The sequence below is a fragment of the Cucurbita moschata genome, unplaced genomic scaffold, assembly GCF_002738365.1.
Source record: "Cucurbita moschata cultivar Rifu unplaced genomic scaffold, Cmos_1.0 Cmo_Scf00083, whole genome shotgun sequence".
Lineage (NCBI taxonomy): Eukaryota > Viridiplantae > Streptophyta > Magnoliopsida > Cucurbitales > Cucurbitaceae > Cucurbita > Cucurbita moschata.
The window spans coordinates 353,129-416,709 of NW_019268599.1; the positions used below are offsets into that span (position 1 = coordinate 353,129).

Below are 63,581 nucleotides of genomic sequence, written 5' to 3' on the forward strand. Positions count from 1 at the left end.
GATTCCGACAACGCGTCGACAATCCCACAACGTCCTCAACACCGATTTCCGACGGTCAACCTTCTTTGACACAATGATCCCAACATCAATGCCTTACTTCTACTCGATTCTTCCTCCGAAGAGCAACCCCAATGTTCCGGAGGAAAGTTTGGAGAGAAAATTGTTTTCAAGGGAGGTAAAAGGTTGGACATGAGAATATAAAAATAATATGAAGACATTTGCATTCGAGGATTTTAGGATAAGGAAACTCAGAGAAATAGGAATGTTCCTATAGGTAATAAAAGTCTAGCACGAATCCTTTCTATTTTCGAGGAGATTACATTTAATTATTTATTTTATTTTTAGGTAATAACTTCCTTGTTGAAAATTGCACATTTTCCAGTGAGAATAAATGCATAACATAATACTCATATATGGAAATGAAAATAAAAATCAACCAAATAAGGCAAAAATGAAAAAAATCTGAAACGTTACACGTTAACTACTAGGGCACAACACTATAGCCTAGTAGTTGCACTCCCCTCACTATAGAGGGCACTCCACTATAGCCTAGTAGTTGCACTCCCCTCACTATAGATATATTTCTGTCCATTTGAAATAACCATGATTAGTAAGTAGATCCTTCACAGGTTGTTCGTAACTAGAGTTGGGTCAATTAACTGTTTTACCCTTGAAGTTACTTCTTGTTCCTTATGTCCCACTGATCCTCTAATGAACAATTGGTTTGTGGTCCAACCAGTAAACTGAATCTCTCTCAAGCCAATGAGAGGGTGAGACCCCTTGTTCAAGACCTGGAGCCAGTACTAAAGGGAACTACCTCTCTTCTATTCCTAAAAGTGGGTAGGAGCAAATTCTATCTTGCACCCCCACGTCTCCAGCCATTCACCCAGTCTTACCCCTGAAATGGGATGCCTATTGAGTCGGCGAACTCGAGCCACTCTTACCCATGCAAATCTAAGGATAATTCTGAATAAACAGGAGTTCATGGTTAGCTCAGGATTAAGATCGAGTTACCTAGGTCATCGAATGAAAAGAAAATTAGTCTCAACCGTAAATGACATTATAAAGTGAGAGTGATTTTCGTCATGGTCCGATCTTATGCAATACTCATTGCATAGGACGCCCTCACTCACATGTCTCTGCATGTACAATTTAGTGATCACATTGTTTATGTCATATACAAAAGTGGGCTGCATCCATAGTATCCCTAGGATAAGGTACTCAGCTTTATCCCTGTACTATAGATCATTTTGACTATATACTTGAACTTGATCCACTCTTATGTCTCTACATATAGTTTAAGTAATCATACTATAGCCAGAGTATTCTTAGTTTATTGGATTTAGATTAACGATCGTAAAATTCACTTTATTCAATAACAATCTTTACTGAATAAACATCAATAATAACTTTATTGAAAATAAAATATGTTTTTATTTACAAACTATGAGTTTTAGGACATCAAACCCAACACAAAATTCCTTCAGCATCCTTTTTCTCTTAAGCATTGAGCGAACCATGTCGAGAATGGTTCGGTTCTTTCTCTCGACCACACCATTTTGTTGAGGGGTGTACGGTGCGGTTAGAAATCGCCTTATGTCTTGCTCCTCGCAGTACTCCATGAAAGTCGTCGAAGTATACTCGCCACCTCTATCGGATCGTACAGTTTTGATGTGTCTACCAGTTTCCTTCTCCACCATTACTTTGAACTTTTTAAACACCTCGAATGCCTTGGATTTTCCTTTTAGAAAATAAGCCCAAGTTTTCCGTGAGTAATCATCGATAAAGAAAATAAAATACCTCTTTCCACTGAAGGACTCGGGGTTAATTGGTCCACATATATCTGTATGGATCAACTCGAGAGGTTGTTTAGCCCAAAATTCAGCCTTCTTTTGAATTGAGGTTTTCACATGCTTGCTGAGTTTCACAACCGCACTTTTAATGGCAGCGGACTTGCGATTGTGCGGCACTCACTTTCCAACAACAAGTGAGCTAAGCCAATTCGTTCTTGCATCGCCTATAGCCAAGCGACGTATACTCGAGCCTCTAGCCTCAATTTAAGAGAAGGTTTTAGAAAACGAGGGCAGAGAGAGATTTTCGAAAGAGAGATTTTAGAAAGAGACGTTATATAAGCAAGCAAGAGAGAAATAACAACGGCTTACCATATATAACCTTGGGTAGGGAGAAGTTGACAACTAGTCGTATCCCTTATAGTACATTCTGAGGCATTTCATGTCTGATAGGCCTAGACATGATATTTCTGAAACGTCATACTTCCTACAAATATAAGAGTAAAACACTAGAATATGAAAAGACATAAAGGGTTGGGCTTGTCATGGGCATGCGGCCATGGGCAACACGCCTTGGACGAGCATGACCGTAACATCTTCCCCCGCCTAATTGGTTGACGTCCCTGTCAACTGACTACTTTCGAACCTGGCGATGTGGGTGGCGGCGGAATCCAGATCTTCGGCGCGTTCCCAGCTGGTTTCCTCTGTAAGGAGATTCTTCCATTTGACAAGGAATTCACGAATCGTCCGTACGGGTTTTCCTATCTTCCTAACCCTGTCGGCTAGGACCTCATCTATTTCTTTGATGTCTCTTTGTTTCAGATCGATGCTTGATCTTGTGATTACATTTTGCTGGTCGTTGTTGGGGTCAGGGTGATAAGGCTTCAAGTTGCTCACATGAATTACTGGGTGGATTTTCATAGATGTGGGTAGCGCAACTCTGTAGGAGGTAGCCCCGATCTTTTTAAGAACTTCAACCGGGCCTTCATATTTTTGAACTAGTCGCTGGTTCTTTCGGCTACGAAATCTGATCTGTTCTGGTCTCAACTTGATGAGGACTTGATCTCCTGCTCGGAATTGGAGGGGGCGACGCTTCTTGTCCACCCACTTCTTCATATGCTTGGAAGCTTTCTCTAAATATGCCCGGGCTATATCTGTTGTCTGCTTCCATTCTCTTGTGAAGTTTTGAGCTTGAGGATTTTTTCCTGCATAAGGATGATCAATAATATGTGGTAAGGCCGGTTGTCGTCCACTTACAATTTCGAAGGGACTCTTCCCCATAGACGAGCTCGTTTGACAATTGAAACAGAATTGGGCAACATCTAGCAGTTGTATCCAGTTCTTTTGGCGAGCGTCGACGAAGTGACGTAAGTATTCTTCGAGCAAGCAGTTGAACCGTTCCGTCTGTCCATCGGTTTGAGGATGGTAGCTCGAAGAGATGTTTAAAGTCGTTCCCAAGAAGGCGAATAATTTGGTCCAGAATGTGTCAATGAATCTACCATCCCTATCACTGATGATGCTCAACAGAATGCCCCATAACTTGACAACGTGTTTGAAAAATAGTTGGGCTGTTAGTTCAGCCAAACATAATTTGGGAGTGGGAACAAACATCGCATATTTTGAGAACCGATCTACGATAACCAAGATGGCGTCATATTCTCCGACTTTTGGGAGGTGTGTTATGAAGTCCAGAAACACACTTTTCCAAGGTCTTGTTGGCACAGGTAGAGGTTCCAAGAGTCCCGAGACTTTGGCTTTCTCGACTTTGTCCTGTTGGTAAATGAGGCACGTCTTGGTGTACTGCATGATATCATCCCACATATTCGGCCAGAAGTACCCCTTTTTGATTAGGGCATACGTTCTTTGCCACCCAGGGTGTCCTACCCATAAGGTATTATGACGTTCCTGAATGAGCTTCTTCCTCAGTTCTTCCATTCTTGGGAAGTATAATCTATTTCCTTTAGTCATTAGAAGGTCTCCCTCGACCCAAAACTGTCGTGTCTTCCCAGCTTTAGCTAGTTCGACGACGACTTTGGCCGATGGGTCTTTGTGTAAATGTTCTTTTGATGATGCCGCGCATTGATCCATCGATCTTACTTGAATGAATATGGGCTAACATGCACAGGACCGCATGTTCGCCCTTCCGACTCAGTGCATCGGTTGCTTGATTACTCTTCCCTGCCTTGTGTTCGAATTTGAAGTCGAATTCCACCAACGACTCTTGCCACCGGGCTTATTTTGCTGTTAATTTTTTTTTTTTTATCGAAGAAGTGGTAGATGGCATTGTTATCCGTCTTCACTATGAACTGTGATCCCAAGAGATACTATCTCCAGACTCATAGGCAATGGACTACAGCCAGCATTTCTTTTTCTGAGACAGTGTATCTCCGTTCGGCATCATTGAGCTTTCGACTTTCATAAGTGATTGGGTGGCCTTCTTGAATAAGGACACCGCCTAGGACAAAGTCGGAAGCATCTGTTTCTATTTCAAATGGCTTTGTAACATCTACTAACCCGAGGACAGGACCCCTCGTCATGGTTTCCTTCAGATCTTCAAAGACCATTTGACATTTATTTGACCACGACCAAGGGTGGTCTTTCTTCAGGAGCTCCGTTAAGGGGGCGGCTCATCGTGAAAACCCTTCGACAAACCGCCTATAGTAGTTTGCTAATCCTAAGAAGGACTGCACATCGGATACGGAAGTAGGGACTTTCCACTCTTGGATAGCTTTTATCTTATCGCTATCCATCGCGATCTGTCCACAACTGATGACATGTCCGAGGAAGTTGATGCATGTTTGTGCGAATACACATTTTTCTCTCTTGACGTAAAACTGAATCTGCCATAGCTTGTCAAATACCAGCTTCAAGTGCACCTTGTGTTTCTCTAGGGTTGTGTTGTATACAACTATGTCGTCGAGGTATACTATGACGAACTGATCCAAGTATTCGTAGAAAACTTGGTTCATTAACGTACAAAACGTAGTTGGGGCGTTTGTCAAGCCAAAGGGCATTACCAGGAACTCGAAGGCCCCATATCTTGTCACACACGTCGTCTTTGACTCGTCCCCCTCGGTGATACGTACTTGGTAGTACCCTAATCGTAAGTCCAACTTCGTGAAGTATTTGGCCCCGTGAAGTTGGTCAAACAAGTCGGATATTATCGGCAATGGGTATTTGTTGCGTACCGTCACCTTGTTTAAGGCTCTATAATCTATTCACAGACACAACGTCCCGTAAGGTGCTTTTGTCGGGCGGATGAATTCTGCCGTCAACAACTCATCTAGTTGTTTCCTCAATTCGGCTAGCTCAAAGGGAGCCATTCGGTATGCGTTCTTCGCGGGGGTTTAACCCCGGGAAGGAGTTCAATTTCGTGATCAATGTCTCGACGGGAGTGGTAATGTTTGTGGTAGGCTCTCTAACATTATGTCAGCATAACTGTTTAGTACCTCCTCGATTTTGTCTGGGATAGTTTTCTCAGTGGTCACTTCTTCCATCAGTGGTATAGCCATAAATGTAGGTTCCTCTCGTGCGAGTCCTCTTTTCAATTGTATGGCCGAGATCATTCTAAGATTACCTGGCTGCTTGATGCTTGTAGGTATTACTGTGGGATTGTGGTAGGTGATCACCAAGCATTTCGCTAGTGGCATTGGGATAACTTTGTGTTCTAGGAGGAACTCCATCTCAAGTACCACGTCAAAGTCGTCCATGTGAACTACGACAAGGTCCAGCTCTCTTGTCCAAGCCCCTAATTTGAAGGGGACTCTTTTGGAAACTCCCACAATAGGCAAGGCCTCGGAGTTGATAGCTTTCATTTTTCCAGGGTCTTTTCCTATGGTGAGTCCCAATCTAGGGGCTTCTTGATCGACGATGAAGTTGTGAGTCGCTCCTGAGTCTATCAAAGTGCTCTTGCTCGATCGAGAATTTATTGTCGCATCCACAAAGATGAGCTCTTTCTCTATTATCTCCTTTGGGTTAACCTTCTGTTGGAGGGCTGACAAGAATTTGAGCACGCCCATTCGGGGGTTGTCTTGATCTTCCTTCTTGTCTAGCATAGTCTCGACTCTTGTGTCGTTGCTCTCTTGAATGGAGACAGTAGGACACTTTGTGGAGGCCTTTACACAATATGATTGTAAAGGTGTCGTCCGGTGGTTCCTTTGAGGGTAAGGTCCTCGAGATGTCCTCGCTTGGTTGTTCTGAGGAGGTCTATCTGTCCACCCGCTTGGTCTGTCGTTACCTCCATTTGGCCTGTTGGGGCTTCCATTTCGATGACCTGGCGGCTTATATGTTTTGCCCCCAGTGTTTGGGGCCTGTGTTGTTTTTCTTTGGTAACTCGCCTCGTTCCCATAGCCTAGGAGTCTCTCGGCACTGGCAATTGCGGTATTTAGGTCTTGGACCTTTTTGTCGTGTACTTTTGTTTTGGCCCACGGTTGTAACCCATTTATAAAGAACACCTTGTCCTTCTCTGGTGTACCCCTGATATGCCCCTGATATCTAGCATCAGGGTCGAAAATTGTCTGACATAGTCCCTTATGCTTTCAGTTTGCTTTAGGGCTATTAGTTTTTTCATTGCTAGATGGTCTACATTTTTTTTGGAGGAATTGGTCCCTCAATTCTCTCTTGAGGTCTTCCCACGAGTCAATGGTGCACAATCCATTCTCGATGTCTTGTACCTTCGTATGCCACCAAAGTTTGGCATTGTCTATGAAATACATCGAGGCTACTGTCACCTTTATGTCGTCGGTACAAGCCGGTGTGGCTTTGAAGTACTGTTCGACATCAAAGATGAAGTTCTCTAACTGTTTGGCATCCTAGTTCCCTTTGAAAGGTCTAAGGTCTGGAAACTTCAGCTTGTTGGATCCTATATTAGTTTGCCCAGCCAAGACGTTCTCCACGGCTTTCATGGTCTCCTCGATTTGGGTGCTCATGGCGGACATCTTTTCTTGGATGTCATCAATCGTTGTTCTGAATTCGTCAGCTAATCCATTGAACAAACTCATTATTGTATTTTGTAGCACGTCGAACTCTTCGCCACGTCCCTCCTTGTGCGCGACAAAGCTATCGGGGCTACCATACGGTCTTGGGCTGCTCGTAGGAGCAACTTTTTCTTCGAGTGAGGTCACTCGAAACATCAGTTTTGCCATTGGCAACCCATCCAGGTGGTTACCCATTGCGTCAATCTCTACGACTTTTCCACTCAATTCTTTCACCCGTGCTTCCAGGAAGCGGATGGTGTCAGGGACTTCTTTGAGGAACAACATTTCCTCCTCTATTAAAGTAAGCCGGTCGGCTTGTGATTTGGGTGTCGACTTTGTCGTCGACATGTTTTCAGTCTTTGCTATTTCATGGAGCTTACAAAGCTCTAATACCACTTGTCACAATCGCACTTTTAATGGCAGTAGACTTGCAATTGTGCGGCACTCACTTTCCAACAACAAGTGAGCTAAGCCAATTCGTTCTTGCGTCACCTACGGCCAAGTGACGTATGCTCAAGCCTCTGGCCTCGATTTTAAGAGAAGGTTTTAGAAAATGAGGGCAGAGAGAGATTTTCGAAAGAGAGATTTTTGAAATAGACGTTATATAAGCAAGCAAGAGAAAAATAACAACGGCTTACAGTATATAACCTTGGGTAGGGAGAAGTTGACAACTAGTCGTATCCCCCTATAGTACATTCTGAGGCATTTCATGTCTGACAGACCTAGACATGATATTTCTGAAACGTCATACTTCCTAGAAATATAAAAGTAAAACACTAGAATATGAAAAGACATAAAGGGTTGGGCTTGTCATGGGCATGCGGCCATGGGCAACACGCCTTGGACGAGCATGACCGTGACACTGAGCACACATTCTTCACAAAATTTTCCTTCTAAGTCCATGTTTGGTAGCCCATGTACCATATTCTTCTTCACTAACTCCTTTAGGCCGCCATGATGTAGGTGATCAAAATGGAGATGCCAGAGTGATGCCTTGTCTTTTACGTCGACTCTCAAATACTTTTCTCGTATGCTTCTTAAATTCAATTTGTACATTCGATTTCTTCCTATCTCGACTCGAGCAACCAAACGCTCTTTCTTATCCTTCAGGTGTAGCAGACGGCCCTTTAGGAATATCGAGTAACATTTCTTTGTGAGTTGTCCCATACTCAATATGTTGGTCTTGAGATCTGGTACGTAATAGACATCTTGGATTGACCCCATCACACCATCCTTTTGCAAGAAGTGTATCGTACCTCGACCTTTTACCTCCACCTTCGACGCATCTCCAAATGACACGTGACCATCTTCAATCTTTTGCATTTCTTTGAATAGGTGCTCGTGACCGCACATATGGTTGCTTGCCCCTGAGTCGAGGTACCTCAGAGTGTCGTTATTGATGTTCTCTTCATCTTGAGCCATCAAGAGAAGACCATCATCTGTTACGTCTTCCACGGCTAGGTTGGTTGTTCCTTCCACCCTTTTTCCTGCTCGATATGCTTTTGCAACGTGCCCCATTCTGCTACAATTGTAACATTTTTCGGAGTTACAATCATTCACGTAATGACCATATTTTTGACATTTATAGCACTGAATGTTTGATCGGCCACCTCTTCTACGCCAATTTGCTTGGCTCGACAGTCTCTTCTCTGGGTAGTTTTCTTCGTAAGTGTTGCCTTGACCACCTCGACCATTCCCGCGACTTCAACGACCTCTACCTTAAAAATTTTGAGAGTAGAGTGCCTTTTCATCCTTTATCGATGCCTTCGTCTGAAGCGCTTGATCAAGTGGCTCCTCCTTCTTTTTCTTACGTTGCTCGTGTGCCTCGAGAGAACCGGCAAGCTCATCGACTGTGAATTTTGCAAGGTTCTTCGACTCTTCTATTCCACATACGACATTCTCGAAGTTGTCGGTTAACGACTTCAAGATTTTCTCCACAACCCGCATCTCGGGTAACATTTCTCCTTTTCGATTTAGCTGATTCGTCACGGTCTGTACACGTGTAATGTAGTCAGCTACATTTTCTGACTCCTTCATCTTCATACTCTCCAACTCGCCACACAGAGTCTGGAGACGTACCTGCTTGACTCAGTCGGTTCCTTTGAACACCTCTTTTAGAGTATCCCTTCTTTTGAAGTAGTTGTCCTTGTAATCTTCTCAAAGCCCGACTCGTCAACAGGTCGGAACAGCATATATAATGCTGCCTTATCCTTTGAACGTGCTTCCTTTAGCGCCTTATTTTACGTCGCCATATACCTCGTGGTATCCTTCAGTTCTTCAAAACCGTCTTCGACCACCTCCCATGCGTCTTGCGAACCGAGAAGAGCTTTCATTTGGATGCTCCAATTCTCGTAGTTCGTTTTCGTCAATCGTGGTAGCGGCATTTGTCCCATCATGTTCGCCATCAGCTCTGATACCAATTTGTAGAAAATAAATTTGCTCTAATACCAATTTGTTGAAATTAAAAGCCGCTCCGATACCAACTTGTAGAAAATAGACGCTCGCTTTGAAACTAACTCATATAACTCTCACGAAACTTTGAAGGGGTGTCCAGAGGGGAGAGACAAGGAGACAAAAAATTCTCAAAAGCCTTTTTCTAGTATCCTATTTATAAGTTTTCCTAACGCCGTAAATTGACCATAACTATCCCATGTTTTCTTCACTCGTTTTCTCACCCATAACCTCTCCTCTCCTAACATACATTTGGCTTTTGACTGAATTTAAAACCAAAAAATAATAATCCCTCTTTCTCTCTCTCATTTAAGTTTATTTCCAACCAACTGTTTGACATATTCTCCAATGCTACTAGTATGTTTAAGGTCGCGTCATTCTCTTCTGGCCATGATCTCAACATTCCTTGGGAAGAATTGAGACCGAAGCTCCTGTTTTAGTCTCTCCTAAGTGTCTATTGTGCATCGGCCCTCTTGGATGTTTACATACTTCCAACCGCCACCACAATTTTGCATCCTCAGCCAGATGCATGGTGGCCACAGTGATATTTTCTTCCTCTGTCTCAGTGTCAATCGCTTTAAAGTACTGCTCAAGTTCGAAGATGTAGTTCTCTAAGGCCTTGGCGTCCCGAGTCCTGGAGAAGGGCTTGGGTTCAGGAAGTTTGACCTTGTTGGGTCGCGTTGTCTTTCGAGTAGGGGTTTGGTTCTCCACCGACCTTACGACAACGTTTACTCTGACGCTTATGTCCGCCATTTCTATCCTGACTACGTCAAAGGCTTCTTTCACATCTCAACGCTGAGTGGGTTAAGCCAACTGTCACAATCGCGGTTTCTAGGCAGCGGATTTGGCGATTGTGCGGCACCCACTCTCAACGCTGAGTGGGTTAAGCCTACTTCGAGTTACGTTGCCTGAGGTCAGCCGACCCTATGTTAATTGAAGGAAAATCAATGAGGCAACATTTTGGGAGACTTGATGGTGTGCTTTCGGAGGACACATGCCACACAATAAAAAAAAAATAATAATACTAATGTCTTAGGTTCGCCTGGACTCAAAGCCAAGAACACTCGTGTCATGAGTGGGATGCGTGTCAAGTAGTGAAATTTTTTTGGGAGTTTATGTTAACTTATTCTTAAATTAAGGGCCACAGCGACTGGCCAAGGTATTTGCACGTGAGCCCGTTGCGAGAGAAATTGCGCATAGAAGCCTTTCCAGCCACACATGGGGCACTTGAAGGTTTGTGGAAGGTGATCTTTTGACTATTTCTCCCCATGCTAAAACCAAAATGACGTGAATTATGACTATCTAGTGGAAGTTTTAGAGATTTGGAGCACTGAAAATGACATGCGAGAAGAGTGATATCATAATCCTTTACGAACTTCAACTATCTACTCAACACATCGGCCACTATGTTAGCTTTACATGGATGATAAAGGATCTTGGTATCATAATCCTTTACGAACTTCAACTATCTCGTTTGTCCCATCTTCAACTCTTTCTGCGTAAATAAGATACTTGAGGCTCTTATGCTTAGTATATACCTTTACTTTTTCACCGTACAAGTAATGTCACCATATTTTTAATGCGAACACCACAGTTGCTAACTTCAAATTGAGGGTTAGATAGTTACGCTCATATTTCTTAAGCTATTAGGAGGCAAGTACAATCACTTTGCCAACAACACCAACACGCAACCCTAGCCCTTTCCTTGAGGCATTATTCTACACCATGAGATTACTATACCATCCAATAGTGCGAGTACTTGCGCATACATCAAAAATTCCTCAAGCTCTTGAAAAAAATCTACTCATGTGTCATTGTCCAAAGAAAGACTTACCCTTCTTAGTTAACTTTGTCAAGGTTGCAAATATTTTGAAGAAGTCTAAAACAAACCTTGTGTGGTACTTTACTAACTCTATAAAACTTCTAAGTTATGTTACGAGGATGGTCTATGTTATCTCACAATTGCCTCTATCCTATAGAGAAAATCCCTTCTCTCCCTTCTCATGATTGTCTCCAACAAATTTGTAGGAAATCATGGCTGAGGTTAGTTCAGGTTATCTAGTGATTTCCCCCCAAATGTTCCATGATAACTAACTTCTCAACATCCCATGATTTTAACCAAGTGAGTTTATTGACTTACATTTCTCACGTCAAAACACACAATGATGGCAAGGACTACTTTTCATGATGTCAACAAAAAATATTGGCAAAACAAATATTGACTTATTAGCATGGTTGGTTATTTATTAAATATGAGCTTTTGGGATGACAACAGGTCATAATCTTATGGGCAGGCAAGGCGAGAGTGGCACCCATGGATGCAAATGAGGAAGAAAATGTATGGTCTAAAAAAGTGTGCATAAGAACAAAGCCAAGTTAGTGATTGAGTTTGGACTTTTTGTTCCTTTTTCTTTTAATAGCATTTTACTTACGAAAAGCTATTAAAAGGAATATTTGTGAGTGTATAAATATGTAAACCCTTTGTATGAATTAATTGAGCAAAACAGATAGAAAAATCAAAATAAAAAATGGCATCTTCTAGTTTTCGAGCAGTCTCTTCCATTGTTCTTTTAGTTCTGTTCTTTAATGGGATGGTGCATGTAGCTTCCCAAACTGACATCGTTTCCACCATCTGCAAGAAAACTAGAAATCCTTCTTTTTGCTTAATGTGTTAAAATCTGCTAGCACCACAGACCTGAAAGAGTTGGCCAACTTCACCCTCAACTTCGCCCAAGACAAGGCTTCTCAAAGCCGTGCCCTCGCCCAGTCCCTGGCGTCCAAGGCAGCCGATCCCAAGCTTAAGGAGCACTATGATGCCTGTGCTAAACACTTCGACGATGCTGCCGAAGACATGGTGGATGGAAAGAACTCCTTGGAGTTTGGTGACTACGGTTTGGTCAACATTACAGCGACTGCAGCCATGTCGGACGTCGACAATTGTCTGGACAGCTTCGCCCAGCCGCCGAAAGACCCATCGGCGCTGTTTGACAACGGGAAGGCTGTGAAAGATATTTGTAGTATCATCTTGGTTATAGCCGATCTTCTTCTTGGGCGTGCCTAACTCTTTTTTCTTCAACTTTTCTTCATTTTATACCACAAACCTCTGTACTTGGAATGCCATGAATCAATAATATGTCTGTTTTGAATCCTATAAATTTGGATATCGACTCCTTCACATTTTAAACCTAAATCTAATATGAATAGATAACCTGATTAATCTAGGGTTACTCGATACTTCTTATTGCTCTCCAATTTTAAAGGTCACAGGTTCTAGCTTGTGAGTCAAAGGCCGCACATAATTTCCCTTTTAATTAGTTATAGGCCTCCTCTACTAAATTCATGAGTTGTTCCAAAGAATCAAAACGGCCGATTATTAATAGAATTCCTTGTCGGCTTTCTATAAAATGCTCATTTGGACGAAAGCTTCCAAAAACATCTTAAGTTAAACCCATGGTGACGAATAACCAACCTGCAATGAATAAAAAGGTATAGTAACCCACACCTGCAATGAATAAAGAAGGTATAGTAATGGTATGAATGACCCAGTATCGAATACTGATGATAATATCAGCAAAAGAACGTTCTTATGTGACATGTATGATTGAAATCGAAAAAGAGAAGTACACTTTGTTGGTACAATTAATAAATTTCAATTCTTTTAAACCTTTCTTAATCCTCGCATCTTTAGAATCGTTCTCATTTGGACATGGTCTAAATTCATTCCTATTTTATTTTAGAGGGGAGAACAAAATAAAAGAAACCAGAGATACATTTTGTGGTCTAAGTTCATTTTGTAAATTATAATTAAAAAAGAAAAAAGAAAAAGAAAACCGGATGAGTTAACCCGGCGAGTTGGCAGCTGAAATCCAAAATGGCCTCCTTTGTTAGGATAGCTCACGTTATCCAAATCATGCAATCGGAGAGACCACCTTAAAGACCACATCTGCCACGTCACCATCCTCCACCAATCAAAACACTGCATTGGATTTCTCAGCTTCACCCACTCCCATAGCCAACCACAAACCTCAATCCCACGTGGCATGTCCACATCCACCAAACCAACCATATAGCGCCTACGTTCTCCCCACCTAATCTTCACCATTTACAACATTTTTGCATCCATTCATTCTTCCTTGCTCTCACCTTCTCACTCTCTCCGCCCATGGCCTCCTTGGCAGCCTCCACCGCCGCCGCCTCCCTCGGTGTCTCTGAAATGCTGAGAAATCCCCTCAGCTTCTCCGGCGCCTCCGCCAGGTCAGCTTCCTCTGCTTCTAGCCCGGTCACCTCCAAGATCGTGGCGCTTTTCGGGAAGAAGCCAGCCCCCGCACCCAAGCCCAAGCCCTCCGCTGTCTCTCCAGCCAATGACGAGCTCGCCAAGTGGTATGGTAAGTCCAACCGTTAAGAACCAGAAATAGAAGTGGATCAAAAGTACTCTGTTTCAATCTCTATCACTTTTCTTCCGTTATATATATATATGAAAATTGTTGGCTCAATTCTGTTCTATTTATTTTGTTTCATTAATTTTATTTACAAAGTTCCGTCGTATTTCTGGTCATAAAATTTAGAAATAGTGATAATTCACACGCTTATACATATTTTCTTGAGCTGATCTTGAATGTATTCATCGCTATTAATTAGGTCCCGACAGGAGGATTTTCCTCCCCGACGGGTTATTGGACCGATCCGAGATCCCCGAATACCTGAACGGAGAAGTCCCCGGAGAGTATGACTTAATTTCTTATCCTCTTTCTTATAAGTTTCTTAAGCTTCGATTGATAATCATTTAATTGGGCCGATTACGATTACAGCTACGGTTACGACCCCTTCGGACTCAGCAAGAAACCAGAGGACTTCAGCAAGTAAATAAAAATTCTGAATTAATTTAGAATTGAGTTGAAGTAGTAAAGAAGAGCTTAGTGGGTTTGTTTGTTGGCAGATACCAAGCATTTGAGTTGATCCACGCACGATGGGCCATGCTTGGAGCTGCTGGGTTCATCATCCCTGAGGCCTTCAACAAATTCGGTGCCAACTGCGGCCCTGAGGCTGTGTGGTTCAAGGTCCAATTCTCTGCACTAATAATCTCTGTTTGGAAGTGCTTTTAAGCTAAAACTGCTCAATTCTGATCCAATATGGGGTGTTGCAGACTGGAGCTCTGCTTCTTGATGGAAACACATTGAATTACTTTGGAAACAACATTCCGATCAACCTCATTGTCGCGGTCGCTGCAGAGGTTGTTCTTGTCGGTGGTGCCGAGTACTACAGAATCATCAATGGCTTGGTACGTTTTGAATGATGAAAAATTATGAAAAGGGTATGAAGTATTTGAGCTGAATGATGGTTTTGTGTAGAACTTTGAGGACAAGCTCCACCCGGGCGGTCCGTTCGACCCGTTGGGGCTGGCAGACGACCCGGACCAGGCGGCGATCTTGAAGGTGAAGGAGATCAAGAATGGAAGACTGGCAATGTTTGCAATGCTGGGGTTTTACTTCCAGGCCTACGTGACCGGAGAAGGGCCGGTGGAGAATTTGGCGAAGCATTTGAGCGATCCTTTTGCAAACAATTTGCTCACAGTCATTTCTGGGAATGCAGAGAGAGTTCCAACTCTTTGAACACTGCAAGTTTGAGTATTGAATGGAAGTGTTGAATGTGTTTGTAAATTTGTATTGAGACTATTTGTAGCCTCTGACCACTCACTCTCAGTGCATTTAAAAAGAGCTATGAACAAGAGTTTGATATCAAATTTTCTGTCAACTTGTGTGTGTAAACTGTGGGTTGGTGCATAATTTCTCTATTTTGTATGCAATTCAACCTTAATATATATATTTAAGTAGCCTATGTATTTTTCATGATTCTTAAATTAGTCGTATAAAGTTGATGTTTAATGAAATCAATTGAATAATAACCATATTTTTCATACCATTAAAGATATAATGTAAATACTTTTATAGAATTACGAAGACAACTAATATGGGGTTCAATATTTTTGGGTAATTTAACCCTATAAACTTATTTTATGAACTAATCTTAGAAAATAATATACGGTTTAAAGTAGAATATTTAAAAGAACAAAGATGAAAAATGTAATAAAACAGAAGTATAATATAAGGATGAAATGATATTCTAACCATTTAAGTTTTGTTGGGTCACTTTATTTAATTATTAATGAGGAGAGATATTAAAGAGATAGACTAGCTAACAACCCAGGCCCAAGTCCACCTTTAGTAAATATTGTTCTCTCTAAGTTTTTCCTATCGAGATTCCTCTTTATCGAGATTCCTCTTTTAAAAAACATGTTTGTTAGAGAGAGGTTTCCACGCCCTTATAAACAAATATTTCGTTCCCTCTCCAACCGATGCAAGATCTCACAATCCACCCCCTTTGGGGCCAGCATTCGTTCCTCCTCAATCGATGTAGGATCTCAAAATTCACCCTCCTTTCAGACTTAGCGTCCTCGCTGGCACACCACCCGGTGTCCACCTCATTCAGGGCTGAGTGTCATCGTTGGCACACCACTAGGCCTTGAAGGGAGTGGATTGTGAGATCCCGCATCGATTGGAGAAGGGAATGAAGCATTCTTTATAAAGGGGTTCAAACCTCCCCTATGACAGACACATTTAAAAAAACCTTAAGGGAAAATCTGAAAGGAAAAGTTTAAAGAGTGATAATATCTGTTAGAGGACAATATGGAGGCAAGGTTTGAAACTAGGAGGTCTAGATTTTACAAAAAAAAAAATGGCTATGAAAATTTCCAAAAATAGGCAACAGGTCAAGCAAGTTGAGAGCACAAGAAGTTCTAGTCGAAAAGAGTTGAGGGGAGAATCAAGTATTACATCAAAGTCATCCATGCTTTTGCTGAGAGTTCCGAAAATAAAAAACAGCGCAACTAGAAATTAAAAATGCATCAACACCAAATATCTGTAGAGAAGCAAGTAAAAACATGTGTATCTCGTTCAGTGAATTGAATGTTCAGTAGGTAAAAACATGTGTATCTCGTTCAGTGAATTGAATGTTCAGTAGGTAAAAACATGTGTATCTCGTTCAGTGAATTGAATGTTCAGTAAGTAAAAACATGTATATCTCGTTCAGTGAATTGAATGTTCAGGATAATAATCTATAAACTTGGTAAAAAAAATGAATGTTCCATGTCTGGAAAGCACCAAAAACTTGAGATTTGCAAGAAACAGGAGTTTTCTCCACACTTTAAGATAGTGTGTAGTAATAGGAATGTGTTTCGGCAGAGATTGATTGATGCTTTAATTACATACACCATCTTTGTCCTCTCATAAAAATTTCATATTTCCTCGTTATCATCAAATCGCATCTAATATCAATATAAATACAAGAAACTTACATCTTTTTAACTCAACTCAACGATGAATCTCCGGAAATGAAGTTGCTTCATGGAGTACCCACCACCCGATACAGTCCTTGAGCTTCCCCTTTTCTACTTCAGTGGCTTCATACCCTGTAAATTTCAAAATTCATTATAAATTCATGATACCCTATTCAAAAATATGAAAAATATGTCAACAGAGAGATTTTGATGTATAAAACCCATTTGGGTTGCCCATTCATTGCCAACAAAAAGAGAAAACTGCTGCTGCATATTAATCAATTCCGGCCATTCACAAGCATTTTCATCTTTCAGATTTCTACCAAAGTGAAGGTTCCAAAGGCTTCTGTCCGGTTCTCAGGTCTCCTTTACAGTAATCAATTTTCGCCTAGCGAGTCTATAGAGGAGGAAACTTGCTAGCCAATCTTATATTCGATAACCAAAGGTCGTTCCCAAACAAAGTATGGGCCTTGTCGCCTACAAGGTGGCGAATACAACTAGCAACAAAATATTTCTGCCTTTTCAAGGCTTGCCATGGTCTTGTTGCAGAAATGGTCGATGGATGGGGAGCGGCAGAGAGTGTCCCATATTTACACCATATAAGCTTCCTCCATAGGGCATCTCTCATGATAATATCTCTAAGTCCACTTTGCTGTCCAAGCTTTGTTCTTTTCCTTCAAAGGGAAACGACCCTAGACGACATTTTTCAATGGGATGGAGAAGCTTATCCCATATAACAAGGTGAAAACTCAACCCAGTTTGCTCCCTTGTCAGAGAAGTTTCTTGTCGAGCCTCTCTACTATTTTGTACACTTTGCTTGGAATAATGAACAGAGAGAGAGAGAGAGAGAATAAGTGGGAAGGTTACTAATAGCACAATGAGTAGTGTTTGGGAATCAACCTTTCGACTATTATCATGAATTGTCACCGAATTATCAATTGGTATCATGAAAGTTCATCCATAACCCACCCTAAATTCTGACTTCCTATCCTTCTTGAAAGACCAATATTCAAACTTGATATGAAAAGGATTTCAATTCATCAATTTTCCTTATGTCCCAAGAACCACCTAAACGCATGCCATCTTCCATTTGCAAAGAGCCTCATCAGCCATTTACGGATTTATCACAAAAGTAGCCTATTTTTTCTTTTCTTTTTTTTCAATTGCCTTTTTGATATCATTTCAATCATCATGGGGATTTAAACGTGATATTACCATAAAAGAACTCCAATCAACACTAGCCACTTCCTTTTCTTTTGCAACCAAAAATTCATTCCCACAAAGAGGTGAAGATCTTGTAGAAGCTAGTTACAGTTTAGAGCCAGCTTTATTGTTTGCTTTCCGTATGAGAACTTCATCGCAACACATGCATATCTATTGGTAGGAGACTTGATTTTTTTAGCTGCTGTCTGATTCGAAATATTGATGCTAACTTCATAATACACATGAAAGTCCTTAATCATCTCCTAGAAAATAAGTCATCCTTTCTTCCTCCAGAAGGAGGCCAGATAATGCACTCAAAGTTTCAACTGACAGATTGTACCACTGCTGTCTCGGAATTGTTTTAAGAAATGCATCGACATCAGAAGTTGCAAAAGATCATCAAGTGAACTTTCAAACCAACAAAGATGGGATAAGGGTATGTATAGACAAATTGCTCTTCATTCTTTGATAAAAAACTTATCTTTGAACCATAGGCTGTGAAGTACTTATTATTGACACAACAACTTCTCTCTTTCATGGCAGAAGTACTACTCAACACCATACTTACAAACTGATCTTAAAAATAGCTAAATGAGATGAAGAAACTTATCTTGAATAATGAAGGATTGGGGTTGGAAAGGAGGAGAGAGTGGAGAGCATGGGGGGTCTAAAGTCCTTTTGGCTTAGATTCTTTTAGTAACTAATTGATGTAATTCTCTGATATCATGTAAATGCTAAAAGTTCGATCGAATTAGAATATTCTATTCCATTCACTAAAGAGATTTATATACGAGGTTACCCAAAGTCGGAGAAAGTAAAAAGACAAAAAAGGACGAGACAACTAATATATTTACGGAAAATATAACTATACTAATAGAACAATAACACCTGTAGACATTTAATTTGAGCCAAGCAGCCAAAAGTTTTGCAAAAGACAACTACCACCTTTCTCTAGTCTGGCATGTAGGGTTAGAACCAGAGATGCAGGACGACTTACAGAAGCAAAATAAGTTACCACTTCTATATTGAGTTTTGAAGTGGATGCCACATAATTAATTAGCTATGTATTATGATGCTTACAAATTAAAATTACCAAGCTGGCTCTCTCAACAAGCTGACATTTACCGTTAACATTTCAAAACATGAAAACAGATTGTCCCTTCGGGAACATCCGATAAATCGGAAGGAACATGAACACACTAAATATTCCAAGAATTTGACTTCTCAAGCACAATTTAGTAAAGAAATAATGTTTTCGATAAGAAACCAACTTTCATAAAAGGAAATTAAATAATTATGCAGAGATGCGACATAGTTTCTCAAAAATAGGATGGTGTTACCTTGGATATCCTGATATCATTTACAGCCATTCTAAGAGAATCGTCGGATAGGATTAACCTTGATACAGCACCAGTGGTTAACCTAAAATATTCAAAATTAATAGAACTATTAGCGTGCAGCTAATCTATATCATTAACATATTAGAAACGGGAAACATAAGATTTATCTTTTAACTATTTATCTAAATTGTAATTCAACTGTTCCACCTGCATCAATTAATCGGACTACTTATGCTTAATGTCTCGTACATATCTATCACTTTGCTATTAATATTAACACTGTCACACTTTTATCTCTTTTTGAAATAGTGGAAACCAGGTTTATATCTTAACTACGGATCATCTTTTAATATCATCTATGTTGACAGCCAAAAATAGTGCCAAATTTTTGTAACTATTATGTGATTTATTCGCTCATGGAATGTCAATGAGAAAATATTCAATACATAAACAAGCTGACATTCCCATAAAATAAGGATTAATTGTTCTACAGTTGCTATTCCAATAAGTTAAGTCCTTTGGGTATGAAATGAATATAATTTTCATCGTTGGTCAAGTTGACATCTACCTTGTCAAACTCACAAATAACTCTCAATTAGTTTTAATATAATCCGAAGTATGTTAATAGAAAATGATGAACAACCATCAGAACCAGTAATCAAACTCAAAAGCTCTCTCAAAAACCAAATTTGGTCCACTTCCTTACTAGGCGAGGAGAACAAAAACAAATTTTGTAAGGGTGTGGAAATCTCTCCCTAGCATATGCGTTTTAAAAACCTTGAGGGAAAACCTAAAAGGAAAAGCTCAAAGAGGACAATATCTGCTAGCAGTGGGATTGAGCTATTACATCAAATCATAAGGCAAGACTTTGCCTCCAACAAGACACTTCGTAAGAAAAATATCCTCCAACACCTTCCGGAGGTCTAAACTCCTTTCCCTCATGCCCTTGATAAAATTATCATTCTTGTTCATTCCTATAAAAATCATAAACCTCGCAATGAACTCCCTTCCACTCATCTTCCTATCAACCACAAACGTCCATACATCAGCTCTCTCAGTTTCTTGATAAAATCCCAATCTCCTCACAGAATTGAACAACTCCCATTCTCTACATTCGACTGTGGATGCTTAGTTATGGTGGAAATAAAATAATAAGAAACAAAGGCCAACACATGAATGAATAGCAAACATACCCTATATACTTAGCTGTGTCTGATATAGAACCATCAAGTGTGTAAATTAGATCCAATAAAGCTTGCATGCCCTGCCAAACAGGTAATTTGGGTTATCACCTTCATATCCTTCTCTTATATCAAGAAAATCAAATTATAAACACACACCCATATGTACACAGAAATATAGACAGAAAGAGAATAGAGAGAAACCGGAAGAAATTTAGAATTGTTAGGACCAATTTGAGGGCCACATCCCGGTGGCCTGATAGTGGACTTCAGAGGGAGAATTTGGAGAAGCTCTGGAGGAGGCGAATAATCTTCAAGATCCACAGGGTTCCTGACTGAGCTCAATACAACAACGCATGGCATATATCATTCATCAGGAGAACCAACCTTACGGAAAATGAAATTAAAAAACAAACAAGCATGTACAATCCAGCCACCTTTTAGGGCCAATTGAGCGCGTAGGCGAGCTAAAGCACTCGCTCGATTCTTATGCTGTGATCGATCCTCGACAGCCTTGGAAATAAAGGGCCAAAGATTAACTTGAGAGCTAAGAAGCTGAAGTATATAATTGAACTTGATTATATTTATCAGACAAATATAAACCTGAGCAGTGATACCAGTGGGAATGTGCTTCAAACGGACAGCGGACTCGCGCTTGTTGCGGTGCTGACCGCCGGGACCTGAGGCCTTAAACGTGTCCATTTCGCACTGTCTCATCAGCTCTTCGTCGGACAAAATCAAATACTCTTTTCCTTTCCATACTGAATTTGCACTGCTAGAGCTGCAAGTGGAACGCAGTGAGTTGGAGAAGAAAGAGCCCTCGAATTGGTGAATTCGAAATGTACAGCCAATCCTTCCCCATCTACCGTTGCTTGCTATTGGAACAGGAATACTAAGAATCTTGGCGGATTTCCAGAGCATATTTGCGGTTGCCATTTTCGCAATTCAGAAAACGAATTTCTCCTATTGGGTTTTGTGTGGTTTTCAAAATTGGGTCGTTTTTAATCATGGTTATGGACAAGTTGTGGCTTGAAGTCATTGTTATGGAAAATCATGGCTTCCTGCTATGAGATATGCTGCTATGGACTCCCGATTTTGCCTGTTGCAGCTCCTGTGTGGGTTTTCGATCAAAATGAAAGAACTGCAGAATTTGGGCGAGAAACACCCTGATAACGGAAATTAGTACATAAATAGTTAGAAATCGGCCCCAACTCCCAAAGGTTGAAATTTATTGAGAGACAATAAACCTTAGAAAGCTTGAACAAACAAGATTTAGGATAAACCTTAGAAAGCTTGAACAAACAAGATTTAGGCACAATAGTTTTAGCTTTTTAGGTTTTGGAAATTAACACCGGTAAATATTTGAATTCTTAGTCACATTTTAAATGAATTTTAAGTTTTCAAAATAAGGTTATATAAATTTGTGTCTGGATCCATCTTTGAATTGAAAATATTTTAATTGTCTCGTAAAGAGCCTATTGGCAATGTCGGTCTCATGATGGCTTGTGTTCATGATATCATGTGGACAAACGGCACCCAAGAACGAGAGTTTGTGTGTGGTGCTCAAATTTAAAGGTTAAAAGCTACGGATTTTGGGACAACCTTTGTGCAGGATTACCCTCTTATTGGGTAAAGTGTTTTAGACTTCCTGAGCTCTCGACTCCTTTGTCAAAAAGTTTCCTCTTAACTCGTCAACAAAGCTAAAGGAATAATATTTAAGGACATTGAGACTAAAGACTTAAATTTGAATTTACCTAAATTGTTAAAAAACTTACACGTTAATGAATTGCTCCAAATTCTCCTTGTCCAAAGCTCAAACGTCTTTGTGGTTTTATGCAAGTTTGTTCCTTCAACTCCATGCTTCGTGAAAAAACTAACCTCAAAGGACCACCATAGGAGGTTGGAGGACATTACTTTCAGACATCGGAGGTAAGAATTCTGGTGTGTCATCTTAGTTCAAACAAAGAAAATGATGGTGTGGTCGATTAAACTAAATCGACCCTGTTAGGTTCAAAAATTTAACCCTCTTAATTGCTAGTTCTTATATAAAAAAAACACTAATGATTCTTGAAACGTGACTCACTAAAGGACCTAGTCAAAGAAATTTGACCTTGGAAAGAACTTGAATCAAGCCCTCGAACTCACTCGAACATGTAAATAGCCCCTTTATTATTAATTTTTTTTTGCTCATTGTAGGAATGGCTTGAAATGGACCTGATTGCTCGTGATTAATAGAAAACGAAGAGATTAGGCCAGGAATCATACTTAAATGACCTAAATGAACGTTTTACTTGGGAATAAGACCTACTTAAATGACCAATTAAAGCCTATACAGAGCAATTTAAGAAAATGTCCCACCTAATGACATCCATTATACACGAAAATTTGATTATAGCCTAATATCATGGAATAAAACATGTTTAAGGCATAGACGAATAACAGGGTAAAATGACCCCTACTATGTCCTTTTGATGTTTTATGGTCTAAATGAACCCAATTTACACGAGATCAATTTATAAAGGTTATGAATGAAAATGCACAGTTAAGACATAAACCAAAGTTATGGTGAAAAATGACAAAATTATCCTAATAAACAATTTAAGGAATGTTACACAACCTTGTCTGGCCTCCTAATTATGACATTTAAAATGGTTGATGTATGGAATTATGAGGTATATATATGATTATGACACTTTAAATGACTTATGTAACGGGTTCAAGCTGGGCTCTCACATCGATTGGAGAGGGGAACGATTGCTCCCATATCCAATCGAGGGGAATGAAACATTCCTTATAAGACAGTGGTTTTAAAACCGTGAAGACATTCCTTATAAGACTGATTTTAAAATCTTAAAGCAAAACGACCATATGTAACGAACTAAAGGTGGTGTGATGTTACATTGCGAGGTCCATATGTGATGGGCTAAAAAAAATACATATTATTGTTAAATTAAAAAAAAAAAAAAAATACGTGTATGTGTTTCGGTCACCCAAAAAAATGATCGATCCCATTTGGTTTGCAGCAAGGCACTGTGAAATCCAATCTGGATGCATGCCTAATCGCCATCCCCTCCGCTCCACGCCGATTCTCAACTCTCAACATTCCGATGTTTGCTGCAACGCTGGGAACCGTCTCAGCTCATTCCTTTCTCTCTCAGTTCGGCTCCATCGATGCTTCTCACGCTCATTCAAGCTCCGCCTCCACCTCCCTTGTAATCCACAGGCCCCTCTTTAAACAACCTTCCAACTTCCCTGCCGGAGCTTCCCTCTCTCAGTCGAGTTTCGGAGTTCTCGATACTTCACCTGCTTCGCCGGAATCAGTTCGACGCGCTCAGGTGAGTACATTGTCCATGTCTTTCATGAATTTTGTAGGTTCTTACGCTTAATGAACTGTTCTTATTCCCTTTTGTGTTCGTTCTTTGGTCTCTCCTGCTAAGTGTGCTATCCCGTTTCCGAATAGTTGAAGGAATTAGGCTACTTAGAGAGAATGAGAGGCAGAGAGGGGGGGAGAACGGGTCAGTGGTCAGCATATTGGAGCTGGGTGAGAAAACACATTAAAGAAAGGGAAATATTATACTAGACAACAGTGAAAGGAAAAATAGTACAAGAGAAGTGTTACATTACATCATCCCCTTCAGCTGAACGGGCTTTTAGGTGGACTATTACCTGATATGCATTTGGTAGAGACTTCATCATAATATCTTCTAGTATATTTGAGTCAATCTTCAAATAATGAGCTTAACTCATAATCATAGAATTAGGAGTTACATTACGTTCAATCCAACTATTCAAGATAATTACAAAAATTTATCCATACCAATAATGCAAAGAAACCCACACTCCTAAATGATCTCTAAGATGGAAAAGAACTCCCAACCAACTTCTAAATGCAATTTTTGATGTAAAAGAAAGATGCCTCACTCTTGAATGCAGTTTATGTAACGACTCGACTTTCCACACACGTATCGGCCAGAATTTCAGTTCACAATCCACTGAATGTTATTCATATCTCTCGCAAACTCTGTCTTCTGCAATAATTTCAATTTTTTTTTTTTTTTAAGTTTCAATCCATCTTCAGCAATGGTTTTTCCTCTCACAAGTGATATCATGGATTTTTTTGCATAGATTGATTGGGAGAGATGTGTGAGAGATGGAGAAGAAGAAAATCCAACATGATGGTAACAATAGAGTTTGAAGAGGAGAATTAAAATGTAATTTTCAACCTCATTGACACATGCAAAATCCTAGTTCTCTTCTTTTTCAAGTCGGAGGATATAAGGTTTTCCTTTGGGATTGAGAAAAGTATGTTATTTTTCTACTTTTAAGGGTTATAAAGTCATTTTACTTGTAGATGACAGCAGAATTTCAGTTTTTTTATTTTTATTTTTGAAGGATTGGGTAAAAAATCTTTATCTATTCTAAATAAGGTTATTTTTAATAACTCTCATATCAAAACCTCCCCACAGCCATTGTCCTCTGAATAATAACAATAACAATAAATGAACAAATAAACTAGCGAGTAGCAAGCAGCACAGATAAAATTTGTTGATATAAATGGGGATAGAGTAACGGGACCACATTCAGGCTTCGTTTGGTTGCAGGTGCATGTGAATGTGCAGCAAATAATTCAGAAAAAGAGGAACCTTTTTGTCAGATACAGCAACAGGGCTGGTAGGTTTTTTGGTCTCAGTAAGAATCCATCTGCTAGTGCAGCAGTGGTTACTGCAACGTCCTCAGCATCTGTGGGCGTTGGGGCTGCTCTGGAGGTGCAAGAAATACGGGAGAGATCCAACAAGTGGCAATGGAACCAGTACTCCATAAACTATTTCGTTTCTCATTATCAACCTTCTCAACAGCAACATCAATCAAGTGTAGATCCTCCTGTCGTCCTTTTAGTTCATGGATTTGGAGCTTCTATTCCTCATTGGCGCAGGTTCATATTTTTCTCTCCAACTTATTTACTTTTAAACATTAAATAGATGTTATATATTTCTCACATATCTGGCACTCAACATTAAAGGATTGCTTTAAGTAATGGCACCCAATTTAATCATTCTGAAGGGGACCATTTGCACATTGATAAAAGAAAAGAAAAAAGTGATTAAGGGGTTTGTCCCTAGTGGACCAAGTGGTCTAATTTTTGGGTTGGCAGATGAGTCAAGAACAGGTTGTTGGTGGTGATTGTGTTCCAGAACCTGATAGATTCTTTGAGCTAGATCAGAATGGGAATTCAATCCTTCGTTTTCGTTTCTAGGCAAGGAGGATGTGAGGTCCAATCCTTCAATCGTTAATTACTCAGAAAATGAGTCTTTTCTTTCTTTGTTGGCGACAAAGAATTTGGATGTTGAATTTGGAGCCTTTGTTGAATGAGGAGAGTGAGGCTTTTTAAATTTGTTGCTCGGACAGTAGTCTGAGTGAGGTTGTTGTGGCTAGTTGCTGGAAGTTCGTTGTTCAAATAAGCCTTTAAGAATAGTCAATGTTTCTTTTAAACAGCCGGTGTTGGGTACTTTTGGTCCTCCATCTATGGTGGTTGCGTTCCCTTCTTTGTCTATCGTAGAGGTGCAATAGGAGTGTCGAAGCGCTGAGGGTCTATATCATTCATTTATCAAGGTAAACTCTGTTGGGATGGTGAACCAGGTACGTTGTCCTTTTGTTCTTTATCCTTCCATGTTGAGATTGGGTGAAGGGAGGGGGTTATCTTGTTCTGGTGACGTGTTGTATCCTTTATCATTCCCTTTAGGCATGCCCTTTGGTGTGGTTAGTTGGGTTTTGCCCCCACCGCAATGTCTCGTGTTTGTTAACTCCGCTCCTATCCTTTTTCTGAAAGTGCCGTGTCTCACCTGATTTTGTCTTGTTTGGAGACCAAGTCTTCGCTTTTGCTCCTTCTCTTATGTCTTAGGTAGTGGGGCCAAGGGGGGTGGTCTTCCGTTTAGTGGTGGGCTGTGTGGGAGATCCTTTACTAATACCAACAGGAACCAGTACAACATTCCTCATGTGCATTGCCCAAAGTATTGATGGAGATGCATTCAAGAACCTGACCAAAAAGATTCGTTCCTTTTTTATTTTTATTTTTATATATATATACTAACATGCTAATCCCAAAATCACATTTGGCATGAAGAAGCGAGCATTTAGCAAATATTGCATGAAGTCAGCTCAAGTTTTCAAGCCAAAAGAGTTATCTAAGATGAATAAAGATGAAGAAGAAACGGCTTCCAGACTAAGCTTCTATCGTGAAAAACTCAATTGTTTGAAAGAATTGTTCAAAAGAAGGAAAGGGAAGAACTTCTTGCCCAAGCTACAACTACATAACTCCATATTTTCGAGAGAAACACCATCCAACATAAATGGAACCTTATAGAACAAATAAAAAAAATGAAGAAAAGAGAACTCACTTGTGAATTGGGTCTAGAGAAAGAGATAAAAGGAAGCCAGCAGATGGAATGTTGTGCATTCTATATGTTTTCTCTCTTGGTAACCCATGGATTGTTGAACTGAAACAAGAACGTGGGTAACCATTTCTGACTAAATTGACTAAATTAGTTATTGGTAATGTTAAATAATTAATTTAAATTTTGATTGTTGGATTGTGAATCATTGATTAACTAATACTTATTATCATCAAATTATAGTTAGCACTACTTTCAGATTCCAAATCTTTTTATGGTCTTTTCTTTTTCTCTCTTAATTTATTTAAAAGTTTTCTTTACACATTCTCACTTTTTTTTTTTTTTAATTAATAATTTCTGGAGTTATCCTTTTTCCTTAAGATTTTATTCTTACTCTCCCCATAGTCCAATAAACTCTGGCGATTTGTTGTGCTATACGAGTGAAAACCTTTCGTCCGTGTAGTGGATTGTCATTGGATCGCTTTATTCACAGAGAAGTCCAGTGATCTTCTGGCTCATACATCAAACAGTCAGCATGCCTTTATTCAGAGATTTGTTGTTCTTGACATGCATGTCCCAGGTCCTGATGTTTTATTTGGAGATTTCTTCAGGAATATTAGCGCATTGTCTCAATACTCAACTGTCTATGCCATCGACCTTCTTGGCTTTGGTGCATCTGATAAGCCTGCCGGCTTTGCATATACCATGGAAACATGGGCTGATGTATGTTTAAATGGAAGCTTCAATTTGGTATTTAGTTGTATTAGTTAATGACCAGTTATTGATCAACGGGAACTCGCTAATGTTGCCCCTTTCTTTGCTGCAGTTGATATTGGATTTTGTGAAAGACATCATTAAGAGACCAACTGTGCTAGTGGGTAACTCAGTGGGAAGCCTTGCTTGTGTGATTGCTGCTTCAGGTGCGTGAAGCCAACATTTACAAATACAAGTCTTTAGAAAGTACTCTCAATTTGTCAAGGTGATATAGATATGTTTTCCTATGAGATCAGATTCTAGTCGCAATCTAGTTCGAGGACTTGTGCTCTTAAACTGTGCTGGTGGCATGAACAATAAAGCAATTGTTGACGATTGGAGGATCAAACTGTTATTACCTTTGCTTTGGCTGGTCGATTTCTTATTGAATCAACGGAGAATTGCTTCAGCTCTGTTTGAGCGTGTCAAGAAGAGGTATTGGTCAACTCTTCTTTTTCATGTTTGCTAAATGGAGGATAAAATTAGAGAAGGTATAATTTTTCTCTGCAGAGATAGCTTGAGGAACATTTTGTCGTCCGTATATGGAAACAAGGAAAATGTGGATGAAGATCTGATAGATGTAGGCTTTCTTTCTTCCCAACTTACCTCTCTTCTTCCTCTGAGTAATTTTATTCTAATCTTGTTTGAACTGATAAATATAGATAATATTAGAACCAGCCAATGACGAAGGGGCACTTGATGCATTCGTTTCAATCGTAACGGGGCCACCAGGGCCGAGCCCAGTGCAACTAATGCCAAAAATTTCCGTGCCTGTTTTGATTTTATGGGGAGATGAAGATCCATTCACGCCACTTGATGGTCCTGTTGGGAAGTACTTCTCCAAGTTATCTATGGAAGCTCCAAATGTCAGTCTTTGTGTGTTGGAAGGGGTAGGACATTGCCCTCATGATGACAGGCCTGAATTAGTGCATGAAAAGCTCCTTCCATGGCTGGCTCAGCTTCATGCTTTGTAACAAGTTTTTCTGCATCCACAAGATCATAGGTGTATCTGTTTGTATAGCCAAATTACCAGCTTTTCTGCAGTCAAGTTGGTATATCATTCAAAATGTCAGTCATAGTTTGATATTATTTAATTGTAAAGGGAAAAATTCGCAATTCTTAGGTCAAACAATTGCCAATGATCATGTATTTTGTACCACATTTTCTCACTAAATAGACGATTGCCTGTAATATATATAGTACCTTTGTCTTTGCATGTTAGTATATGGGCGAATGTAATATGGTACCTTCGGCTCTGCATGGTTGTGTATGGGTAAATAGGTTTGTTTTATTTTGTTTGGAAAATTATAGAAAATAAGCGAAAACGTTCCATGAATTAAGTTTTTTTACACCTCGTTTGGAGTAGAAGAAAGGGAGTGAAGCGATGCCTTGCCCTTATTTATTTAGTGCTTGGTGAGTGTTTGGGCCTTAATAGATTTAACACTAACAACCCCTAATTTTTTTTTATTATAATGGTTAAATGGTAGGTTGAGTGATTATTTAGTGAACGGTCATTTAAATTCGTAGGAGATGAGTGTGTTAAATTCGTAGAAGATTAGTGTGTCAGATTGTTTTATAGTAATGCATGTCCTACGTTTGATCCTATGTCAAGAGTAACTATGGCTAGAAATATATCTTAACTCTTAACTCTATCTTGAATAAAAAAAAATATAAAAAGAAACTACTTTTTAATCACTTATGCATGGACATCATTGCAAAACATTAACTATATGGTAATCACTGCACATTTTATTGATTCCGAATTGAATTTCATAAAAAAATTCTTAATTTTTGCCAAGTTGCTAACCATGGGGAAGAGACTATTGACAAGATTACTGAGAGTTGTCCAATAAAACTATTAGGGAGATCAATCTTACCCCTTAACACCTTTGGTGTTTATTGGAACGAGGAATCGATAAGGTTTTCTCTATTACAGTTGATAATGCAAGTTGGAGAAATATCACACATGAGGTATTGTGCCTACATCATTAATTTGATTGTGAATGAAGAGCTTAAAGAAATGCATGACTCTATGTCTAATGTCCGCAATGCATGATGTATGTTAGATCATCGTGAGATTAACATTTAAATATTGGATTGACGAGAAAAAAATGGAATTTATGATGCCTTCAATTTGAAGCTTTACCTGTAATATTTATTTTGGTTGGTTGAATCACAAGTTTTATTGAGAATTTATTTATAGAATTTATAAAATAGGATGCTTTAAATTGTAATGGTTGATTTGTTGTTTTAATTGAGATAAAAGTATTTGCATCACAAGCATACTTTAATTGTAATTTAATTGTAATTTGAATCCATGGCTAAAATATTATTTATTTCCATTTGATTTCAATTTAGTTCTCCTTTCAAATATATGAATTTAGTTCATGAAGAAAAGACACAATGTGAAGGTTCTTTTTAAAAAAGAAAATATTATAAGAAGAATGCAAATACTACTAGAAAATATAAAAATTAAATTTCAATAGAATCAAACTAAAAGCATTAACCTAAATTAATTGTTTACAAAAAACATTAATTTGTCTAAATGGGTCGACCATTATAATTAGACCTTATATTTTGTACTTCAAAAAATTTAACACTGGAAGTGTCGTACCAATACACAACTTTACCAAAAAAATTTTTTTTTGGTAAACTTTTTAAACATTACTAAAGCTAAGTTAATAGAAATATTTATAGTTTAATCATATTTTTAAACCATGAGTTAAATAAGCTTAATGCAAAATTTTCAAAAAAGAATGCCTTACATCATTCTCTTGGTAAATTGGTGTCTAGGTGTCCATTGTGTAAGAAAGAAAACGAATCACAAAGTCACTTGTATATGTAATGTACATATACTCAAAATTTTTGGACAACGATTCTCAATATATTCGGATGGCATCTCACATTTCCTAGGGTAAAGGATTTTTGGATAAGGATTTTTGGATATGGCCTTAACGTACCACCTTTTCAAGATCACAAAAGCTCTATTATGGAAAAACCTCATCATGGCTTTCCTGTGGAATGTGGAAAGAAAGAAATAAGAGAATATTTGCAGAAACGACACAGATCTACACAAGACTTTTCGACAATGTTGTTTACCAAATTATATCTTGGTGTAAACTGTCTAATATTATTACTTCCTACCGTTATACCTCCCTCGTTGTAAATTGGGAAGGTCTTTTGTAATCATGGATTATACATCCCTCTTGTAAATTTTATTCTCTCGGAAAAAAAAAAAAAATTCTATACAAATGGAGAAAGAGTTGATATAAAGTTCTTCCATCATTTCATGTCAAACCAAATGTGTACAAAATACTGAGGCAAGTAATTCATGAATGTTATTAACGACCAAAGAATCAAATACTTTACAACCAGAACTTTACATCCTTTTCGTTTTTATTTTCTCCCGAGACCAAATGAGCAAAAATTCCTCTATTTGTGTCTTAACCAATGAATGTCCCTCTACTAAGTTGGTACTAGAATGTCACTTTCATAGAACTTCCAAGAACCATCCTGCTGCCTCTTTACCACGTAACGAACTTTATAGTTGCTGCAAGCGACCAAGGATGAACAAGAGTTTTTAGTGACAGAAAAAGAGAAAACAATGAAAACATGAATATTGCTAGTCGTTCAGATAGACCTATAAGACACAGCAGAAAAAAAGTGAAAATTGAAAACGAATCCAACCAAGGTGGAATGATTGTCACTATTACCTGAGGCCTATAAAAGTTAAAACCAATCAACTATATCAATTAAAAGAGATGACAAGTGAAGGTTGCAATTCCATTCAATGGGGGCAAAAACATGTTTGAATCCCCTTCTCTTTACTATTTTTATCTCTACTTTCCAACAACACAACATTTCCAGACTGAGTTTTTTCCATTCGAAAACCATTTTACTTAAGACCGCATGCACGTTTTCAGTCGATCAAAAGCCAAAAACCCTTTATTCTCTCAACTGATGCAGCTATTCATCCAAAAGGGTTTCATACGCCAAATTTCAAAATTATAAATGCCTAACCTTTTCTGAAAAGGTGATGAAGAAACTGGCAAGCTTTCTAGAAAAGGAAGATTAACCTTATCCAGTTCCATTGTTTCCAAGTCTAACTTGACAAATTTATTTTGACTCTTTTTGTATTCCTATGATTGAGAAACATATAAGATTTTGTATGGGCGGGCAACGAAGATGGCAAGCCGAAACGTCTTGTCAGATAAAATCTGGTTCTAAAAATAATGACAGATGGTGGACTCTGAATTGTGGTTTGAAGGCCAAGAATTCAGCTCTTCCTTTTTTTTTTTTCATGAGAAAATTCTGCTATTCTTGCAAAATAGGGATGGAGATTTTCCATGAGTCATCCACCCTCTGGCAGTAGGTAATTTCAAGTATCCATGGTTTTGATTATTTCCGAAGGCATACTATTGGTAAGAGAAATATTTGTTACCACAACCCTCGGGTCAACATTTCTAATCTTTGTAAATTGGCCGAACATCTGTCTTTCCAGAATTGGTAATGGTAATCGAATTCAAGTTTGGCATGATGAGTGATGTTGGGGTTTCCTTGTCTTTTAATGTGGTTTCTACACCTGGTTGTCCGGTTACAGAATGATGGGATGCTGTAAATTGTTCTTGGAAGATCATACCTTGTTGCAATTTGAAGGATGATGAATTCAAAGAATTGTAAGGGAGGACGAAAATCTTTGGAAAATTGCCCCTTTCAGGCTTTTATTCTGTTAAATATATGACCAATCATTTTCCTACATCTTCTTGCAATTTGAAAGACAAAAAGCCCCAAGAAGGTCAATGTTTTAGTGTGGATTATGCTATATAAAGGGCATGCAGTAGAATTTTTACAAAAGAAGCTGTCTTGTTTTTTGTTACAGCCCTCAATTTGTGCTCTCTGTTTTAAGGCTTTTGAGGATCAAAGTCACATCTTTAACTGTTCTTATGTGTTCAATTGTTGGTATCTCTTTTTCCAACAATTCAATATCCAGTGGCACGATTATTATGGGTCAATGCTATTAAAACTACTATTTATGAGGTTTGGTTCAAGCACATAGATAAATTCATATTTGGAGCCAGAAGTTCAACCTAGCTAAGTTTAACGCCTCTAAAAAAGAATCTCAGTCACTCTTTTTTCTTTGGTGAAAAAACACTTTTCTATTACTTCTGTTTTATGTCTTTTTCTCTGCATCAACAATCTATTATAATCTATTATAAGCATTCACATGCAATTCTAAAACTGATAATAAAAACTAACTATAGCCATAAAAATGTCATTATCTCCTATAATAACTCTGGGCCTTTCATCTACCAGACTCTTGGCCTATCACATTTCCACTAGCTTCTGAATTTAAAACCCACTAAAGAAAATAACATTCAATGTTTATTCAACAAAACTCCCACATAAACTTAAATGCTTCTATCATCCGTTGTGCCAATCATCTTCCTGTATTTGTCAAAGAGTACTTTCGGTAGCGGTTTGGTAAAAATATCCGCAACTTGATCCTGATTTGCCACATGCAGTAATTCCACACTTCCTTCCTTCATGATCTCGGATAAAGTGAAAACGAACGACAATACGTTGGTTCACTGGGTTATTTGCCAACTCAATTACTGATTTGTTGTCAACTTGAATCACGGTTGCACCTAGTTGCTTTAGCTCCATCTTCCTCAACAAATCTCTAAGCCATACCGCGTGACATACACACCAAGATGCTGCCACATATTCAGCTTCACACGTCGAAGCGTCACGATCGGTTGTTTCTTTGAAAGCTAAGAAAATATTGTGTTGCCCATAAAGAATACATAACCCGATGTACTTTTCCGATCGTCTATGTCTCCGCACCAATCGCTGTTAGAGTAACCAACCAACTTGTAATCTTCTACTTTCGAGTAGAACAACCCAAGTGACACCGTTCCTTGGATGAACCGTAGGACTCGCTTCAACGCCTTCCAATGTGAATAAATCGACTCCTCCATGAACCGACTTATAATGCCGACACTTAATGAAAGATCTGGCCTTGTGCACGATAGCGAAGGCTTCCTACCAAACTACGGTACCTATTTGCATCTACTTGTTCTCCTTCATCGTACTTTGAGAGTTTTGCACCTGATTCTATTGGTATTGATACCGGGATGCAATTTGCCATCTTGTACTTCTTCAAAATCATTTTTTTGTATATGTATCCTGTGATATAAAAATACCCGTCTCTCCTTGTTTAACCTCAAAACCAAAGAAAAACTTCAACAAGCCCAAATCTGTCATCTCATATTCTCGTGCCCTTAAACTCTTCAATCATCTCATCATTGTTATCCAAAAAAATGAGGTCATCGACATAGAGAGCAACAAATATCACATTACCTCCATTCTTCTTTGTGTAAAGTGCATGCTCGTAGGGACATTGCATGTACCCGTTCTCCTTGAAATATGAATCGATACGAGTATTCCATGCTCGAGGTGCTTGCTTCAACCCGTAAAGCGCCTTCTTCAATTTTAGTACCTTCTTCTCTTCTCCAATTTTCATGTACATGGGTGGTTGTTCGATGTATAATTCTTCTTCAAGCACACCATTCAAGAATGTTGACTTGACATCCATTTGAAAAATCGGCCATTTGAATTGAGCTGCTTGGGAAATGAGAAATTGGATTGTCTCCATTCTTGCAACGGGAGCAAACACTTCGTCATAGTCGGTTCCCGCCTTTTGCTTGTATCCCTTCGCAACAAGTCGCGCCCTGTACCACTCTATCTTGCCTTGAGCATTCATTTTTTTCTGTTAACTCCCATGTATTGTTGCGATCAATCGCTTTAATTTCCTCATCCATGGCAGTTTGCCACTTCTTGTCTCGCACCGTCTCTTCAAAGCTGATATTTTCAGCATCTGCCAGAAGACATACAAGGTGTACCTCATTTGCTGAAAATATTAGTTTTGAAGAGACGATGTGAGACAAGAAGTGACAAACTGCCATGGATGAGGAGATTAAAGCAATTGATCGCAACAATACATGGGAGTTAACAGAATTACCGGGAGGAAGTCAGTCCATTGGTGTGAAGTGGGTATTCAAGAAAAAAATGAATGCTCGAGGCAAGATAGAGCGGTATAAGGCGCAACTTGTTGTAAAGGGATACAAGCAAAATGCGGAAATCGACTATGACGAAGTGTTTGCTCCCGTTGCAAGAATGGAGACAATCCGATTGCTCATTTCCCAAACGGCTCAATTCAAATGACCGATTTTTCAAATGAATGTCAAGTCGGCATTCTTGAATGGTGTGCTTGATGAAGAAGTCTACATTGAACAACCACCCGGGTACATGAAAATTGGAGAAGAGAAGAAGGTACTAAAATTGAAGAACTTTACGGGTTGAAGCAAGCACTGCGAGCATGGAATACTCGTATCAATACATATTTCAAAGAGAACGGGTACAAGCAATGTCCCTACAGGCATGCACTTTACGCAAAGAAGAGTGGAGGTAAAGTGATATTTGTTGCTCTTTATGTCGATGACCTTATTTTTTTGGGTAACAATGATGGGCACAATGACACAAGAATTTGAGATGACAGATTTGGGCTTATTGAAGTTTTTTCTTGGTTTGGAGGTTAAATAAGGAGAGACGGGTATTTTTATATCACATGAGACATATGCAAAAGAGATTGTGAAGAAGTACAAGATGACAAATTGCAACCCGATATCAATACCAATGGAACCAAGTGCAAAACAACATACGATGAAGGAGAACGAGTAGATGGAAATAGGTACCGGAGTTTGGTAGGAAGCCTTCACTATCTTACATGCACAAGGCCATATCTTTCATTAAGTGTCGGCATTATAAGTCGGTTCATGGAGGAGCCGATTTATTCACATTGGAAGGCGTTGAAGCGAGTGCTACGGTACATCCAAGGAATAGTGTCACTTGGGTTGTTCTACTCGAAAGCAGAAGATTACAAGTTGGTTGGTTACTCTGACAGCGATTGGTGCGGAGACATAGACGATCAAAAAAGTACATCGAGTTATGTATTCTTTATGGGCAACACAACATTTACTGGGTGCAACTGAATATGTGGGAGCATCTTGTGTGTATGTTACGTGATATGGCTTAGAAATTTGTTGAGCAAGATGGAGCTAAAACAACTGGGTGCAACTGCGATTCAAATTGACAACAAATCAGCAATTGAATTGGGAAATAACCCAGTGAACCATGAAAGAAGCAAACACATTGACGTTCGTTTTCACTTTATCCGAGATTATGTGAAGGAAGTGTGGAATTGCTGCATGTGGCAAGTCAGGATCAAGTTGCGGATATTTTTACAAAACCGCTACCGAAAGTACTTTTCGACAAATACAAGAAGATAATTGGCATGACGGATGGTAGAAGCATTTAAGTTTATGGGAGAGTTTTGTTGAATAAACATTAAATGTTATTTTCTTTGGTGGGTTTTAAATCTAGAAGCTAGAGGAAGAATGAAAAGTCAAGAGTCTTGTAGATGAAAGACCAATAGTTGTTATAGGAGATAATGACGTTTTTATGACTATAATTAGTTCTTATTATTTCAGTTTTAGAAGAGCATGTGGCCAATAGTTGTTATAGGAGATAATGACGTTTTTATGGCTATAATTAGACGTTTTTATGGCTATAATTAGTTCTTATTATTTCAGTTTTAGAAGTGAATGCTTATAAATAGATTGTTTTTTCTAGTGCGAAGATGCAGAGAAAAAGACATAAAACAGAGAAGAAGTAGAAAAGTGTTTTTTTAGAAAAATAGAGTGTTTTGTCTCTCCCCTCACCCCTCACCCCTCACCCCTCACCCCTCACCCCTCACCCCTCACCCCTCACCCCTCACTCACTGGAGAAAAAATAGTGTGAATGAGATTGGTTTTGCTTTTTACCTTGTTTCTCTTCCCTTATACCAATGAAAATTTAGTTTCTTGTTGAAAAAATGAAACAAAAAATCTAATCGCGTAGCATAAGAATGTACCTATAATAGTTTGGGTTCTTTGGTTCAGCTTCATTGACAAGCTCAGCTGCTTCCTCTAGATGAACCTCAATTTCTAACGTCGTTGCTCCAAACTTATCTGACAAAGGTTGAGCTCGTAGGACAGACGATTGCAGCAAAACAAATTTCCAATAGCATGATTTAGCTTTTGCAGCATCAGCTAGAGCTTGCCACTGTAAACCAAAAAGAAAGTAACACTATATTAAACACCCATCAACAAAAGATATTGCCAATAAATCTTATTTAAAAAAATTAGCAACTTTTCCACATGCCTCTTTTTCATATGCACGCAGATGTTATTTTCATTAATAAGGCTAAATACATATACTATCGATATTTAAACATAAGAAAATTATTTTTTCTGGGACACTAATGGGGGAGAGGCAGAACTTCATCGACAAAAATGGAGCATAGTCCCAGCTGCTAATTGAAAAGGAAGACCTCAGCCTGAAACATCTAAAGAAACACAATCTAGGTTGCAAAATGGGTTTGGAGATTCCTTCTCGAGTCTGAAGTTCTAAGATGCAAAGTTAAACGGAAAAAAAAAAAAAAGAAAAAAAATGGAAACAGAGTAAAGACAGTTCACTAAAAAAGAAGTCACAAGAGTGGCAAGAGCTCGTGGCCATTCATTGGAAATTCGAACTGGAAGCAAAGATAGTTGGTGAAGGCTTTGTCAGGTTGAGCAAGAAGATGAAAGACGCATTCAATTTTTGGAGGATGTATAGTTAGGTCCCTAAAGGAATGAATGTTTTTGAAGCCTTCATCTGATGGTATTATTGACTATGAATCTCACCATTGGTAGTTGTTGAGAGGAAGGCCTCTAACTAGAACAATAAAACCTATATCTTTTCTAAACATGAGAATAGTATAATCAAAAGCTACAGATACTTGCAGTCTAATTTTGTAAGATGAGGGCGTACATCTCGAACAAAATAAGTACAACCAAATATTTTTGACAAAATAGGGAACCAAGGTTTTATTTGAAATAGAATATGATAAGGAATGTCATCCTAAAAAACAAATGAAGACATGTGATTAATCAAGAAGCAAGCCATGAAATTGCATCAACCCAAAACTGCTTTGGAACATGCATGTGAAAGGATAATGCTCTTGCCGTTTCAAGGAATTGTCTATTCTTTCGTTCATAAACTCTATTTTGGGATGGAGTATTGACACAAGATGATTGACGAAGAATTTCATGCTTACACAAGTACGACCTAAGTGCTTTAGAAAAATACCTACCAGCATATTTGCTTCTCAAAACTGGAAGGGAAACATTAAACGGACTTCTCATTTAGTACGAAAATTACAAAGGTCAGGAAGTAATCAAGAAGAAATCTTCATCAAATAAAATCAAGTCACATGAGAGTAGTTATAAACTGAGATACGAAATATCAAAATTTAGATTTGGATAAAACTGGACAAGGACCCCAAATATTGAAATGAACTAATTCAAAGGCAACACACTTCATAATTCTCCCCATGAGCAACAAACCTAAGTGGTTGCTCCATATACACTTTCTCCTAAAGATTGCCATAGAGAGACATTTTTAATGTCAATCCAACGAACCATAGATGGATTGAGTCCTCAAATTAACCACATTAGATATCACTGCAAGCTCTTGTTGGACCACTGGTCAATCACGGGTGTAGAAACACAAAATCTAATCAAAATCCACAGAGTCAAAACCTAAAGACTACACAAACTCTGAAAAATAGATCTGAAAGAGTTCCTAATAAAATATAGGCGTACATGGAAGCCCTAAACCAACAATAGTAAACTTATAGTTAAGGATAAAAGACTACCAAGCTGCAATGTTCACACATACTGTAACAGTTTTCTCACATTGACGTCTGTTGCTATTCCAAAAAACGTTTTCCTTATTACTTTTATTTTTCTTCACAGATATTTAGTAGTTTTTTCATTGTTAGCTGACTTCAATGGTTGATATTAGTCTTTTTCTTGACTACGTATGTAGTTAGTAAAGTTTCAGTTTCTCATGTACAAGAAATATTGATCCTTAGATTGTGATGAAAGCAGCTCAAATTTCAATACTCTTTACCTGGAAAAGCATTGTTCCATCGAGAATTTCAGGAAGTCTATATATTTCATAGTTAGGTCCCAAAGCTTCAGCTTTGATCTTTTGCCATTGGTTCACAAGTGCTTCAGCTTCTTCAATCGACATCAGCTTGAGTGGAGCAGTAATTGCAGATAATAATGGCACATCACTTCTGCCTGATAAAATCCTCCCCTTCCTCATTAACTTCAACAAAAGCTTTTTAAGACTACTAAGATTTGAACTCCTCTTCATATTTGGAGCTATAACATTATCTGTAGACAAAGCCTCATCGCTGAAAAGAGAGCTGGTATTCAGGCTTGTTTTATGTGGGGTCCATGTAGGAACAAGATTCATCTTTATCATCATGCTCGTTAGCTTGAAGCAAGCAAAACTGATACATCCAACTACAAAAAGAACTTTCATGTTCTTGACAAGACTGCCCCTGACCAGCCATAATTCTGAAATTTTCCATTTGTTTATGCGAAGGTCCCTTTTCAATTGAACTGATGATGAGTTGGCATCAATTGTTTTTTTGTCCGTTCCTAATTGACTTGGCAAGTTAGTAGGTGTTAACCGTCTAACAATGTTCCCAAGATTTTGTGAGGTACTCAAATTAGGAAAGGAGTCCTCAACATCCCTCCACTCTGATCCAGAAGAAGAGGATATGGGCCTGTTATTCGTGTGAACTATACTCTGATGAGAATGGTTAATTTTCTTCTTTGCTTCCGTTTTCTTCTCGCTGCGGAAAAATCTAGTCTGCACAAACATAGAAAAACGAAGTTTCCTCTACCAAGTTCAGCATACTTTTTGATTAAGATAGTGTTAATTCATCTGATCTAATGGTATGAATCTTACCAACGTCAGAGAGCAATCCCGCGTATCTTTAAAGACACCAAGGACAGTATCCTTCAGCCATATTTCCTGTTCAAGTTCAACAGCCTTTTAGAAATGAAAATATTATAAACATCAAGAAAAGCAGATCAAGGACAGTATCCTGGACACGAATTGCACAATATCAGAAAAGTGAATATGCCTCCAAGCTACTATCAAATATTGTGTATGTCAAAAGTTCCCAAAGTTCGTGTTTCAACCACATCAAGTTTGAAACAAACGATTTATAAGAATAGCTTAACTGTAGCACTTCTATTTCCAACTCAAGTGTATAAACATAGAAAAAAATGAGGTTTCGGGTGCATTGGTCATAGACATAAGCAAACCATTGACAAGTATAGAAAATCAAGCTGTAAATTAGGGCTTTATATTTGGGAATGTTTCCTTGTAGGTTAATTGTATTTGGTCCTCATGGTTTGGAGAAAGTTCAAATTTAGTCCCTAATGATTTAGAAGTTAGAATTGTGCCCTCATGGTTTCAAGACATCTCATAAATCATCCCTATGGTTTGATAAAACCTTCATAAATAGTCCTCATGGTTTGAAGGGAAATCAGTCTTCAACACAATACGGTGATCAACCCCCCTTTTGGTTGAAGCCTTTCAGGAAATCCAAACACGGTATCATATTATCATATTCAGTTAACAAATCTCGACCCTCAGATGGTAGCAATCTGTCTCTCATCTTGCTTTTGTTTTCCTCTTCATCATTATGTTCATGTGTTTCAAGTCTCGTAACTCAAATAGGATTCCCTGATCAAGCCAACATCTTCAGAATGATTTCAGCTCTCATCAAGGATGGATCGCTGATAACTTGCGAAAACAAGTTATTTGGTACTTGAAACTAACCTATTGAAACCCTCAACGAAATGTCTATGCATCCAAAAGGGCATCCATTCAAGCTTATTATTCATAAACTCAGCATGTGGTATTTAAGCGTTGGAAGTCTGTGCATTTGAACTTCTAAGGTATTTGCTAAATTGTGATATTTGTGCATCAAATACGCCAATGAATGCAGCGTCGAACATTTTCAGTTCCTTGCACAGGAAAGAAAGAAGGAAAATGGAGGAATTTGTGCGAGAACAAAGGTACACCAACGGATGTTGTGCAAGAAAAGCATACAGATGTGTCGAGCCAAGAAGAATTCCTTCCCACAAGGCAAAAGCACTAAACACAAATAGGGGGCCACGTCATACTGAGACCAACTGGCAGAAGATCCTAGCGTTCATATCATAGTGTGTGCTCCCATAACAGAGTGGCAAACCTGCACCTTGTCCTTTTGGTCCCCTTACGCATGATATTCGGTGCGTGTGGAGATGAAGGATGTGCGTGAGAGCCATGCTGAGCTTTGTCTATTCATTTCTCCGCGAGAATGGATAAGGGAGGGGGGTTTCCTGAGAGTTTTTAGAGAGAAGAGGTTTTATTCCTCACCTTCCTATGGAGTCGCCAATGCAGGTCTTCGCTAGAAGGGGAGAACGCAAGGAAGGAGTAACATCCCTCCTTGTCGCATTCGAGAGGAAGATCACCATTGATTTATTAACTCCGCCCGTTGTGGGCCCTACAACTACTCTCTCCTCTCTTCTCCCCTTTCTCTCTCCATTTTTTTAACATGATTTTTTAGTTTTTTTTTATATTTCATACAAAATATATAAGAAATACAATAGTTTAACTTCTTCCTAAAATTCAACTAAATCAAATGGACAAAAAGAGAAAATTTACCAATGATTGATATGTGTTCTCGGCATTCTTTTTCTCCATTCCTGAATTTGACAATCGAGTAGGCATAGCTGGTTTTGGATTCAAAGTAGACTGATGAAGCTTTTCAAAAACCTCAGAATCACTGCACTGGAAACATAATATCCAACATTTGAATGACTGAAGTCTAAATAATCAAATTTCAGCACTTTCAGACAGGTAAATAACATGGAATTATTTTATCGAAGTGCATATGTAATATTAAAGACAATTTACCTGACCAAGAAGAAAAGCACAAAAAGCCTCCTCAAGTTTCAAATCGACTCCCTCTGATGCTATCAGACATTCACATATAGTTTTTGCTTTTTCAATCTACAAAAGAATAGCATAAGCAATAGTAGTGATTAAAGGAAATATAGAAATCCGCTCTTATGTTTTTAGTGACTGTTATTCAATCATCTTAATGCACAAATATTTTGAGAAATGTGGTATGCATATGTGCAAATAACAGAACTTCGCTATTAAGCTATGGGTTGATCAGATGCTCAAATGAAATTACCAAGTCTGTCTGCCTGCTTGAAAACCCAAGGGCAAGATGAGCTTTGAAAGCCATATAGAAGCAATTAAAATCAACCACAACCCTTTGATTCTGTGACTCAATTGATTTCTTGTTCTTTCTTATAAAAGCTAATTCATCCCATGGAAGAAGATCAACCAATTCTGCTGTCATTAGCCTACCAAGAGCTTGGTTTAAGAAGCATGGCCAATCTTGAACCTGACACGATGTTTCCACATCAAGACCTTGTCTCAGCAATTCACGTAACGCTGCAATTGCTCCAGCTCTCCGTTCAGTATTGGTGGGTAAGCTTGGCATTCCCAACAACTCCAGTGTGCAAGCAGGTGCAAGTTCCTCCAAAGATTCTTCAATCTGAAACCAGGACAAGCAAAAAGTCTTTGTTTTGGTTGTTCTTTTATAGGAAAAATGTTTAAAACCAAATGACATAGCAGATCAACCATCTATAAAATTTAGAAAATGTAACATTTTAATCATGAAGTAACAAAAACAATATAGAGGGGAAACAAAAACTTGGAATGCATAATAAAACTAAAATGGTAAGAACATGACATCCCTAAATTGTTTTACATCCCAAAACATCTTGAAAATTTCCTGGTTACAATCCTACCACACATTTTTCATATGAGAAATATGAAAGATATTTCATTAAGAAAAAATAAAAACTAATTGCATGTTTTTCAATTTTTTAGAAAAGACTGCCAAATTTTCATGAATTTTCGTAAATGCTAATAATGCTATCTGAGGTTGTTTTAAAATGTTACAAAAGTTCAAGTAAACCAGTCCATCAACTCCATTGCACTATTAGGATCTATTGTCAGCACATCGTGTTTAAGGCTTAATCCATATGTGTATAAGAATACCTGAAATGAAGAATGTAATACAACAATAAAGGACAGTACAACTAAGGTATTTACATTGTCAAAACATCGTGTTTGAGGTTTAATCAGTATGTATAGAAGGTCACAGCTAACTTCCCGTGGCGGCTGACCTTACAGAATTGACCCGCATGGTCACCATAATGGCACATATGTTCATGAGGTACTATGTTGGGAGGGACCTAGCACCACCGGAGGATCACCAACTAATCTCCAATGGAGTTTGACTTTACAGGATTGACCCTCATAGGCACCATAGTTGGTAGTCTTGGATAAGTCAATTGTTCAACTATACCGAACACATTAGTGTAAATGTGTTAGACTGAATGTTGCCATGATTTCAGTTAAACGTCACGTATGTACCAAAACACGTTAGTGTAAATGAGTTAGAATGTTGCCATGATTTCTGTTAATGCCCCATATGTATCAAAACACATTCTTGTACATTTGTCAAGATCCACATGTATTCAGTATCATAATTTTACATATGATTGCAGCTCCAACCACACCAAAGAGACTACTTATTGAGTATTCTAACATTCACCCAGGCTTCATGCTTTTTTTTTTCCGAATAACCTAAATGTACAAAGAGTGACAAAGGCATTCTTGCTAGCCATGGTGACAATGCAAATCAGGAGTCTCAAGATTACCCTTAGTTTCAGCTATTTCTAGGCATTCGTTTTAACTCCTGTAATTGTCCTAAATACCAATTTTTTATTTAAGAGGCTTTGTAATTTTAAAATTATTTTTACAAATTTCACTCGTGGGATCTCAAACTCAAATTTTTTTATTCCATTCCCTTGCATATTCCTTTCCCCCTTACCGCGGTTCTTGTGCCCATGATCACCTCAAAGTTAGTAGTAACTTGAGTTTCTCGACCACTGTCAAAGATTAAGTTATTGGTAGCCCCACAGTCTACAAGGATGACGACTTCTTCATGCTTGATTGTTCCTCTCACCTTCACCATTCCCAGGGTAGAAAACTCCACCACCTTGTTCCTCTAACCTTCACCTTCCATTCAGTTGTCAAATAAATCTCCATCCAAATTTCCTTCTACTCAGCACAATTCCTCTGATGCTATCTCGTCACTCACAACTAGAAATCTCAATTCCTTGCTTTCACATTTTTTACCTACAAAGAACTTCTCATTGCAAACACCTTTCTTTTTTTGTGACTACAGTTGTGTATCAGTTAGGCACTTGTAAGACAGTTGCCTATACTGGGTAGGTTGAGGGCTAGCCAATGTTATCGTGAGAATGGGACGCACAACAATCACCATCATTAGAGTCTTTGTTAGCATGTTCTTTGTGCTACTCATCAACGTAGTACTAGAATTGTTTGGTTTAAGTAACTTACTTGAGCCCATCCCAAGGCCATATGGGCATGGTCTTATCCTTTGTCATCTTCATCATGGCCTCTAAGCGTAGGGGTTTGAAGCATAGTACTTCAGTACAAATTTCATCCTCCAACCCTTTAGAAACATTTCCTCCATTACTTCCTTGGAAAAATGGTAAAAAGGCCCAAACAATGCATCAAAACATGCCCAAAAGTCAGCAATTGTGCTCTCTTGTCGATTGGCTAGGAAGCAAGAACATATGGAACCTCTTGCGATGGCCAGAAGCGGTTCAATAACCTTCTCTTCAGGTCTCTCTAGTCTTCAAATGGGTTCCTTCTCTCAGCCCAATGGGACCAATGAAGTGCAACTCCAATAAAATTGATTGTTGTTACTGTCTCCTTCTCTGCCTCTGATAACTGATGTATATCAAAACGTCACTTTGCTCCAAAGAGTCAATCATTCAGCTGGTCTCCATCAAGCACTAATACATCAACCCTTTTGAATTCATGTATGACAATTCGTTATTATTCGATTTTGTCTTCTCGATTTTTCGTCCTTGCACTCCCTTTACTGCTTGTTCATCCCCATTCTGCCTCAAGTGTCTATTTTTTGTCCTAGGTCCCTCTTTATGTAGAGAATTGTGTTCATATTTCAGTAGCTAAAACCTTTTAATTATCATTTGTTATCTGTCGGTGGTCCTCCATACTTGGGAAGAGCCTCCTAATATTTCTATTCATTTTTGCCCATAAATTTTTCTAGCTCTGGGATCTTATCACAAACTGATTACATACTTTTCTTCGACTCTCCCTTCGTTCTTCAAGTATGCATTGTGACATGCTCCTCATCTTAACCGGGATGATTTCTCTTATACAACTTTGTAAGGATCCTTCTTACAATGATATAGTTAGTCAATAAAGAATGAGATTCCAAGTTTCAGCAACCTTTCGAGAGGGTGGGTCTCTCCCTTTTCATATCCAGACTGGTATGACAAACTAACAACAAAACATGAGCCTCGACAAAAGTACCATCCAAAATATAAATACTAACAACGGGCATTAACTGATGAAGTGAATATTTCCATCTTTGCCCTCCTAACATACACTTCTACAATTAGGGGCCTCACAATTTATATCAGTAAGCTAAACTATTTATTTTCTCTACCAGAATGAAATGGATTCAGAAGGTAGGCAAAAGAATGTATTGTGGATTGATTCAATAAAGACTTTTTTATGAGACATTTGGAAGGAAAAAAGTTCGATAATTTTGTAAGATAAAAGCATATTACGGGAAAAGAGATTTTCTTTCATGAAACAAGTGTCAGCTTCATGGCGCATTCTTTCTTTATATCTTTGCAATAGTTCTTTATTTGAAATATGTACTCATGGGAGTCCTTTTGTAATCTAGGTTGAGTTGGTTGTTGTGGGTAGGTTAGGTTGATGGTCTTTTGAAATTTTGTTACTTTGTTCATTTTGGATAAATAGACTTAACTTGGGTTTTACTATTGTAACTTTTCACTTATCAATGAAAAGGTTCTCTTAAAAAAAAATTCTTTTGCATTCTTTAACAATATCTTGTACAGACCACGAAAATGTTAGTATTGGCCTATTGGGAGCCTTGGGTGAGCAAAGCATTAGTAGGTAACCAACTCAAAGTAATGTCAATTTAACCTTCCTCAGTAATGTACCTATCATTTTCAATCTAAAAACACGGATCAAATATGAAATTACGAAGGTACTTATTCTCGCAAATGATCTACCTCTTTTCTACAATAACAAAACTATTATTCCAAATACAAAAAATACTAATTATGGATAGAAAGAGAAGAAGCTGAATATTCCTCCCCTTTTCTTCAATAATGAACATACCATTTTTGATCTATATACAAGAATACTTGTTCTAAACTTAACAAATACTCGAATGACAAATCCATAATCCAAAGTGAAAACCAATTCTTACACACTGAATAACAAAGGAGAGAGACCAAAAATGAAAGAAAACTGAAGAGTGAGAGTGACCTTTACATTGCTCGAAATCCCTATTCGTTTTCAAAATTATCAAATTTTATTGCCAAGTATTGTACTTCAGAACTGTTCACTAATTCAACAAAAATTGGATTTCTTCTCAAAAACACTCTAGATATTATATACACAAGCTAGAAACCCCCAAGGGGGAAAGAAAATATACTATCACAGAGAAAAAACGGTGGTCGGCCAAGTCAAGGTACAAGAGTCTACATGCATAATAGGCGGAGCATTAAATTTCCTAACAGTTTATTAGAATACAAAATTGACATAATAAAAGAACTGGACTTTCACCTGAGATAACAATTTTAGTTTCCGAAGAGATGTTTGACCTCTTAGTAGATATTGAGCACGTGCCAGAGCTTCAAAACCTTGAGACACCGTGTTCTTCTCAAAACCAATCTTTGCAATTGCACACTTCAAGAAAGCACCTAATATAAGAATAGGAAGTATAACAAGACTAAAATAAGAATGGGGTGTTCCAGGAGTCTTGGCCTACTGTCCATAACAACATACCTCTGCTAATACCATGGAAAGCAGTATATCGTGCATATAAGGCTTAGCCAATGGACATTGAATAACTGTCTTTCCAATGTCGAGCACTATTTTTGCTTGTCCAACCTAAACAAATAGGGAAGAAATAAAAATTACATTACTCATCTTTCATCTATTTCAATTCGTCTCACTCCAAGATGAATAAAAGGAAAAGATAGAACTCCCTTCAGACTAAAATCAACAAGAAAGTGCTTCAGCTTTTTAAAAATTCAACCAACGTTAGCATAAGAAATATTAAAAAGAGGTTGCATGCTTAAGAAACAAACAAGAGAATCAAACTTTAGGGGCAAAAATAAAATTACTCTAAATGCAACCTATAATTTAACAACTGAACCTGGAAATGTTTAAGCTACAAAATGTTATTAAAAAAAAAAATTAAAAGGGTATAACATGAATTTCCCGAAAAGGTGAGTACTATGCATGTTGAACTACCTCTTGAAGAAGGCAAAGAGCACCTGGCAACCAAGCCCAAGGAATTCGAATGGAAGACTTAGGTGGGATGTTTTCCTTCATATTACCAGCATAATGTGGTTCAAACAGAAGCTTATCTCTCACATCCATTAAAAGATCCTGCAATATCCCAAAATAACATTGTATAAATATGAAGAGAACGCTTTTCTCCTGTTTTATAAAATGATGAAGTACAACTTAATATGGCCCCTCAATTATAAAAGGACTAGCAGGTGAAAAAATAAAGACTAAATTATTAAAAAAAAAAGCTCCTAAACTTTGTCATTTGTTTCAAAAATTCCCCTGTTCTTTCATAAGTTATAATATTATCCTCCACCTTTCATATACATTTCTTCTCTAAAAAAGAAAGGATTTCTGGTAACTCCACGTCTCGATGAGAGAGAAAAATTTGGTAGGAATAAAAGTTGAATGAGGATGGATTTTGTAATTCTTCTTTCAATCAGTACTCCCCAAACGTCCCTCACTTCGTGCCATCTAAGGAGGTGCATTCCACATTTTTCTATCGGCCATCTATAGGAATTCCTAAAACATATCTCCAAAAAATTTATTTATGTGTGCCAGGTTATCCACAAAAGAGTCAACTTGATTGAGTATTGAGGAAGCTATCCAGTTTGATTGGGCCTCTATATTGCATTCTCTGTAGGAGGGTGGCTGAGGATCTCGACAATATTCAAGGCAGGGGCTGCTACTAAAAATCAGTCCATCAAAGACAGAATAAAGAAATTTTCCAAAAAGCTAGACCAAGAATCATTAGAAAGAGGAAGATCAATGGGGGTCGCATTGTCAATAAACCAAATTTCCTATGATGAGAGTAAAAAGAGAGCATTCCATAACAAATCTCTTCATCTTTCCTCAAAGAAGATTTCAAAAGTTCTATTTTTCCTTCTTAGAAAGGAAACAATTTCATTGAAGCTATGGAATTTACAAACAAGAGAAACTCATCCAATGAAGTCTCTTTTATTTATATATATATATAAGAGACAATTTCATTATATTTGTTATCAATAATGCTTACAAAAGACCTTACCAATTTATAATGAGGGATGCATGACTACCGGAAGTAAAAATATCAAACAATTTACACCAAGAAATGACATGGTAAATGACATTGTCAAAGAGTCTCGTATAAGTCGGTGTCTTCTCCATGATTACTCTTTGATTTCTTTCTTTCTATAGATTCCAAAAGAAAGATACGACGAGATTTGTCCATGACATAGTTTTTTCATTCTTGAAGGGGTGGTATGTTAAAACCACATCCAATAATTCTTTTACCTCCCTAGGAAAAGTAAGGTGTCATCCAACGATATTGAGAATCTTTATCCATAAATTATAACTATATGCACACTGCACAAACAAGGCTCCAATCAAGATCGTGGGGAAATTTGATGAAGATATCGTCCTTTGTACATAATGATATGTAAAAGGACATGAATTCTGAGACAATCTCATCTTCGTTAACTTATCTTCGTCTTTGTGTCGATAGAATTTTCATGATGGTACTATTTTGTTTCTTTGAGGCCATGATGTGATGGAAAAATCTGGAGTTTATGTCACCCTCTTCAAGTTATCTTTTTTTAAACTTTTGTCTCCAAGATTGCTCTTCCTTTGCTGCCAACAAAATGAGTTCAGCTTTCATGAGCTTCTTACGTGTGTTGAACTAATGAATCTATGTCCCGACCTGCCACAGAAAGGTGTGTTCTTCCACCAGTATTCTATCGTGGGCAAAAATTCAATGTGATCCAACCATATTCTCAAAACGAAAGAGTGAGAGGCCCATGCAAAGTACAATGGATAATGATCCAATGTACCTCTATTTAGTCTTCAGACATCAGCATTACTAAATTTTTCTAGGAGACATTCAGTAGCCAGAAATCAATCGATGAGCATCATTGATTTGTCAAGGTGGGTGGGGATCTATTGTTCGACCAAGTATAAAGACCATTACTAAGGGGATGATCAATGAGTTTATCTTTTCTTATGAAATTAATAAAATGTTTCATGCCTTCGGTGACTTTTCTGTTGATTTTCCATGTGCCCATTGGAAGATACTGAAATCACCGGCCAAATGCCAATTTCTTGTGAAAAGGCAAGAGAGGTCCAGTAATTCCTACCAATAGAGGGGTCTTTCTTGGTATCTACAGGGGCCATAGATCCTTGATATCCAAAAGAATGTAACCGTTAGCCAAAGGAATATATGTGGTTATGGTGTACAGACCTTCAGTGACTTCAGAGATGATCGTAGCTGGGTCATTCCACATCATTAAGATCCCCCCGATGTTGCGGAGGCATCCAAAGATTTCCAACCATTATGTCTAGCACTCCAAAGGGATTTAACAATCACTAGAATTCAATTTTATTTCTGGAAGAATGATCAAATTTGATTTGAGGAGGAAGGTTTTGATGAGGGCTCTCTTCTACTAGTCTCTCGAGCCTTTGACATTCCAAGAGATGATAATCGGAAAAGGTTTTGGCCACCCGATTGGGAATTTCTGGATTTATCATAATTGATGTTTGAGAGGAGGCCAGCAATCTCCCCAATTAGTTTGCACTGTTTCTTGGCTGTAGTGGATTCTTTTTTTCCGTGATGAGACTGCAATGAAGTACATGTGGTGTTCTTTCAACCATGGTGCCAGAATTCTGATGGTTGTTGGTGTGAGGGTCACCGAAATCGGGATGACTTTTTCTGCCTTTGTTTCATTCGGTTTTTCCTGAAGTAGAGTAAAATATTGTATTTGAGAGGATAATCTCTAGCGATGAGAGAGAGAGATTGGGTGTACCTGCACTAGGGAGGGAAAAAAATATCTTGCTTGGAGGGTATAAAGAAACTATATCAACAGAAACGGAGGGAAAAAAATTTATATTTCCATCCTTGACACCAATTTCTGCTGGGATGAAGCCACAAATGTTTTCCTCAACTTCAATTACAGCAGCCAAGCAATCAATAAAGTTAAGTGTTTGGGAGGAAATACAGATCAACCACCAAAATGTTGCCCTATAGCTTCAAAGAAGGGTTATTTCCAATATATCAAAGGTAAATTCTTCATAGAGATCCATCCTCCCTATAAATTCTAGATGGGAATTTGTTATAGGTCCAAGTCCAAGATCGAGTTATGGGTCTCTCATAAGTGAAGGTAGAAGGTGTTTGTGTGGGTGAAGAAGTAGAACTCTTCTTTAGACCTATTTTGAATAGTTGTAAGGCTCAAATAGAGGGAACCTTAATACCTCTAAGTTAAAAGTACTCCGGACTAAATTGAGAATCTTTTGCTACCCTCTTCATTGATGTTTATGACTAATTATACAAGTTGTATAACAATCATTGATACATCAATGAAACCATGACTCAATCATGGAGGATTATAATCCTAAAACAAAAGAAATAACTATGAAAGTGGAGACCTGGGAACAATGACCAGCATTAGTTGTTACACCAATGGAACAATGACCCAACCATGAAGGATCATCCTTCTAAAACAAAAGAAATAACTAAAAATATAAATGAGAGTGGACTTCTTACAATACGGGAACTGAAAAAATGCATGAAGAAAAATTCAACCAACAACAAAAGATAGTTTGAATTGGTCAACCTTCAATTATTCTTCTTTTACATGTCATCGTCAGTGGATTCCATACATGGCTGCTTTTTTTTGCCATGAGTGTAATGTGTGTACATTTGTAGTGGCATTGTATCAGAATGCTTCCAACGGTCAATTTTCAAATGAAGATCACCAAAAAAGACCCCACTTTCCATCAAATTCAAATCAAAGAAATCACCATCAATCTTTATCAAAGTCTTGTCATCCAGAAATGGATTAATTGAAATTTCGGACTGGAAATAATTTTGTAATGTGATCTACAAATCCTTCCAAGAGTAGTGAGCAAGCATCCTAGAAACCACCAAAATGGATTTAAAGTACAAAACCACCACTTTTCTCTCTTTCCTCACCCAAAAAGAAAAAACCTAAAGAAATCACAATGGGCACTGCTTTCAAATGATCATAACTTTGAAGAAAGCTAGAATCCTGCCTGATCACTTCCACATAACTTTTTAATTTTTGCTTGGGTTTTCACCAATAACAGCCTGTGACGAAACAACTTCCTGAATCTGAGTAGAAGAAATAGGTGTAGAATGCTTCAACTCCCCCCTGTTTTAAGAGAAATTCTCTTACCATCTCCAAACAATAATTCATCTCTTCTAATCAAAACCAGCAGTAACATGAACATTTTTTTCTTCCTCTCGAGGAAGGCCAAACGGCACATTAAAAGTACCAACCAAGGGAGGATCAAAACTTACAAACGAATGGTCCCAAAATCCTCCATAAATTTCTTATGAAAAAACGAGTGTACTGGAAATTGCAATAGTTCAACCAAGGAACATCCAAACCAACGTATAAGAGAGAAAGAAAGAGGAATCTGCTCAGCAATTTGAAGAGAGACATAATAATTGGGCAATGGAAAGAGTTACATTAATGATAGTCTACCACCTTTAGAAATAAAGAAATGCAGCCAATTTAGAAGTTTTCTTTCTACTTTCTCAATTTGGAAGGTATTTGACAATCCCTTGTGATGTGGAGGTCTTTTTGACCATTATTCAGACGGGACACCCCTATAGGGATGTGAAGGCTATGTTGTGGATGTATATAATCCGTGCCTTCTTTTGGGCATGATGGAAGGAAAAAAACCAAAGGGCGTTCTTGTACAAATAGCTCACATTTTATGGGTTTTTTAATCACGTTGTTTATTAATCAATTTCTTGATGTAAATTGTCTTCGTTTCACATAGTTATGCATCCTTTTTATCAAATTGGGAGTGCCTTTTGTAATCATCATGTGGATTTACCATCCTTTTGTAAATATCATACATCAGTGAAATGCTTTTTACTAATGAAAAAAAACAATTGCATGCCAAGAGGAATTAAAATTTTCATAAAGAGGAAGCCCCAGATAAGTGTTAGAGAAATTTCCCACCCCACAATAAGACTTTCCAGCCCCGTGTTCCAACCACGACTCATCACAATTCACCCTTACAAATGCAGAATTTTGACGATTGATGTTCAGCCTAGATGCTTAAAAAAAACACCAGTGAAAGTTGCCTTTTGTTTCAAAAATACTCCTACTTTTTTCAAAAGTTGTAACAGCATTCTAGATCTTTCATAAACGTTCAAATATACACTTGCAATAGAAATTCATTAGAATGTTGGACAGAGAATCAACTTGCTGGTGACCTAGAACAACGTCTGGTGCTAGAACACTAGCTTGTATTAAGTCTAAAAGAACGTATTTCATTCTATTGACTTTTTGCCCAACATCCTAATGAATTTTCTAGTTCAATAGTAGTTTCAATACATTTATGGATGGTCAATGGTAACATTGCAACTTTTGAAAGAATAGGAGTATTTTTTAAACAAAAGTGCAAAGCTCAAATATATTTTTTTATAATTTAGCTTATTGTTTTCCTCTTTGGGAGGAGAAAAAATTGTGTCACAAGCAATTGCAAACAGTTTATATGAAGGCTATCCCTACCCATTAGAAGCCTCTAACCAAATTCTTAGATGCACCATACATTAATAATTCACTAAGGCAATTGGCTACCAAGATGAAAAGGAAAGGTAAAAGAGGATTGCCTTTCCATTAATGATGATAGAGAAAAATCTCCACGGTACAACTTCTAATCCAACTTCTCCATTTTAAGCCAGAACACTTAACTTTCAAAATTTCATCTAGAAAGTCCCAATCAAATTTATCAAAAGCTTTCTCCATATCAAGTTCAATGACCACCCCTTCTTTTTCAATCAAACATCTAAGAGCTCATTGAGTGAAGGGGAGGCATCCAAAATTTGACGACCTGCCATAAAAGCCGATTGATATTCCAAAATCATTGAAAGCAAGAAACTTTTCAATCACTCAGATAAAATCCTAAAAATATCTTGTACATAAGGCTAATGTCAATGATCTCCCACAGACCTAGCATCCACCTTCTTGGGAATACGTCAGATATAAGTCTAGCAAATATTCAAGTGTTTTCATTCATATGAAACTACTAGCCATGATAACTAGAAAACCGTTCAACTCTAAACCAAATGTTGGCAAAGAAAAGAATCAACATGTACTTCAACCAGTCAACATAAAGTCCCAACCTGGCGAGATGCAATGGCATCAACGGAGTAACCTTCTTCGATTTCAACGTTTCTTAATTCCATCACCGATTTAACAATCTCATCTTTTTCCGATTTTTCTGGGACACCAATAAGCTGCACAATGAACGTTTGTATCTTATAACTAATTGAAAATATATCATAAAAAGGTGAGCTGACAATGTAATCACGGCTTGTTCAAGTCATTAAAGCATAAACTTGTAAGACTAAAGAAAATAAAAAGGCACATATCAAACATAATTCATCAGTTTATCAAAACACGGTTAAGGGTGAGCAATATAGCAAAGAGCAAGGATGAGATATTTACAAAAAAAAAAGAAAAGAAAGATACAAGTCGCCCTATCATTTGAAAGGTCCAGACCTTGAGAGATGTTCTATTTGCTAACTCAAGATCACCCTTTATGTTTAGTGATTGCAAGAGAAGCTAGTTTTCACTTATCAATTCCTTGTATCATTCAACCAATGAATTAAGGATGGTAAAGTTTTCTTTCATATTTTTCAAGACTTGTTTTTATACTTGTAAGTGTCTAAGCTAACTTGCACACACCTCAAATATTCTCAAAGGACGACTGAATAGCATCTAGAATTTGTTGACAAGAAACCTCATAGAATATTAAATCCTAGGTAAGCAGCCATCATGGCTTGAATCTATTCCCTATAAGCCTTTTATTATTTTTATGGTCTTTGTTGACCATAAAGCTAACACAATGTGGTTTATTATTGTAATGCCCTGAATAAGTTAAGTTAACCCACGAGAAGACTAAATGACCTATGGAGAATCTGAGAGACCCAAGGTGGTAAATTCAATGCCCTAAGAAGGTTTCTTGAGAACTTAAGGTCTTTGGAAAAGGATTGGAAAGGAAAAAGTAAGTATAAATGGCAAAAATGCCATTTTTATAATTTTTAAGGAACTTTCCGGATTTTTAATTCCTTACCAAGAAGGAATTTCAAGATACTCAAGAAGGGGAAACAACCAAAAAAACCTTAAAAAAACTTTTAAAAAATTTTGTATTTTTCTGAAAAAAATAACAAAATAATTTTAAAAAAGTGGCAAATCACTAAAATACCCCTGAACTTTGAAATATTTACGAAACAAAAAGACCAGATTTACAACCATAAGGGCAGCCTGCATAAAATCGAGGATATCTCAAAATCCAACCGTTGATCTTCCCCGAATTTTGATATGTTCTAGAAGACACAGAACTCATCAAATCCAACGGCTGCCATTCAAAATGAAGGTCGGCCCTTGATCGAAGAAGATATTTCCGTCAAAAATTTTAGAAAATTAAACTTCAAATTAGAGGCGGTTCTAGATGTTTCAATATCGGTTTAAGCTCCCTCTATAAATTATGAAGTATGGGGGGTCATTTGGAGCAAGAAACATGAGTTGGCAAGCCTCCCATCACAAGTTATAAGAGTTTTGTTTTTGGATCTCTCCCTCTTGGATTTCTTCTAAATTCGAAAGCTATAATCCACTATTTCCCTATGAACTTGTTCTACACCTTCTAAATAAGATTGCCGACAACTTTGGTGAAGAAATCGAGTGGTGAAAGTGTCTCTAACGTGTTTACCCTATACAGTCTGTCATTAACGAGTTTAAGAAAAAACTTGAATTCCCAATCCGAGGTTACACACGAATTCTGCATTTCTAACCTATCCCATTCAGTTCCTACACCATCAAGGAGTATTTGCATAGGAGACCTTGAAGAACAACCTCAAGAGCATGCCAACCGAAGGAAATCGTTTTCAGGTAAGATTTGGGGGTAAATTTGAATTTTTTACCTATGGTTCCTCTGGTTCAAAATTAAGCATTTCATTAGTTTTAGGGGATTAAGTTGAACGTTTTTTATGAAGAAAACGAAACCTAATGAGGCCTAGATCAAGCTGCCCAAGAGGATCGAGTTTCTGCGTCTTGGTTGACTTGCAAACCGAGGTTTTGACTCCAAAATTAGCCACGATCACGTGAAGTCATCCCTTCAAAATAAATTTGTAAGCTTGAGGGAAATATAAGGAAGAAGTGTGAAGAAATTGTGGCCTGAAAGTGTCCAAATCATTCCAACCAATAAGAAATTCCAGTCGGTTTACTTCGGTGAGGAAACAGATTTTCCATCGACTATGAAGGCCTATAAGTTGAGCTACATTGCAAGAAAAGGTAAGATGTTTGTCCCCATCTCTTCCTTGATGTACCATCTTTAAGTTCCACGAAGAAATCAAGGGAAGAAACACTTTGAAATCAGTTGGAGAGGCTGATTTTCAGATGGTGCGCTCGTCTATTTTCAGATGGTCAGCTCAACTTCATATTTCCTCTTGGTTCTCAAAATTAACCCCCTTCGAGACCCGTTCTCATGAAATTCTTGATGGTTCTAGAAATTAGACATCCTAACAAAGCTATCAAAGAAAAATTGGAGTAATCCGAGTACCGAAAGCTCGAGAATCGAGGCCCCGAACATCGACCAAAAGGTAAGTAGCAAATCTGGACTTTTCTTAAAAAAAAAATACTTGTAGGAATTGTTTGGATTTCAACGTGAACCTTAAGTTAAGTATGAAGGATTATGGAAGAATTCAGTCAAGAGTCGTGAGTTAAGGACCTAAACCGAGCATTTTTTTTTTTAGAATCAAATAACATTAAAATAACCCACTAAATGAATTCCGCTTCCCATCAAATTTTAATGCTAGTCATAATATGACACGTTAAGGTTACATATGAAAATTTGGTGGTCTTTGGATAAGGATAAGTAGCTATATCAAGTAACGGTATAAAATGACCATAATGCCCCTATGGTAACCTACCTTCGGTTCATGACCCAAATAACCTCCAAAGGTTATGAAACTTTATAAGAGGCATTATTTTATGATGTCTAGGGATTATGTAAAGTTTTAGAACCAAATGAAGGCACAAGACCAAATGAAGAAAATGACTAATTTTGCGGATCCCAGGCTTCAGGGTTGTTCTCAAGCAAATAAGCTTCAAGCTTACTTCACAGGAACATTAGTCATCTCCATCAGACCTTATCCAAATTAATTTGAAATTGGAATAGTCAAAAAAAGGTCAAGTTTTCATGTGATCGTAGCCCATAACAACTTGAATACTTCAGACAGGGTGCAAAGAAGATATGGAACAAGGAGGTTCTCGGTTGTATTTTCACAAAAATGAAACTAACTGCTAACTGAAATTGTTCTCCTTGATCAGATGGAGGAAACTTGCTCTATTACATCAGTTATAAACACACAAAAAGCTCATGGAAACAGAAATTATTTCGTTGGCAGCAAAGGAAGAGCAATCTTAGAGACAAAATGTAAAAAACGATGACTAGAGGAGGGTGTCATAAACTCCAAATTTTTCCATCGTATCGTGGCTACAAAGAGATGAAAGAGTACCATCATGGATATTCTATCGACACAAGTCAAAGTTTAGTAAACGAAGATGAAATTATCTCAAAATTTGTGTCTTTTTACATGTCCTTAGGCGATGCCCTCATCAAATTTCTCCATGATCTTGTGTGGAGTCCTATTGATCAACAGCAAGCTGCCTCCCTCAAGGTTACTTTCACCGAAGAAGAGGTGGGGAAGGCGATACGGCACCTGGTCTCCAACAAAACTCCAAGAACGGATGAATTTACCTCATTTTTAAAAAAAATGTTGAAACTTTTTGAGAGCCGATATTATGCGAGTGTTTTAGATGGTTTGAGAAGGGGGTTATCATTGGCAACCTAAACGAAACATACATTTATTCTCAGAGAAACTGGATGCCCGTCCTATCACAGATTTTCACCCTTAAGTCTTATGAACTGACTATATAAAATCATAGCAAAAGTGTTATCAAAACGTCTTAAAAAGGTTCTCCATTTCACAAATACTGGACAACAAACAGCTTTTATAGAGGTTATTGGTATCAATGTTAGCATGGGGATTATTGAAGAATTTGCTAGCATATACGGTTGTAAAAGGATGAATGATTGAATATGTATCTAGGATTCCCCTTAAAAGGAAACCATAAATCTTTTTCCTTCTGGAAGACTATTATTGAAAAAGTAGAGTTGTCAACATGGTCCATGTTATACTTCAAAAGGCGAAAGGCTCACCCGAATACAAACCACACTAATCAACCTCCCCACTTACTATATGTCTCTCTTCGAAATGCCACAAAAAGTGGCTAAGGATATAGAAAAACTATTCAGGAACTATCTGAGGAAAGATGACCCAGATCTTGTTCGATGGAATATCACAAACCTCCCAGCAGAAACTGGAGGACTCGGTCTATTTTCAATAAAGAAGAACAAAGCTCTCCTTGCAAAATGGATATGGAGATATCATCATGAAGAAAATGTCGTGTGGAGAAAACTTATAAAGGCTAAATATACTCCTACATCATGCAAAAATCGACCCCCTCCATCTTCTGCCAAAAAAGTCATGGAAGTACATAGAGAAACATCAAAACCTCATCACCAACCAAATTCGCAATAGGGTGAGTGATGGAGAAAGCAAATCATTTTGAACCAACCCATGAATTGAAAACACCACGCTAACCCAACGGAATCAACTTTTGTATAGACTCTCTCATAGCAAAAGAGTTACGATCAAAGAAACGTGGAATGTTGTCAACAAATTCTGGGACCTAAAGCTTGGTAGGAACCTAAATGATAACAAAGCACGAAATGGGCCGAATTAAGCCTAACAAATGAAGCAGACTCATTAACTTGGCTTCTTAGGGCTGACAGGGTATTCTCTACAAAATCTTTGATGATGGACATGGGAAAAAAGTACAAGCAATAAATCTCACACTAACGAAGATAGTATGAAAAGAAAATCACCCTAAAATGTTGAAGTTCTTCCTTTGAGAAATAGCACATAGAGCCATTAACACAAGTGAAAAATCTTCAAAAAAGAATACCCTACCTGACTTTATTTTAAATTGGTGTCCATTATGCAAGAAAAAAAAATGAATCACAAAGTCACTTATTTATGCAATGCACATATACTCAGATTTCTGGACAACGATTCTCAATATCTTCGGATGGCATCTCACATTTCCTAGAGAGGCAAAAGATCTATTGGACATGGCTTTAACGTCCTATCTCTTCTAGAATACAAAAACCCACTATGGAAAACCTCATCATGCCTTTTTTTTGGAATCTGTGAAAAGAAGGAAATCAAAGAGTATTCGCAGAAAAAACACATACTTATACAAAGCTCTTCAACAATATTGTTTACCAAGCTATATCTTGGTGTAAACTGTCTAATATTTTTACTTCCTATAGTCATACCTCCATCCTTATAAATAAAGGTCTTTTTTAAACATGATGGATATTACATCCTTTTCTAGATTACAATTATTAATAAAATGGACTCTTATTAAAAGAATTAACAAAAATACTTTTTCCCCCAAATATTTGCCTCCTTTGCGACTAAAGTTCTGAATCCAGTATCCACCTCCCTTCTGCTTACAAGGGATGGTGTTTCGTCCTGAATCTTTCAATTCGGCTTGGTGTTCCCCTAGAAATATAGCCTTTGTGAGCTTCTCTCCGACTGGTGGTTTAAAGAGAAAGCTAAGATTTCGTGGTTGAATGCTTGCAGAGCTATTCTTTGGCCTTTTGTGGAAAGAAAGAAACAGCAGATTATTTTCGGATAAATCTTCCTCAAACAATTTTTCTTTTGAAAGTGTACAGTTCATTGCCTCTAATGAAGTGTTTTACACAAATCTTTTTGTAATACACGGTGAATGCTCGACAATCAAGATAGGAAGCCTTTTATTTTTTTTGATCCTCCGTTTTAGCCTTAGGGATTCCTCATCCCTAAGGTCTTTAGGCTGTGTTCTTCCTCTCTTGTTGAATATTTGATTCAATTGAAAGCTTAGGATAAAAATTGACTCACATTGTCAAATTATGGCTTAAAAATTGATGTTTACTCAATAATTAAATAAAAAAAGCATATTAAAAAAATCTAGGTACCAAGAGGGGACAAGCAGGAAAATCCACTTTCCTTTTGTTTTCATCCTTCTATCAAATACCTTCGATTGTTTACATGAAAATTATCCCCGAATTCAGTATACTAATCAGAAGTTCTTGGATTGCATATAACATGTAGTGGCATTGTTTCTTTAAATTAAAGGCTAAATTAGTGTCATGAACAGAAATTTATCCTCCAACAATCTCCAGAAACTAAAACTACGGCCAAACAACAAAAGATCAAAGGATGTATCCATCACCATCTAGCATTCGTTGCTAAACACTACACTGAAAAGGGAACTGATTTAGCCTAAATAATAAACGAGATAATTCTCATAGAAATATAACCCAAAGGATTTCGAATTGTTCAATAGAAGAGACTAGCCCTCTATTAATAAAGAATTTAACAACAAAATTTGAAAAACTAGAGGAATTCAACAAAACTATTAAACTAACTCACTGCAACAAAAACAAAAATAAAAATAAAAATGAAAAACAGGCAGCGTGACAAATTAACCAGACATTTATGCTTCCAATATTTTCAAGCAGGGCCGCGTCATCAATGCAAACAGGATAGACCACAACAAAGCTAAAAGCCTTTGTTATTGCATCAACGTAAAATAAGCAGTGAGATCATTAAACCAAACAGAGGGCAGGCGAGATGCCTAGAGAATCACCTGGTAACAAGTAACGTGGAATTCAAGTGTAGCGGCGGCAACATTGTGGCCTTTGTCGTGAAGAGTGGAGATACGAGCTCGGGAGTTGGTTGCGGAGTCAATGCTAACAGCATTCAATCTCCAATTCCAAGAGCTATGGCGAGTGATAAGAAAACCAGCCGCTTGCCTCGAACGCGAACCAATTAAATCCCCATCACCGCCTCGAATTCCGCCAGAGCTCGAAGGGGCTGTCACTCCGCCAAATCCCTTGCAAATCTTGGTCTCTTGATGAAACCCATTGCTCGATTTGTTGGAATGAAACAAGCAAAGAAAGCAAAAGGAAGAAGGAATTGCGGGAAAAGCACAGGATAAAGCCATAATTCAATCTGCATCTGTCACACAGCCAAAACAATGCTTACGGACGAATCAAAGCTCATAATCTCGCAGTTGAATATGTCTATGGTGAAGGAAATTGTAAGAAACATATGCCTTTTGCATCAATTGGGAATAGATTAGAGCCCCAACACTGCATTGTGTTCATTATAGCCGATCTGCTCTGTTCTTCACCGTGGAAATTTCCCTTTCGCTTTTCTGCAAGCCTTTCTCTTTTCAGTTGATTTGTTCTTTTTCTTTTGGTATCTACTCGTTTCTTTTTCTTTTTTATCGCTCACGTTTATTATTATTATTATTATTATCATTATTCTTGTTTAACTGTCACAAGCTATCCGATTTTAAGATTGGTAAAATTATTTTTATTATATTAAAATTTACTCCAAAAGAACATATTTTAAATTACTCAAAATCAAGTTTGTATTATAAAAATTACATATAAAAACATTTTCATTGATTAAGAATATGTTTAGAAATAATTTTAACATTCACAATAATCATTTTAAATATTTTAAATTTCTGGTACAAGTACTAAAAATATCCAAATAAATTAGTTACAAGTAATTAAAAACCAAATTCCTTCCGACAATTTAACCTATAGATTCTTTATTTTATTTAAATTCCTTCGACCTTGATTAATAAAGTGTAAGGTCACCTAAGCTAATCTAAAAAATAACACAAATTTTTAAAATAATTTAATGAATTAGATGAGTTAAATATGTTTAAAAAATGACACAAACAATAATGACCACTTAGGTTAAAATATATATATTTTTTTTTTTATGAAATTCTTTTTGTTAAGAATGAGAAATAGAAATAGAATTGAGATCAAAAGTATGATCTTCATTCAGGTTTACCACGTTTAAATAGGATACAAACTATCAACTAATACCTAAAAATAGAAAAATATATATCTAATTAAATCTGGTAAATAAATAAAATATACGGTTAATCAAATCTATTCTAACAGCTTCCTAAATATCTAAGATATATTCTAACTAATTACCACGGCAAAATATCCTCTTAATACTCCCCCTCAAGTTGGAGAGTGTATGTCGATCACACCCAACTTGTCCTTCAAAAAGTCAAATTGCTGTCTTCCCAAAGCTTTAGTAAAAACATCTGCCAATTGCATTTTGGTCGAAACATAACACGGTTTGATGATTCCAGCTTGTAATTTTTCTCGAACTATATGACAATCTATTTCAATGTGTTTCGTACGTTCATGAAAAACTGGATTGGCTGCTATATGTAATGCTGCTTGATTATCACAATATAATAATGCTGGTTCGGACAGTGGAACATTCAAGTCTTGAAGAATGTATCTTAACCAAGTTAACTCTAAACAAGTATTTGCCATAGCTCGATACTCGGCTTCTGCTGATGATCTGGACACATTAGTCTGCTTTTTAGACTTCCAAGAAATAATTGAATTTCCGAGGAAAATGCAGAACCCAAAAATAGATCGTCTGGAAGTTCGACAACCACCCCAGTCAGAATCGCAATATGCCTGTAATCTTAAATTGTTTTCAGATGGCACTAGAAGTCCTTGACCAGGAGTGCCTTTAATGTACCTCATAACTCGAAGAGCTGCCTCCCAATGTGGTTTTCTTGGTTCATGCATAAATTGGCTAAGCATACGAACTGAATAAGCTATGTCAGGCCTAGTGACGGTCAAATATATTAATCTGCCAATCAACCGTCTGTATTTACTTGGATCATTCAACTTCTCTCCTTCGGTTAAAGAAAGTTTCAGATTTTGCTCCATAGGAAATTTGTCTGGACGTGCTCCTGTAAGACCTGTGTCTTGAAGGATGTCTAGAGCATACTTCCTTTGAGACATAAAAATTCCTTTTCTAGATCGAGAAAATTCAATGCCTAGAAAATATTTCAAATTTCCTAAATCTTTGATAAGAAATTTCTGGAGTAAACTAGTCTTGAGATATTGAATTTCTTCGAGATCATTGCCTGTCAACAGAATATCATCAACATAGATTAGAACTGCAGTGAAAGAAGTACCTTTACTCTTAGTAAACAAAGAGTAATCTGCTTTGGACTGAGTGTAGCCTGCATTTTGTATAGTTGTAGAAAATATGGAGAACCAATTGCGAGAAGCCTGTTTTAATCCATAAAGAGATTTATGGAGCCGACATACTGTATTCTCCCCCTGTCGGCGAAGACCTGGTGGTAAAGACATATAAACTTCCTCGTCTAGATTACCATGGAGAAAGGCATTTTGAACATCCAACTGATGGGTGAACCATTTTCGAGCAGCAGCAACAGTGAGTAAGCAACGAAGTGTAGTAAGTTTCGCTGTAGGGGAAAATGTTTCTGTGTAATCAATACCTTCAACCTGAGTGTACCCCTTTGCTACTAGTCGAGCTTTATAACGTTCAACAGAACCATCAGAGTTGTATTTAATTTTGTACACCCAACGACAACCAATAGCTTTATGACCAAGTGGTAGAGGAACGAGAGACCATGTATGATTACGTTCCAAAGCTGCAATTTCATCATTCATAGCCTGCTGCCATAACGGGTCGCCAACTGCCTCGTCATAGGTTTTAGGTTCTGTCTGGGATGTAATAAGAGCTAGAAAAGCACGTTGAGTAGGAGAAAAACGAGAGAATGAAAGGTAATGATGAAGGGGATACCTGGTGCCAGTGCCGGGACTTGAGCTAGAGGTTAAATGATTGGCTCCAGAAGACATCTCATAATCCTTATGCCAAGCTGGAGGCTGTTTAGTACGAGTAGAACGTCGAAGTGGAGCTGATGTATCAGGTGGGATAGGATTGGAATTAGTGGGCGAATCTGGAGAAGGTGGAGGAGACGACGGAGTAGTAGGTGAAGGGATAGGAGGTGAAGGAGGAGTAGGAGGTGAAGGAATAGGAGGTGAAGGAGGAGTAGGAGGTGAAGGAATAGGAGGTGAAGGTGGAGGATGGATGTTTGAGTAGGATGGATCATGAAGTGGTACAACAGGAGTCGAAGGAGCTAATGTCGAAGTTTGTGAAGCTGATGAAAAAGGAAAATCATCTTCACAAAATTTGACATCACGGCTGATAAAGAATGTGTGAGATTGCATGTCATACAACTTGTAACCTTTATGACCACAAGGATATCCTACGAAAACACAAGGAGTTGCCCTAGGTTCAAATTTTTGCTTAGGATGTACTATAGTTGCATAACATTTACAACCAAAAACTTTAAGATGATGAAATGTAGGTGGTCGTTTGTAGAGTGCTTCAAAGGGTGTCTTGTTAGATAATAATGGTGATGGCGTTCTATTTATAAGATAAACAGCCGTTAAAATGCACTCTCCCCAAAAATTAAGTGGAACCTGTGACTGAAAAAGAAGAGACCTAGCTACATTTAGGATATGACGATGCTTGCGTTCTACGACTCCATTTTGTTGTGGAGTATAGACACAAGTGCGCTGAAATTCAATACCACAAGAAGTAAAGAATGGTTGCAAAGATAGGAACTCAGTCCCATTGTCTGATCGAACTATCTTGATAGTAGTATGAAATTGAGTTTGAACGAATTTAACAAAGTTCAT

At 37.8% G+C, this 63,581-nt stretch overlaps 5 protein-coding genes across 8 annotated transcripts; 3 read left to right on the top strand and 2 right to left on the bottom strand.

The window, feature by feature from the left end:
• The first annotated feature begins 11,251 nt into the window (after positions 1-11,251).
• On the top strand, positions 11,252-12,278 carry LOC111438878 (pectinesterase inhibitor-like). Its single transcript, XM_023076704.1, has 3 exons — positions 11,252-11,260; positions 11,493-11,560; positions 11,903-12,278. Exons 1-3 carry the CDS (start codon positions 11,252-11,254, stop codon positions 12,276-12,278), a joined length of 453 nt encoding a protein of 150 aa, XP_022932472.1.
• A 1,017-nt stretch (positions 12,279-13,295) lies between these two features.
• On the top strand, positions 13,296-15,050 carry LOC111438899 (chlorophyll a-b binding protein CP26, chloroplastic-like). Its single transcript, XM_023076728.1, has 6 exons — positions 13,296-13,602; positions 13,856-13,940; positions 14,026-14,076; positions 14,154-14,274; positions 14,361-14,495; positions 14,566-15,050. The coding sequence occupies exons 1-6, from the start codon at positions 13,380-13,382 to the stop codon at positions 14,824-14,826; spliced, it is 876 nt and encodes a 291-aa protein (XP_022932496.1). The 5' UTR covers positions 13,296-13,379; the 3' UTR covers positions 14,827-15,050.
• A 1,267-nt stretch (positions 15,051-16,317) lies between these two features.
• Positions 16,318-21,489, bottom strand: LOC111438876 (peptide chain release factor 2). Of its 2 annotated transcripts, XR_002709727.1 has the most exons (7): positions 20,878-21,489; positions 20,712-20,787; positions 20,479-20,609; positions 20,287-20,357; positions 19,094-19,175; positions 16,417-16,682; positions 16,318-16,335 (listed from the first exon to the last, which is right to left on the bottom strand). XR_002709727.1 is itself a non-coding variant. In XM_023076701.1 (6 exons), exons 1-6 carry the CDS (start codon positions 21,208-21,210, stop codon positions 16,662-16,664), a joined length of 714 nt encoding a protein of 237 aa, XP_022932469.1. In that variant the 5' UTR covers positions 21,211-21,489; the 3' UTR covers positions 16,388-16,661. The 2 variants fall into 2 exon arrangements, 1 of the variants encoding a protein (XP_022932469.1); XM_023076701.1 differs by lacking the exon at positions 16,318-16,335 and having other exon boundaries at positions 16,388-16,682.
• LOC111438873 (plastid division protein CDP1, chloroplastic-like) lies at positions 19,378-60,259 on the bottom strand. 2 transcript variants are annotated; one of them, XR_002709726.1, is made up of 13 exons: positions 59,657-60,259; positions 53,017-53,130; positions 46,845-46,982; positions 46,374-46,478; positions 46,152-46,274; positions 41,608-41,976; positions 41,325-41,420; positions 41,073-41,198; positions 39,321-39,386; positions 38,469-39,221; positions 36,388-36,578; positions 30,786-30,966; positions 19,378-19,389 (listed from the first exon to the last, which is right to left on the bottom strand). XR_002709726.1 is itself a non-coding variant. In XM_023076698.1 (12 exons), the coding sequence occupies exons 1-12, from the start codon at positions 60,011-60,013 to the stop codon at positions 30,882-30,884; spliced, it is 2,523 nt and encodes an 840-aa protein (XP_022932466.1). In that variant the 5' UTR covers positions 60,014-60,259; the 3' UTR covers positions 30,680-30,881. The 2 variants fall into 2 exon arrangements, 1 of the variants encoding a protein (XP_022932466.1); XM_023076698.1 differs by lacking the exon at positions 19,378-19,389 and having other exon boundaries at positions 30,680-30,966.
• On the top strand, positions 23,242-28,671 carry LOC111438875 (pheophytinase, chloroplastic). Of its 2 annotated transcripts, XM_023076700.1 has the most exons (8): positions 23,242-23,609; positions 24,876-25,207; positions 27,275-27,386; positions 27,490-27,583; positions 27,674-27,851; positions 27,927-27,996; positions 28,079-28,412; positions 28,466-28,671. In XM_023076700.1, the coding sequence occupies exons 1-7, from the start codon at positions 23,382-23,384 to the stop codon at positions 28,388-28,390; spliced, it is 1,326 nt and encodes a 441-aa protein (XP_022932468.1). In that variant the 5' UTR covers positions 23,242-23,381; the 3' UTR covers positions 28,391-28,412; positions 28,466-28,671. The 2 variants fall into 2 exon arrangements, with proteins under 2 accessions (XP_022932468.1, XP_022932467.1); XM_023076699.1 differs by having other exon boundaries at positions 28,079-28,671.
• Positions 60,260-63,581: the final 3,322 nt, after the last annotated feature.

Bases quoted from the DNA above. Each gene is read 5' to 3' on its own strand.
- LOC111438899 (XM_023076728.1), top strand. From the start codon at position 13,380: ATGGCCTCCTTGGCAGCCTCCACCGCCGCCGCCTCCCTCGGTGTCTCT. The intron at 13,941-14,025 runs GTATGACTTAAT...TTACGATTACAG, and splicing joins AACGGAGAAGTCCCCGGAGA to CTACGGTTACGACCCCTTCG. The intron at 14,496-14,565 runs GTACGTTTTGAA...GGTTTTGTGTAG, and splicing joins ACAGAATCATCAATGGCTTG to AACTTTGAGGACAAGCTCCA.
- LOC111438876 (XM_023076701.1), bottom strand. From the start codon at position 21,210: ATGGCAACCGCAAATATGCTCTGGAAATCCGCCAAGATTCTTAGTATT. The intron at 20,788-20,877 runs GTTTATATTTGT...TTTATTTCCAAG, and splicing joins CCACTGGTATCACTGCTCAG to GCTGTCGAGGATCGATCACA. The intron at 20,358-20,478 runs GTTTCTCTCTAT...CCTGTTTGGCAG, and splicing joins ACAATTCTAAATTTCTTCCG to GGCATGCAAGCTTTATTGGA.
- LOC111438875 (XM_023076699.1), top strand. From the start codon at position 23,382: ATGTTTGCTGCAACGCTGGGAACCGTCTCAGCTCATTCCTTTCTCTCT. The intron at 23,610-24,875 runs GTGAGTACATTG...GTTTGGTTGCAG, and splicing joins AATCAGTTCGACGCGCTCAG to GTGCATGTGAATGTGCAGCA. The intron at 27,387-27,489 runs GTATGTTTAAAT...TCTTTGCTGCAG, and splicing joins CCATGGAAACATGGGCTGAT to TTGATATTGGATTTTGTGAA.
- LOC111438878 (XM_023076704.1), top strand. The intron at 11,561-11,902 runs GTCTAAAAAAGT...AAAATCTGCTAG, and splicing joins AATGAGGAAGAAAATGTATG to CACCACAGACCTGAAAGAGT.
- LOC111438873 (XM_023076698.1), bottom strand. From the start codon at position 60,013: ATGGCTTTATCCTGTGCTTTTCCCGCAATTCCTTCTTCCTTTTGCTTT. The intron at 46,983-53,016 runs GTTGGGACTTTA...GGGATATTGCAG, and splicing joins ATGCCATTGCATCTCGCCAG to GATCTTTTAATGGATGTGAG. The intron at 30,967-36,387 runs GTACATTCTTAT...GGTCGCTTGCAG, and splicing joins AAGAACCCAAACTATTATAG to CAACTATAAAGTTCGTTACG.